The sequence below is a fragment of the Channa argus genome, chromosome 4, assembly GCF_033026475.1.
Source record: "Channa argus isolate prfri chromosome 4, Channa argus male v1.0, whole genome shotgun sequence".
NCBI lineage: Eukaryota > Metazoa > Chordata > Actinopteri > Anabantiformes > Channidae > Channa > Channa argus.
Genome location: NC_090200.1, coordinates 22,018,664 through 22,073,671, shown reverse-complemented (window position 1 = coordinate 22,073,671; position 55,008 = coordinate 22,018,664). Strand labels below are relative to the sequence as shown.

General features: G+C 39.9%; 4 protein-coding genes across 8 annotated transcripts; 1 reads left to right on the top strand and 3 right to left on the bottom strand.

Annotated features, from left to right (window-relative positions):
- Positions 1-739: 739 nt before the first annotated feature.
- bicd1a (bicaudal D homolog 1a) lies at positions 740-34,527 on the bottom strand. Of its 5 annotated transcripts, none has more exons than XM_067502527.1 (10): positions 33,985-34,527; positions 13,755-13,967; positions 11,502-11,654; positions 10,514-11,002; positions 7,665-8,057; positions 6,794-7,555; positions 6,539-6,690; positions 6,198-6,408; positions 4,159-4,244; positions 740-2,958 (listed from the first exon to the last, which is right to left on the bottom strand). In XM_067502527.1, the coding sequence occupies exons 1-10, from the start codon at positions 34,198-34,200 to the stop codon at positions 2,838-2,840; spliced, it is 2,796 nt and encodes a 931-aa protein (XP_067358628.1). In that variant the 5' UTR covers positions 34,201-34,527; the 3' UTR covers positions 740-2,837. The 5 variants fall into 5 exon arrangements, with proteins under 5 accessions (XP_067358628.1, XP_067358631.1, XP_067358630.1 ...); XM_067502530.1 differs by having other exon boundaries at positions 4,159-4,234; XM_067502529.1 differs by having other exon boundaries at positions 6,794-7,552.
- A 1,983-nt stretch (positions 34,528-36,510) lies between these two features.
- Positions 36,511-39,530, bottom strand: LOC137125923 (paired box protein Pax-3-A-like). The gene is made up of 4 exons (XM_067502166.1): positions 39,133-39,530; positions 38,797-38,945; positions 37,235-37,348; positions 36,511-36,877 (listed from the first exon to the last, which is right to left on the bottom strand). Exons 1-4 carry the CDS (start codon positions 39,344-39,346, stop codon positions 36,716-36,718), a joined length of 639 nt encoding a protein of 212 aa, XP_067358267.1. The 5' UTR covers positions 39,347-39,530; the 3' UTR covers positions 36,511-36,715.
- A 4,078-nt stretch (positions 39,531-43,608) lies between these two features.
- On the top strand, positions 43,609-49,900 carry slc23a4 (solute carrier family 23 member 4). Its single transcript, XM_067502825.1, has 12 exons — positions 43,609-43,800; positions 44,465-44,602; positions 45,138-45,295; positions 46,831-46,990; positions 47,191-47,372; positions 47,467-47,587; positions 47,680-47,836; positions 47,906-48,159; positions 48,288-48,452; positions 48,579-48,687; positions 48,784-48,879; positions 49,491-49,900. The coding sequence occupies exons 1-12, from the start codon at positions 43,753-43,755 to the stop codon at positions 49,757-49,759; spliced, it is 1,857 nt and encodes a 618-aa protein (XP_067358926.1). The 5' UTR covers positions 43,609-43,752; the 3' UTR covers positions 49,760-49,900.
- A 489-nt stretch (positions 49,901-50,389) lies between these two features.
- Positions 50,390-53,928, bottom strand: LOC137126267 (protein FAM180A). The gene is made up of 3 exons (XM_067502826.1): positions 53,671-53,928; positions 50,830-50,927; positions 50,390-50,724 (listed from the first exon to the last, which is right to left on the bottom strand). Exons 1-3 carry the CDS (start codon positions 53,750-53,752, stop codon positions 50,395-50,397), a joined length of 510 nt encoding a protein of 169 aa, XP_067358927.1. The 5' UTR covers positions 53,753-53,928; the 3' UTR covers positions 50,390-50,394.
- Between the last annotated feature and the right edge of the window lie 1,080 nt (positions 53,929-55,008).

Below are 55,008 nucleotides of genomic sequence, written 5' to 3'. Positions count from 1 at the left end.
AGGCCACTTACACTCAACAACCTGAAAGAGTGAAATATTTTGATCACTGTAATATCTGTCAATGTACTTACTATAGATCTGTTGTAAATTCAGATAAATATTAAAACATATAACTAATAAATTGGGACATATTGAAGGTAAAGATTTTTAAATATTAATACTCCAGCTCAACCCTCCCCCAGCTACACAGCAGTTTGTGAAGTAATCACAAAATTCACCATCTTAGTCCAATAAAATTATTCTGAAAATGAGTTATTCTGAAAATGTACTTTGACCACTGGTAATTCAAATATATTTTGCTGATTAGACTTTTGCACTTACTTAACACTTTGCTCAATATTTCAAAGTCGTATTTTTACTTGTAACAGAAATTCTACAAGGTGGTATTGCTACTTTTACTGTGCATACAGCGTTTAGAGTGTTATATTATTCAAAGTAAGCACTGAATATTTGATATTATGACTAAATGCGGCAATGGAATACGTGCAGCCAGTTTTGGCTTCTTTACACAGTTATGGTTAGTTTAATTAAAAGTCCCTGTAGTATTTTGACCAATTTTAACATATTTGCTTCTGACTTGAGTCAATCACAATTATGTGACACAAAAAAGAAAAAAGATAAAAGACATGGACTATATTGGGTCAATATGTTACCATAGTGATAGTTACTATATTGTGATTGGTGTCTACTATCAAGCTAGTATCTAGCATTGAATTTCTGAAATGAAGCCACATACAAATCCAAGGACATGTCTTTTATTCACTTGTGAAACCAGTTAAACACTTTATATGAAGGAGAAACTGTAAAACCCTCTGCAGTACAGCCTTTAGCTCTCATTCTTTTCGAACAGTTTTCTTCGTTTCAATTGGATTAGTCTTATTTCATCCACTGCTATATTGTGCAAACAAACCAGTAGAAGTGGCTCACCAAGAAGTCTGTATGGATTGAGTAGCTATCTTTGGACCACAAACATTATGATCACTCTATAGTTGCAAACGTAACAGTCTACACTGTTAACAAAGACAAATCAACAAATGCAAACAGTGAACAGAAAAAATCCAGTCATTCTCTGCACCTGCAAACACTGTCACCTGTCATTACTACTCTATATTTGCAATGCCATTTTAGTTTATATCCATGTGGCAAATGTTTGTATTCAGTACAGGGAGGAAAACATTACCAATAAAAACCCAGTGACGCTAAAAAGATGTATGTCAATTATGCAACAAAGTCACACTTACATCCATCACAGATGCCTCAGCCCCATCATCTGTCATCAAAACAGTGTTTCCAAAAGAAACATCGTGAACGCAAATAAATTGACAGTAGTGCTGTAACTGTGAATACATTATTTTTATGAAAGCTGGGGAACTACTTGTCATATAAACCTGCTGGTTATTGACAGAGATGGGTAAAAGACAATGTAAATCTTTTCAACCATATCAGTGACTGGTGCTACAGTATTGCTATCACGCATAGAGCATAATTGTGCTTGGACATTACTGCATACTGTTTAGAGGAAGCATATGGAAGTAGCTCAACAAGAAAATGTTGCCATGACAGACAAGTTTAGATTAGAATACTGAAATAGGAATTTGACTGATTTTTCCGTCGTTGTTGTGAACTGGGAAACTAAGGGTAAAAAAAAACTTTTCTGGGGTTTGTGTCTAGTACAGCCCACGGACAGGAGGGAGAATACTTTATTGTGAGAATTCAATGTTGACTTGACATTGACAGAAACTTAAGAAGAGGTTTACCTTTTAGAAGTCCTTTTGTTAAAAAGAGGGCGTCCATTTGCTCCATGGTCACCTAAACCTGTTACAATTCAAAAGGCAAAAGGCAAAAGGCAAAAAAAAATAAAAAAATACCAGTCCTCATTTCAAACATTCAGCCTCTCGCCTAAACGTCTCTGAAGAGACCTAAAGTATGTAACAGACAGAACCACATCACCAGAGACTTTTGCAAATATAAATAAACATAAGAAGAGGTATAAAATATTTTTATGTAAGATTTGCAAAATAAATTGTATAAAAAACACAAGCATTCCAAAAAAAGACTAGTGACATTAAAAAGGTAGTTGAAATTCACCCATCACCACCACAAGAAACCTCTTGTAATTTGTTTGCCTTCATTTATCTGTTTGCAATGTCAATCCAGTGTCCTCTCACACTCCTATGTAAAAATGACACATACTACATATTTTATGATTATTATATTGACAAAATCTAACATGTTAAATGCTGTAAGGTTAGGCAGGCTTTGAACCTGTTTACTAGACCAGCAAGAACTTCTGTAATGAGAACGTTCTGCTCTTGGTTGCATTAGTTTCCTTGGCCAAAGTAGAGCAGAACTAGCTCTATACTTAGTAGTCAACGTGCCAGCTTGTCTGTGTTCACCCACATCTTCACCACTCGCAATGATTTTCATCTTAAAGAATGACTAACAAACACAAAGAAAACATTGCAATAATAAATACCCCAGAAACATGTCACAAATCAATAAATAAATTATTAATAAATTATAAATAAATACTAGTAGGAATAAGGAAACAGATCCCCATGATTTGTCATTATGGCATTTGTGCCTCAGTTTAGTCTTGTCCAAGACAGGGTGTCCGTTCTAGAGGGGATGAGAGAGCTCTGCTCTTCTTCTGTGACCCAGGTAACCAGGAGGCCTATTGGGGCGGGCCATGTAGCCCAAAGGGGGTCGTTACAGAGTCCAGTAAGCACCAGGTTACACTGTTAGGTTGTGGAGAGTTAAATGGATCGTAACCCCTCCCAGAGTGTCTCTTTGTCTCTGAATCATACAAGACTGAGGTCAGGGCCAGAGCAGTGAGGTCAGGTGTCGGGGGGCGGGGGTTGCTGGGCCAGACAGTTACGAGGGTCGCAGGGGGAGAGAAGGCCACTGTTGATGGACAGGACTGCCTGGTGTTCCTGGAGGTCTGCCAAATATTTAGGACTGTAAGAGTGCAGAGACACAGGAGAGAAGAATAAATAGGATTTGGTGAAATAAACATGTCATCGCTCCTCTTTACAGTCTTTGTGCTAAGCTCACTGTTGGCAATCAGCAGCTTCACATTCACTGAACTGAGTTTGGTATCAATATCAGTTCTCATTTACCTTAACTCCTAGCAAGAAAGCATATAAACATATTTCCTGAAAAACAACTCCTAATTACCCAAGAGACAATAAACAGGTTACTCATAATTCAGGAAAACAAAATGGTGAAAACATAAAGCTGTTCCGATATTAACACCAAACAGCCTCAGATCTTTCAGGAGTATGACTGTATCTACCTAATGACAACCATTACTATGGCCAATGTGTTGCACTACACTGTTTAAACTAATAGACCATCCTCACAGTGGACATCTTGTGACACACAGGTGTAACTAGTGATACTAACTCGAGCTAACACTTCTATTTTTAGTGTTCTGTTATCTTCTGCCTTTGCTGCTTTGAAAAATCTAAATATTGGAGAAAAATCTGCACATTTTCTCTATTTTTGTATTTTTATATAATGTTTTTAAATTAAAAGTGCAAAAAGGGCAAAGAGTTGACAATTAATATACTGTATACCTTACAAATTTTCTCAGTTGCTTTGGTACATTTCTCAAATCAGCGTTAAAATGTGGCTTCTTGATAAATATGTGTGTGACAGTTTCCATTTAACAACATGTTCAACCATCACGTATTTGTAAAGTATTTGCAATTTGATCAACCAATTGAGAAACCCATATGGATATGGAGGTGAACAAGGAATTTTGAGAATTTAATTTCTGATCTGAGAAATGTACCAAAACGACAAAAACTGCTATAGCATAGAATGTACAGGCATCGTGCAAAACTACGCATGCAAAGAGAAACTATTGTTTCACTCACTCGCTCAGTGAATTGTTTTAAGCATAACCTATACATAAATAGTTCATATAAAGTGCTAAACATGCAAGGCCATTTTTCAATTACAAATGCAGATGTGCTAACATAAATGTGATGTGAAAATGTCTATGTGTACATTACAGTAAAGAGGATATGATACTGTGACTATGATTTTTTAAAATGTACATTTATTAGATAGACAGACACAGACAGACAGAAAGATCAATAGATCGAGAGATAGATGCTGATCCTACTATTACCAGGTTCTATAACTTGTTACCTTCGGGCTAGGGAGGCTCTCCCTCGCCTTAGTTGTGGGGAGAGTGACGGTAATGAGGCAGCAGGCTGCTGACAATCTACAAGAAACTGATAAATTAGACAAATATACAGAGTGGTGACACTCAGGGTTAGACAATAGGACAGAGAAAACAGTGGGAGACAAGACAAGAGACTTAATACTGGTTGACTAATTGGTAGCTTTGGGTTCAAAACAGTAGCATCAGTCTCATTTCAGCACACTTACAATTCTTCTCATGATATCTCTAATAGTGTGCTCTTTTATATTTTTGTTAGATTTATTAGAACGCCTTAGATTATTTCTTGTGTGACGTTTTATTTGTTTGTGCTGATCTGTGTTCTGTAAATCTATTGAACAAATCAACGAAGTCATGTGAGAGAAGATAGATCATAATAAGCAATAATAATAAGAGACCAAAAGAAAAAATACTTGGTGTATAATGTAATGTTTGCCAATCACATTGAACATGGAGAAAGAAGAAATATATTGTAATTCAGTCTCTGTACAGCTAAATAACCAGTAGTGGGCAAACAACACAAAGCACCATAAGAGGAGGAAACAAAGACACATTAAAACACACATGCATATACACACACGCTTGCAAATCCTATGCTGTATTGATTTGTATAGCACAAGAACAGAAGGACACACTGGGACTGAACAATCCAGTCCTGTTCATCTCCTTAGTAAGGCCGCACAAGTCAAGCACGACAGTTGTTGTTCTCAATATTTTACCTACACAGCGAACACCTGTTTTGTGCCTTGTTGTTTAGCATGTTGTACTAATGATATATGTAAACAACTGAGGTAGGACAAAGAAGACAAACATGGTCAAACAGCATTTGACAGGAAAGAGAGTGGGGAAGTGATCAGACACTTCCATCTGGTGGTAAGCAGTGGCATTACATCATCACCATGGCAATAGATTAAAGTAGTTTGCACCCTTTGCTTTAGTTTGAAAACTACGTGCATGGGAAGTGAAGTGAACAGAAGCACAACTAAACACCTGGGGCACAGAGAGGAGGTCTGACTGGTTTCCATACTACCCTGAGCAACACACAAACAATTTACACACCTGTCAAATGCTTTTTGACAGAATGTTAGATGACATGCAACAATAAATTAGAGAAACTATTTTACAACACCTACTAAAAAGATAATATAAATAAGGTAAAAACGTTACATTTGAATTCAAATGAATAAAGAACATGCAGTTTACTGAGTGTGCCACAGGGAGGTAGTGTCAGTCACTGCATTCTGATCACCCTGCTGCCATTTTATTTATTTGCTTGGTTTCCACTTTGAAACATTTCCCAGTAAGACAGTGACACACGATGCAACCTGGTATGGAAGCAGATATTGAGACACTGGGAAAAATGCCTGAGATCAAATTCAAAAGGGTGTTCATTAGAAGATTTTTGCAAACTTTAATTAACTTTAATAAAAGCACACAGGAAATGCGGAGTGGTTTTGAACTTGGAGCCTTCTTAGGCCTTCTTCCTGAGTGTTGCTGCTTGTTCAAACCATAGACATGTGAAACCAGTTTTTCCTCCTCTCTGTATCCAACCTAATCCTGAGACTTCTGGGAACTGCGTACACAGTTGATACTAGTGCACAGATGATGATGACAGGTGACGAACTCGTCTTCGCCGTAAGGGAGGAAATACTGAGTCAGAGCTATCAGTGCTGGGCTTGTAGGATGGGGACAGTTGACCTACGTCTTGTCTTGAATTAATGCATTGTTTGAACTCTAAGGGTAGCCACTCAGGGTCTATCACGATTGACTTGCTGCCAAGAGACAAAGTGGAATAATCAAACTCAGGCAGAGTGGAGGCTGAGGTCTGAATTGTTTCAGAAAGTGTGTCTGAGATCCACGCAGACATAGATGGACAAGCACTTAGCTCTATAGAAGGAGGACTACTGAGGGTCAGGGAGGTGTTCAGGGTATGGGTGGTGATGATGGAGTGGCTGCGATGCCTGATAGGACTGGGAGGAGCAGTGAAGGCGCCCCTGTGACTTACTTTGGGCGGGCTGCTTTTTATCTTGGGCACTTTAGCACCACGGCCACGGTGGGTCTGCTCATGGTCAAACTCCAGATCCTCCAGGCGTTGGGTCAAGGCCAGTTTCTGCTGGATGGCCATACGGAGGAGGGAGTTCAACGTCTTTTTCTCATCCTCTGCTGCTGCCAGCTGCCTCTGCATCTCATCCAGCTGGGTAACGTATTCATCACATCTACAATAAATAAATAAAGAAAAAGATGCTAGTCACTTATTCATTATGCACCAACTTTAAACAGGAAAGGAAATGTTAACGTGATCTTTCACATCTTCATAGTTTCACATTTCAATAGAACTCCACTCACCTTGTGGCAAACATAGCCCTGAGAGAGGAGAAGGTGGCAGCATCTTCTTTCAGAGCCTTTAGCTCATTCCTCAGCTTCATCATAGTCTCTGTTACCATTGCCTTTTCATTCTCGTACTTGCTCTTCAAGTTAGCCAGTGCACCTTCTGCTGTCTGCAAAGGAGGTAATTAGAATTTAACCCTTGATTTTCCATGTGCCAAAATTGAATGTTGTCTGTTTGATCATTTAAAAAGAATAAAGAAAATTCTCCCTTGCCTGTTTGTTGGCCTTGAGCACCAGCCTAAGAGTGGCTATCTGCTCTCTCTTGGTACTGAGCAGAGATTTGAGCTTCAGTATCTCCTCCATGCACAACTCTTTGTCCTTGTCAAGCATAGGAGCCAGCTCCCTGGCTGCTGCCCTCTGCCTGGACAGCTGCAGGGAGCGGTCAACGGCCTTCTGGAGGTGTTTGATCTGGTCTTTGATGATGGCGTTCAGGTTGTAGATATTCATGGGCTCTTTCCGCAGGTCCCCACCTCCCTCTGAGGGCACTGGAGATGAGCAAGGAGAGATGCTGATGACAGGGGAGCCTGTGGGGTTGCGGGTGGGGCTGCTATGACAGGATGGAGAGTCGACTGTATTTGCTGTTGCGTCACTGTGATGACCATCTTTGGATGGGGAGTCCATGGGACTGCGTGGGCACTCAGAGGAACAAGCTGCAGATACTGCAGCAAGACGTCGTGCTAAGCGTGGTGAGAGCAAAGCCCTGGGGTCGTCTGAGCCTTTCAGGCTGCCACTGCGTGTGATGCGGCTCTGCCGGTAGTAGTCTAGCATGACGCGGTTTGGTGTCTCATTGTTGCACAGACAGACATGGTGGTAGAGCTGTGCCAGTTCTTCACTGAAGGTTACCAGCTCATCCTGTGCTGCATTCAGCATGCTCTGACTCTCCGTGGCCGTGCTGGTGGCTGCTCGGAGCTCTCCCTCGAGGCTCACCACCCTCTCCCGGGTCTCACGATAACTGCGGTCCAAATGAGTTACCTGCTTAGAAGAAATCAGTTGGACATATGGAGTGTTTTAGGGTGCCAAACTAAATTAAATATGATATTGCTGCCTGGAAAACATAAACCTACTGCGTGCAACAACGTCAAACCTGTTCATTCAGCGCCTGGAGCTTGTCATCATTGTGGCTGTCTCCCTGCCCCTCCACAGCCTGGTTATACTTCTCCTTCAGGGCCTTGAGCTCTGCCTTCAGGTCGATCACCTCCGTCACCGCCACCTTGTACTTACATTCCAGGATCTCAAACCCGTGGACATCAGGATCATGTTGGCTATTGGCTGGTGGTGATACAGAGCCACCATCAGGCTTCTCGCTCTCTTGTGGGTCATCCAGCTCTTTGTCTCCATTGAGACGTTTCATGGCATTGACACGCTCGGTGAGGCGATGCACCCGCTCATTCTGCTCAGTCAGGACACCCTGTGTGTGCTGCAGCTGGGTCTGTGACTCCTGCAGGTTCATGAGCAGTGCTGCCTTTTCACACTCCACCTGCAGGAGCAGAGGACACACAGACACATTCACGACAGAGTCTTAAGTAAACTGCATTGATGTGTTGATGTGCAAAAGGAGAAACCAATCAGTGTGGGCCAATAAGATTGACAAGGCTTCACAGGTTGTTGGGCCTTTTAGTTCACACAAAAGGACAAAGGAATGAGTTACAGTATATAGATACAGGTGGAATACACACTGGTCAGGAATCTAATTAGCAAGTCCTTGTCACTTATTCTTCTTTGTTAAGCCAGAGACAGGATGTCATGGTAGGAAACGAAATGTGATTGCCTACTAAAGAAACTCTGGTGTAAAGACAGCGCACATACTAGGTCAGGAGGGTAAAAACTGAGCAGTAAAAGGCAAATAGTGTTGCTTTTTTTAAATTTCTCTCACAACAATGGCAGCTAGTGAACAAACACAAGTAAAACTTGCACTTATAATGTACCACTATCTGCTGTGCACATTTATGAAATAAATGTGAAACATTTATAATGACATGTGGTGCAGCCTTTTTGGTCTCGAGTGGTGTGAAGTTGCTTTTTGATCAATAATGCTATGGGTGGAGTGAGTCCTCTGTGCGCCCCAAGTGCTGACATAGTGAAACCTATTGCTACAACTCTTGGCAACCACCTAAGGCAATCAAACAACTATTGAGTACTGGAATGATAATTCATGCCTAAAGTAAATAATAAAGGAAAGCCATGAGCCTTCTTTAACAGTGGCTATGTTGAGAAAGACAAAATCGATTTTACGAGCTTTCTCAGTTTCTATTGCTTTTGCCTTGTTTGTTAAAGCTTTCTTCAGTAACAAATGGGCTCAAAACAGGATCGAAACAGTCGAAATTGGTTGATAACCTTACAAAGAAAAAGTGAAAAGGAAAATACAATGTAACATTATTTTATAGCCACCAGCATTATGGGCCCTTAAATTCCACACTAATGTTAGAGGTGTAACATAAGTTTAAAAGAAATACAGCCTCGTGTACACAAATCACTCCACATGCACATGGGTAATTAGCATAGCATGCTGAATATGCAGTAAAACACTTTCCATTTTACACTATGTGTCATATGAATGATGATAACACAAACCCCAAACATGTTGTAATAAAAATAAACATAATAAACCAAATAAACTTACCAGTCGTCAACACAATTACTTTTTTTTTTTTTACATAAAATCAGCTTACATACCAGTCACACCCCTGTTCTTAACCACACGAATGAAGCATCCCCTTCTTATTCCAGTTAAGTTTAAAGAGTAAAACAGAGACTATTCAACACTTTTAGATTAAATTCAGCCTACAACTCTTTTCTCACTGTCTGCATCTGCACACTGATGCTCCCGGATCACCTATACTGCATGCGTTTGCTTTCTGTCTCCCCCGGAAACCGAGCTTAAGTAGTCAATTTCCCTTCCTATTAACGTTGCTTCTTCTCAATTACTATTATTAATACATTTCCCCCTTTTTTCTTGTAGTTTTGTGTTTTATTTATCTCATTTTAGGTTAACATTACTTCCTTCCAAGTTCAACCTCACACTAAATTCAACAAGTAATGAGAAGCCTGATGCTGCTGGCAGTTACATCTTTCCCAGAATAATCAACTCGAAAGACAAAATTGATTAGGGAATAATTGTATTTACAGAAGAGCTAGAGCAGCAGCCACTAATTTAGTTTTCTCTTTTGTAATTGAGTTCGGCTCAGGCAAAAAGTAAAGTAATGATTTAATTTGATTTTCAGCTGAGAATCTGATCTACCTATTATTTCTATAGTCTGTAGTTAAAAATGCAATTTATACATGAGTGAACACAGAAAACGAGCAAACACAGCCACAGAGAATGTGCTAGTAGTAGGATCCCTTCAGTTTCTACACTAAACATTGAAATATACGGTGGGACAATGGATCAATTTATCTCTTTTCTAATGTGCTCCATGATGCTGCTGTCATAACTCTGCAGTAAACGGACTCAGAATAATTATCAATAGCAGCTTTATAGCAACTGAAATGTCAGATTTTTTGGCGCAGGAGGTAGAGCAGACGTCCACCAATCGCACAGTTCTTGGTCCGATCCACGGCTCCTCCGGTCACGTCGAACTGTCCTTGAGCAAGACACTGAACCTCAACTTAGTTGCTCCTGGTGAGTGTTGCTCGGTGTGAGTGTGTCTGATGCTTTGATTACCAATAGGTAGAAAAGTGCTATATAAGTGAAGACCATTTAACATTTATCATTTAAGTTGCATCACTAATGTCACTGAAAATGAACTTTCAATGACACAAGCGTTATCCCTCCTCTGTCCAAGTCGACACTTTAACATCATTAATTGTGTTGTTGTTGTTGTTGTTATTATTATTATTATTATTATTATTATTATTATTATTATTATTATTATTATTAATATTATGGCTTTTTGCTGTGGCATATACTGACCCAACTTTGTTCCTGTAACCCACCTGTAGCAGCTGCTGTTTGAGCTTTTGCATCTCTGACAGGCTGAGCTCACTGAACAGGTCCGGCACTGGATGCAGGCCTTCTCCTTTCCGACCTGGGCGGTACTCCCCATTAATCTTAGCTAAGCCTGTGCCCGTATGAATGTGACCGTTGCGACAGTTGTTTTCCTCATTGTTGCCATTAGCAGCAGGGATGGCGCTTCCGTTGACGCTGTTTGTTTCCTCAGGGAACTTGAGGCCCTCGACGCCAGTGACAGTGAGAGCCAGATGGGCCCCAGCTCCATAGACGCTGTCACTCAGACTGATGTGATGGGCCAACTCCTTTCTCAGGTTGTTCTTCTGCTCACGCTCACTCTTGAGGGAATCCAGGGCCTCCTCTAACTGGCTCTCAGATATTTCCTTTAGGCGTAATGCATCTTCAAGCTGACTGTTGAGGAGAACAGTCTCCTCTTCCAGCACCTTAATTTCATGTTTTAGTCCCTCATACTCCACCTGGTGTAACAGAAGAAAGAAGGACAGAAGATTCAATTTACTTGCTGTTTTTAAAGAAATTCATAATAGTCAAAATCAAAAACTTTTAGACATTAATATAAAATTTTTTCCCCTCGAAACAGGAAAAAAACACATAAAAATACAATAAAATGAGGCAATGTTAACTGCAATTACACCACAATACAATTATCCCGATATACTTTGATAATATTATGGTTAAGAATAATGCTATTAAATCATTTGACACCTTACAAGTACTGAACAATGACGAAGAAATAGACGAGAACACTTTTATACAGTGCTTCCTGGAAATGATAGCCAGATATAAAGATGACCACATTTGTTGGTGGGAAAGGTAGTGTGAGTCATTCATCTCAACTCAGAAGGGGCCATGTGTCATTAAAAGCAATGACTAATCTGCATGGGATACAATCTGCTGATGTGTTGTACAACAGAGAAGTTGCCAATAGGACTAAAATGGAGATCTTCGTATACAGACCTGGCTCTGCTTGAGTGTAGATACTAGTTTCTGCAGAGTGATGTTCTCCTCCTCCAGCTCTGTATAATCCTGAAGCAGCCTGGTCTCCCTGAACTTGTACTCCTTAATCTCCTCCTTCATCCTGCTCCGCTGTAGCTCCAGCATTTCATTGCTCTGAAACAAAGAAAGGAGGGACAGTCAAATAGGGAGTTGGAGAAAGATGGCAACCATGTGCAGATGAAAAGAAATAATGGAGGGAGAAAAACAGCAGAAATTGGTGCCTCTTTATGACCATAGTTGGACATATACTCAAAAGCACCCCATGTCTATACACTGCCATTCTGTATGTACTTTATGTATTTAAAAGCAGATGAAAGAGTCCAAGAAGCCACTTTATTATCTTAAATGCAATGCAGCTTCCAATCTCCAGAAAGGTCATTTTTTTTAGATTGCCTGCTGTGCACAAATAGAAACATGAGCATATGCCGGACCACATAAATTGCTGAGGGGAGATATGTTGGAGAAAAGCCCTATCCACAAAAGTAATAAATCTAAGTACAGTGGGCAGCAATACTGGGAATATGTTGAGACCTCAGCAAATTAATCTGTGCTAACTCCCTTATGTGAAGTTTTACACCAAGAAACAGAGAGGTTAGGATGAATTATTTCATTTTCAAACTATCCCCAGGTTACTACCAGGTTAGCAAGGTTCATTTTTATATCTGTATCAAAATGCATTGTTTTTTTAACGACTGAACAATTGTTTTTATACTGTCAAGCATTTTCAATTGGTGTAAAACATGAAAAGCTGGGAATGATGTCCCTGTATCTAAGCACAGATTTACTGTAAATGCAGACACAAGATGCAAATACTATAGGGTTTACTTTTCTGTATACAAAATATAAGTACTAAGTACCAGGAAATCTGTGCATGTGTGTTACTTCCAAATTCACTGCAGAGCTGCCTGCAGCCCCCCCATAAGCTTCCTGTACATATGGCAGTGCTGAGCAGACAGTATTAGGATTGGCTGGTACACATGGGGGTCTTATTTTAGCTTTGAACATCCAGAATCTTTGTATTCCTCTTTGTAGTTGTGTGTGTTTATGGGTAGATGAAAATTTTAGAGCCGGTCACTGGACTGAAACTAAAGACCATTATGATCCTCTGAAACTTTTGATTTATATAGTAGCTGACAGCAGTGCTTATACTCTTGAAAATAATGGGGACTAAACTGTAAAGACCATAGCTTCTGCAGCTAAGCTGCACAATTCTCCTATACTGATCCAGGAGAAGAAAGAACAGAAATCTTCCTAAAACAACACAGTTTAGATGCCTCAATATACTGTAGATGTACGTGACTGTTCCTTGCTACATGGTGTCCAGTTATATATTCACAACAATGCAGGGAATTAAATCTGCGCTGGGTATGAAGTGCACAGGATTAGGGGCTAATTATCAGCCAGTGAGGCTGTATAGAAATGTAGCTGATCAGGGTGTATAGCAGGAGGGGTCAGGGGCAGTGTGGCACACAACACTGACACCAAGCTCACCACTGGGCAGAGCTGGACAAACCAGCTCCTGACCTAGGGTTCCCATTATTGACTGTGACAGCCTTGGTGGAATCACTAAAAAACAAGGCAGAAGTCCTCCTATGTTCCTTCATTCCCATTTGTCAATGTTTCTGTGGTAATGTGGAATAAGTATAAAATGAAAACACAGTTTATACAGTAATGTATGTTATTCACAATCACATTTCCCATATTATGGATTTAGACTATAGAATTTAGCAATGCAATCAGACACACTCACTGATGATTTTAATGAATGAGTGTGTGTGCGTCCTGTGAGTGTTGCCGGTTGTTTGCAGAGAGCACCCTGCACATGTGCCGAGCTCAGGGCATTTCACTTATTCCCCAGCTTAGCACCGGATTTGCCCCCCACAATGGGGTCGTGGCCGTGGTGTCTGACCCCGGCTCGAACTCTGCACTGACCGACACAGTGTCTGCAGATGTGTGGAAGAATAAACACATGTTCGCACACGTATGCAAGCAAAACATAGATATCGGTTGAGTTAAATAGTCTGCTATATCATCTATTTTTTTATTTAGTTTAGTTTTTCGCTCAAATATATATACCAAAAACTTTACAGATGACATACCACTGAATTAAATCAGGCAATATATTTCTCTAAAATACCACTGAAACTGAATCTAATTCATCTATCTATATATTTCCTGTTTTTTCTATGTGAAAGGAAGTGGTGACCAGCTGACCTCTCGTAGCTCCTGCACAATTGCATTGAGCCTCTCATTCTCTGCCTGGGCATTGGACGCCACAGAACGGCTTAGTGTCACCTCCGTCTGCATCTCTAACAGACGGCCCATGTAGTAGGCCTCCTTAGAGGCTGACTCCTGCAGCAGTGTCTCCTCAATGGTCTCCCCATCCTCTGCCACCTTACGCTGGTTGGTGTAGGCCTGGCCAAATGCCTGCAGAGGAAGAAATGTAAGAAGAGTCAGGAGATGGGGGCAGCAAAAAGAAAGAAATAGTAATAATATAAAAGAACAAAACATCCAGCAACCATCTTGGCCACATCCAAATTAAAGTGACACTGAACCAGATCTTGTCACATAACATCCATTTGCACCCACCGGCATAAAAATCTAGCACATCTTTCACATTAAGCATACCACTGCTGCACATTTGGCCGCCAAAGGCAACGACAGCCTTCTATCTATGTGGGATGGTGTTTCACTTAATCAATAGACACACTGTTCCCGTTTTCCTGACACAGGTTTTGACAGCACTGAGAGCTGACTTGCCATGATAAAGAAGCTGAGGCCTGATTGTGGAAATCAAAACAGGCATCAACAGCAAAACAGGCCTTGGTCAACTGCACCAAGCTGGCGTCCCAATAAATGCACAGAAGATTAGCAGACCAACAACATTTTTGCTAGTAAAAGCGAAATACAGACATGCAGTATATACAGTTACTTAACAACATAACTGCAAATGCCTCGACACATACGCAGCTGCTGCCTTTAGTGGCTCAATGAATGCTATTTACCAGACTTTACTTTCTCAGCTGATCAGCACAAAGAAATGGGTAGGATGCATGCTCCAGAAAACAATAGATCAATACTAAGCCTGAAGAAAATGTTATAGTGTACGATCACCACATGAAACTGTAAACAATACACCATGTGTAGTTATTATAGTCTTAAGGATGAAGTTTCTGGAGTTACTCAACCAAATCGACCATGCAGTTTAAATTATAAGGGGGTGTTGCATTTTGAACTAGATGCATTAATCATTTACATACCATCCCACCTCACCAGAACAACAACATTTTTTCTGTTCAGAATGAATCTTTTATAAAGGAACAAGCATTCCTTATTTGGAGGAGACATGATCTCCAGTGTGCAGCTGTTTAGTCACTTCTTCTTCTTTTCCTTTCGGCTGCTCCCTTTCAGGGGTCGCCACAGCGAATCATGTGCCTCCATCTAACTCTGTCCTCTGCATCCTCTTCACTCACACCAACTAACTTCATGTCCTCCCTCACTACATCCATAAATCTCCTCTTTGGTCTTCCTCTAGACCTCCTGCCTGGCAGCTCCAACCTCAGCATCCTTCTACCGATATATTCACAGTTTCTCCTCTGAACATGTCCAAACCACCTCAATCTGGCCTCTCTGACTTTATCTCCAAAACATCTAACATGAGCTGTCCCTCTGATGTACTCATTCCTGATCCTGTCCATCCTCGTCACTCCCAAAGAGAACCTCAACATCTTAAGCTCTGCAACCTCCAGCTCTGCCTCCTGTCTTTTCTTCAGTGCAACAGTCTCTAAGCCGAACAACATTGCTGGTCTCACCACCGTCTTGAACACCTTTCCTTTCATTCTCGCTGATACTCTTTTATCACACAACACACCTGACACTTTTCTCCACCCGTTCCAACCTGCCTGCACTCGCCTCTTCACCTCTTTTCCACACTCACCGTTGCTCTGAACCGTTGACCCTAAATACTTAAAGTCCTGCACCTTCTTCACCTCTGCTCCCTGTAACCTCACCGTTCCACCTGGGTCCCTCTCATTCACACACATGTATTCTGTCTTGCTGCGGCTAAGCTTCATTCCTCTGTTTTCCAGAGCAGACCTCCACTTCTCTAGATTTTCCTCCACCTGCTCCCTGCTCTCACTACAAATAACAATGTCATCTGCAAACATCATAGTCCCGGGAGATTCTTGTCTAACCTCATCTGTCAGTCTGTCCATCACCAGAGCAAACAAGAAGGGGCTCAAAGCCGATCCTTGATGCAGACCCACCTCCACCTTGAACTCCTCTGTCACACCTACAGCACACCTCACCACTGTCTTACAGCTCTCATACATGTCCTGCACCACTCTAACATACTTCTCTGCCACTCCAGACGTCCTCATACAATACCACAGCTCCTCTCTCGGCACCCTGTCATACGCTTTTTCTAAATCTACGAAGACACAATGCAACTCCCTATGACCCTCTCTGTACTTCTCCATCAGCGTCCTCAAAGCAAATACTGCATCTGTTGTACTCTTTCTAGGCATGAAACCATATTGCTGCTCACAAATGTTCACCTCTGCCCTTAGCCGAGCTTCCACTACTCTTTCCCACAACTTCATTGTGTGACTCATCAGCTTTATTCCTCTGTAGTTGCCACAGCTCTGCGCATCTCCCTTGTTCTTAAAAATTGGTACCAGTACACTTTTCCTCCAGTCCTCTGGCATCCTCTCACTCTCCAAGATCTTGTTAAACAAACTAGTCAAAAACTCTACTGCCACCTCTCCTAGACACTTCCATACCTCCACAGGTATGTCATCAGGACCAACTGCCTTTCCACTCTTCATCCTCTTCAATGTCCTCCTCACTTCACTCTTACTAATCTTTGCTACTTCCTGCTTCACAACAGTCACCTCTTCTACTCTTCGTTCCCTTTCATTTTCCTCGTTCATCAACTCTTCAAAGTACTCCTTCCATCTTCCCATCACACTACTGGCACCTGTCAATACATTTCCATCCTTATCTTTAATCACCCTAACCTGCTGCACATCCTTTCCATCTCTATCTCTTTGTCTGGCCAACCTGTACAAATCCACCTCTCCCTCTTTAGTGTCCAACCTAGCATACAAGTCCTCATATGCTCTTTGTTTGGCCTTTGCCACCTCTATCTTCACCTTACGCTGTATCTCCCTGTACTCCTGTCTACTCTCTTCAGTCCTCTCAGTGTCCCACTTCTTCTTAGCTAACCTCTTTCTCTGTATACACTCCTGAACTGCCTCGTTCCACCACCAAGTCTCCTTGTCCGCTTTCCTCTTTCCAGATGACACACCAAGTACCCTCCTACCTGTCTCCCTGATCAAATTAGCTGTAGTAGTCCAGTCATCTGGAAGCACCTCCAAACCACCCAGAGTCTGTCTCAGCTCCTCCCTGAAAACTAAACGACATTCTTCCTTTTTCAACTTCCACCACTTCGTCCTCTGCTCTGCCTTAGTCCTCCTTATCTTCCTCACCACCAGCAACATTTTGCACACCACCATCCTGTGTTGTCTGGCTACACTCTCCCCTACCAATGCTTTACAGTCACTGATCTCTTTCAGATTACAACGTCTACATAAGATGTAGTCTACCTGAGTGCTTCTCCCTCCGCTCTTGTACGTCACCCTATGTTCCTGCCTCTTCTGAAAGAAAGTGTTTACTACAGCCATTTCCATTCTCTTTGCAAAGTCAACCACCATCTGACCTTCTGCGTTCCTGTCCTGAACACCAAACCTGCCCATAACAGTCTAATCACCTCTGTTCCCTTCACCTACATGCCCATTGAAATCTGCACCAATGACAACTCTCTCACCTCTGGGGATGCTCTGCATCACTTCATCTAACTCACTCCAGAATTTCTCCTTCTCTTCTAACTCACATCCTACCTGTGGGGCATAACCACTCACAACATTGAACATCACCCCTTCAACTTCCAGCTTCAGGCTCATCAACCTGTCTGATACTCTTTTCACCTCTAGAACATTCCTCACAAAATCCTCTTTCAATATAACTCCTACTCCATTTCTCTTCCTATCTGACCCATGGTAAAACAACTTGAACCCTGCTCCTAAGCTTCTAGCCTTGCTTCCTTTCCACCTGGTCTCCTGGACACACAGTATGTCCACCTTCCTTCTCTGCATCATGTCGATCAACTCCCTAGCCTTCCCTGTCATAGTACCAACATTCAAAGTCCCTACTGTCAGTCCTACATTCTTAGCTTTCGTCTTCTCTCTCTGCCTACGAACACACCTTCCTCTTCCTCTTCTTCTTCGTCTTCGACCAACAGTAGTCCAATTTCCACCGGTACCCTGTAGGTCAACAGCACCGGTGGCGGTCGTTGTTAACCCGGGCCCCGACCGATCCGGTATGGAAGCCTTTGTCACGATTCGCATGTTTGATTTGGCATGTGTTTTACGTCGGATGCCCTTCCTGCCACAACCCTCTGCATTTATCCAGACTTGGGACTGGCACAAGAAGACACTGGCTTGTGCCCCCTTGCGGTTGCATTGCAGCTGTTTAGTCACTACAGTTGTTAAAGTTATGAGTGCTGAGGTCGTTGTGTCTGAGTGAATGGATTTACCAGCAGGGAGATTTGAGGCCACATCATTAGCTTCATTGACTACTTGCTTCTGTCACATATGAGCTGCTTCAACAATAATCAATAATCTTGTTCCAGGGAGTGACCTGGTAGCCGAATGCCTACAGTGCGTGATTCTCCAAGGAGCATATTTATTTATTTCCAAGAGATGCTTTATGAAATAACGGAATTTTGCTTTTCAACAGAAAAAACTGCCCTTGAGGACATGCTTTGAAATAATAGAAACCAGTCCTTAAAAAACAAAACATAGCAAAACAAAATACTGTATTATAACTATTTTTAATTTTCTCTGTCAGTCTCTTTCGACATGTCTTTTATTTCTCACTCTCATTCACATTCTCCTGTTCACTCATGCCCTCCCTCGCTCTGTGTGCAGGCACAGTGTGACTGTAGTGAATGATTAAAAGGGAGGGTCTCTGAAACACAACAGCTGATTAATTCTAAGCTAAGTGTGAATGAAAGAGATCACATTCTTGCTCCAGATGAGAGGTTGTCAGCCTCACAGCAACAGCTGAGCCCTGCAAGAACACAATGTAGCTCCACAGGGCCCCACTGTTCGACTCAGGAAGTCAAAGGCTAAAGCTAAGAATGAACTGGACAGATGTTCCTTTTACATTCACTACACTGTATGTCCATTGACTGGGGAGCTATTCAAAACAGAGGCACTGCTTGATGGCTTTTTCAGTAAGTAAGTTAGATTAAGGAAAATAAATGTCTTTTTCTACAAAACAATTGGTAACATTGGTAAAAAATACCAAACTTTTTAGCGCATAATTATTATTAGTTTTGTTAGTTGATGTTTGTTGAGAAAAGCCACACACACACACAAAAAACTACCCTGAAACTCAAGGATGCAAGAATTAAAGTGTATAAATGGCAACTTATGGTCTTAGATGGTTCAGAAGGCAGAGCAGACTAACAATATGAGTAATAAACACATCAAGTGACAAAAATGTACCCTAGAGTCACACATTAAAAGAGACAGACACTGCCCCAGTTACAAGCAGTGATTCAGCAGCTACTCAGTCATGAATAGTCAGTGCGTCTTAGATGTATAAAGAGAGGGAGATGATTTCATAATAACCCGACTTCATGGGCTGAACCATGCTCCTCAAAGTCTCATCACTCCATCTGCAGATGCTGCTCTGAATGGAAACCACAATGAGCCACACTGATGGCTGAGGCCTAATCCTTACACAGAAAGGAGCACAGTATGCTCTAAGCCTCCTGTTGCTGTTGCACTGTAAGGCTTCTGGTGGTCTAAAAATAACACTGTAACAGATCTGTATTTTTCATGTTAATTACATATACAGTGCTGACAGTTCGGCCTGCTGTAGCATAATAGCGATGAATCTGCAGCACATCCTGATTGGCAAACATAATAGAGCCAGAAAACATATGAAGAATAGTGTAGGAAATTAAAGTTTAGCATCATTTCCTAAGGATGATATGAACGTGTAGTCACTGATTTGCAGCCTGTTTGGTTTTGTTACTAAGAAAGAAAAAAGAATAATGCATTCAGCCTTGAGGCAGCGAGGCCTTCTGTGCCTCAGTGGATAAGGTCCAGACAATAGAACCCCGTTCTATAGATATTCATCCCTGGGGCCATGGAAAAAGGAGCAGAGAGAGAGAAAAACATCCACTGCACCAGTGTAAAGGGAGGAGTATGTGTGTTACCCTGAAATCCTTCCCTGTCTGTTGCAGTCCCTAATGAGGAGTCAGGGGAGGGCCTGCGGTTGTGTGTATGTGTGTGTAGATACAGCACAAGTCTATTTTTACACCCTGGAGGTAGAAAAAGGGTGAACTATTGCTCCAACAGCTGTTAGTATCTGCCAAACTTTCACAATTAAGGGGATCTATCCATCAGCCTGTCCTGTAAATAAAAGTATATTTAGGTGTAGTAATATAAAGCATGATAAACACCTAGACATGATTAAAAGTTTAAGGTCCGAAAGCAAAGCTCTGAGGTAAATGCATATGCTAAGTTGAATTGTAACAGCAGAAATACAGACATAAAGTGTTTCATCATTTATTAATGTGTCATTATGTTTTCAAGATCTAATTAATGTAGATTTTAATTAGACAATCTGGATTATCTTCTAATTTAATTAAGAGTGCGACCCTCAGAATATCCTTAATTAATTGTTAATCATTACAGTATTAAGGAAAAAAATTACTTGAGTGTGGAAAATAAGATGAAATAAAATAAGTTAATGATGTTTAAAACAAATGGCACATGTGAAAAGGCTAACAATTAGTTGTACTACCATAAATATCTTTCCATACTGTACAAGATGAAATTTGAACAGGACACCATTGGATCTTGACCATGAGGTGATTTAACATCAACCAAAAGACAGCTTGGAGAGAAATAATCTCTGGTGCTGCAGTGTTTTGTTAAGTTCCGTGGAATCAGGATATTAATCAAATCATAAGAAGCAACATTTTTTGATTGACACGCACACACACACACAGAGCTGAATCCTGTCCAGATGGTAAGCCTAGACAACTACATCAGGGATTTCAGTACCATGGAGAGAGACATGAAGCTGAGAAGTCATGCAGCTGTCAGAATCATGAACGGAGCAATGTGTGAGTGTCTGTATGTGAGACTTAGATCAGACAGTGTGACTGTTTCATTCTACAAAGTCTATATGAACGCATGTGTCGCCACATTTGGGTTTTTTGTTTTAGGCCATTTAAAGCATGTCACAACAGACCAATGAGTATTGGAGGCTCAAAGTTTCACACACAGTCACAAAAGAACATCATCCAATGTGAAACAAAAATTTGACGCATGAGTCAGAGGTTAGCGTGAGTTGTGTCAACCTCCAGTCACATCAAGGCAAACACAGCCTCTGGGGAATAAAACACTTACTCATTTTGACAAACATAATATTTCACTGCAGTCTGGGGAAATAAACTGTTTAGTAGATAAAAAAGCACACTTCAAACAGACTTCAGGGTCTCTCTCTACTAGCTTGGTTAATTTATTAACTATTCACTTTTTTTGAAACCCAGAAAGTACTACTGCATTGCTCTGTGGTGACTGAAATATTCAGTTTTTCATGATGCTGATAATCTTTCAGCTTTATTCTCTTGGTTGGTCAGACTAAAGACAAATATACTCTCTGTATTTACTACTCCAGCAATCTGATATTATAAGTCTCCCATAAAGTTGGGAGACTCACAAGAGACAGAAAAAAAAAATATATAAAAGCAGGAGATGCTCAGATGTTCCTAATTTTAAACTCTTATATGGGTCAATCTGTGTGAATCTGAAACTGCCAGTTTGGTGCTGTAATGTTTATAATTAAAACATAGCTATGGTAGTAGCATGGTTATATCAGTACACAAACAGGTGGTGGCAGCAGTGCAGCATTTCACTATTAAATCTGGACAGACAAAGAAGACTGATTTGCGTCTTCGTTTTATTGTTCCCTGCAAAGCCATACTCAAAATGTTTGCTCACATTCTTATAGTTATCTCGCTATAAACAACACGGAAAGCAAAATGCCGAATAATATACAATTTTTTCATTTTTTTGTGAATGGGTTGGTTGCTCAGTAGGAGATTTACCCATAAAAGCAGAATGACCTGAAATGTCTGATGCGGATGAACATTGCTGTGACATGAAAACAGCATTTTTGAAGTTGTCCAGGTTAATGGTGTAATCTTCGTGAGTTAGATAGGTGGAGTGCCCCTTTAAAGGGAAGTTATCAAGTGCACACAGATTAAGCCTACTTTAACACCCAATCTATAAGAGAGGTTAAACGAAATGTACTATCGTTTCCTTTCCATATGTTTAATATCCTCTGTTACTCTGGTGTAAAGGCCAAAGCGATGATAAACCCTCAAAGAATATTTATGAGAAACCCTGCCCGGACACGTTTCGCCCTTTAACAAGGGCACAAGTGTCACCATGTGCTTCTCAGCGACAGGGAAAAGTGCCAAGTCAAGAGATCTGTCATCTATAGAAACACACGAGCACATTCCCACAAGCATAGGGAAGCTGGGTAATCACAGACCAGCAAGAACGGAGGTCAGCCATACTTCTACTAAAATAAAACAAAAAACAAAACCGAAGGTTAATAAATGTTTACAAATGCACGTGTAAAATCACATCACATTCACCATAACTAGAAAATGTACAGAAATGAAGTTTATGATTTTAGACAGTAAAGGTTTTGCTTTGTGTGTGTCATGTGTGTCAAGTCGTAGTTATCTACAGATTTAACTTGCTCTATCACACTATTTAAATCCTTCAGGTTAAGTTGGTAGAAAGCTCTTCTGTTCATCAATTACTGACTCCATAAACGAGCCAGAATGAGCCAGAATGATATGAAAGTTTTATAGATAATAAGCAGAACCAATGCGAATTACCTTACTTTCTGTTCCTTCTTACTGCTCTTTAGTGCACTGAAGCCTATTGTTGCTGCTAACAATTATGCCTTTGAAAAACACCTTAATGTAAGACGCCCACTGAAGTGTAACATCTGTCACTTTCTCAGCAACACATGTGCACAGTACAGTACATGCTGAGTGAAGCTAACTAGGTTTGCAGGGAGACAGTTTGTGTTTAGTTAAAAGTGGCTCTTTAAAGTTTGGCTCAAGTCTGCTTATGATTAAAAAAAGATGCTTGGTTTTTTCCCAGAATGAGCTCAGTCTGTGCCTGGATAAATGGACATTGAATTGGAAAACACAGAGGGAGCTGGGTGGAAGATTTGTTCATTGGATCCCAAACGATTCATCGTCACAATTTTCCTTTGAATAAAATCTTAAATTCCCCTCATCTTTAAAACTTCTTTAGTTTTTTTATAATTTTATCATCTATGAACATAAAGAGAATTAGACATTATGCTTAGTCATTCAATAGTGAGGGCTGATGAAGTGAGCACAGAGAAGGAAAATCCATTGGAGCACTAACAAACTGCATACACTGTACCAGCTGTGATTGTGTCATGTGCAGCTTTCTCTCGGCTTGTGACCTCAAGGAGATCATGAGCAAGTGGACCACAAAAACACATGTGCTACCCTTCAAGGCTGTTCCTACACACCAACACAAATTCAAAAACACACATGGCTACAGGCACGCTCAGTGTAGAAACATGCACTTCACTGGCATTCATTCCTGCCTCCTGCCATTCACTTTTGAGTACAAGAGCCATCGGGCTGCAAAGGACAATAAAAAAGCAGTGAGTGAGAAGGAGGACGAGTAACTCAAAGTACTTCAAAAAAGGAAGGAAAGAAGGACATTTATAACAGATAAATAAACTTTTTGGATGGTTGTGCTAAACGTCTTAATAGTTAGATAACACATTTCAAACCCCCTACAATCTTCGGATTCATAAAGTTCTAAGAAATACTCCGCTACAGTACTTCACTATCGCAGCACCACAGTTGTACCATTTTAGTGCATGTGTCCTCAGTGTTACTGGCTTACACGTTAATTCAGTGTACGTGTACTGAAGCCAAATACCACTACAAAGAGCCACAGCAGCCCAAAGTGAATATTTGTGTCTGGACGTGTGTATGTTTGCGCATGCAGGTGTGTAACTGTGTGAGTGTGAGTGCAGTGCTGCAATAAGGTAAACTTGCGTCCCAGACAAATGACTGTCTCTCAGGATGCAGCCTGATAAACACAGTGATTCACAGAGTTCATGAAAATCCGAGTAACGGTATAAACAAGGCAACTCTACAAATGACCTATTTTGCTGAAGTCCTCTGTTCTTCCTTTCCTATTTCCTTTCAGCTCCTAATCTCTCAAAGGACATTCACTTATATTTTAAATCATTATTGTCTGGAAGCCTTTACGTCGTTTCTCCCTCCATCATAATCCTCCATAATGACAACAGACCATTTTCATTGTGATCCCTAACTGACAACTGAGACTCCGCAGTCATTTGAGTGTTTGGGAACTTGCCTGCAGTGAGGAAGAATTAGATCGCTAATGTAGGGAGACTGGAGATTGACCCACTCTTTCTCCTCTCTCCTACACACCACCTCCCTCTCTCCTTCCTACAGTCCTCTACATTCACAAATATAGGACAAAAACCTAATATGAAAGAAAAAATAATTTAGAGGGAAAGTGAGACCAGAGTGCTGAAAGCACTAGAACTGGAACTGATAATTAAAAAGATATGTGTTTTAAAGCTAACAGGTCCATTGGTATTCTGTGTGAGTGGCAGCAGACACACCCAGAAACGCAGCCAGAGCCACATGAAACGGAGACACTATAAACAGATAACGCTGTCTCCTGTCTCTGCATTGCTTTTCTCCTGATAGGGAGGACTCAGCCAAGCCAGACTAACACAGGCTACAAAGAAAAGCTCGCCTGCACACAGTGACTCTTGCTATTGACACACGGGGCCTCTGGGTGACTCAGTGCTTTTGTAGAGCCACTGGAGAGCCTCCATGCCACGCCTGCAGACCAATAGGAGTCCTTGTGAGCTGCTGGACACACTGATGTTGAAACTGAATCACAAGGACTTTTTCAGGCACACTACTCCTTGGTATAGACTCTCCTCTTTTTTTGTCTTTGTGTCCACTTATGTCTGTCTTTCTAGTTTCCTTTGCTCTGTGTAGAATCCTTAGTCTTTCTTGTGACAAGAAAGACTTTAGACCTTTTCTTTATAGAAGATTTTCTTACATACATCTCTACATTAGGCCAATACTTGCTAATTTGCAATACCATATGGTAAAGGCTGACAGAAATGGCACTTGTTTGCAGGAGGTTCTTGATAAATAACATTTGAGCTGATGTTGATGCTAGCGGTCCCTGACAAGGGCACAAATGCTTCAAACTGTTTGTTTCCAATAATATATGAATTGTTTTTAGAAGAAGAAGAAGAACAACAACAACAACAACCTTTAATGTTGTCATTAAGCAATTATACCTACTGCAAATTCTTTCTCTGCATTGAGTGGGCAGCTACAGGGTCTCACTTAAGTACACACCTGGTGGGTAAGCTGGGATTTGATCCCGCTGAATTGTCCATACCATCCCACTGCTCTAACCATCGATCTACCAGGCCACCATAGAACATATTATATAAGAAGTTAAAAAGAAGAAAGGTCAGGCATTCACCAAAATCAGTAGGATTCATCTACTGGAGACCACAAAGGTCCATATAAAACCTGATGCAAATAGTGTTAAGATATTTCACAATGGCGGCCAAAGTGCACTGCCTGCATTGCAAACCTTTAGAGCCTGTGAATAAGAACAGCAGACAGTTACACAAATGTGAGGATTTTTTTTTTCATGTCTCATTCGATGGTAAATGCCGATTGTGATTCATAACATGAATTTATGGTAAAACCTCGTTCAATTTAATTTTCAGGTCAATTTAGTTGTTTTTCTGCATTTTTCTAGGCCTTTCTTTTTAAGTTTTAGTTAATTACCTTGAGATCAAGTCCCCAGTGGTGGAGGATAGTGTTACCTAAACTGGTAATTAGGGGATGATTTATTACCTGTCTGAGTGTATACATTACCTAACACAGTAAAAGTGACAAAGACAAATACTCTGACCCTGATTCTCTGTCACACACACATTACAAGCCCATGTTCACATGCTCATGCCAGTGTATGTGCACTTTAACTATGAGGACAGAGAGGATAGGCAGGAGTTTCAGATGACCATGCTTTTTCTTGTTTTACATCATAGCTGCATGTACTGTATCAGCCTCTGCTCATCTACTCTCCCCTCTGCAGAGATTTTTAGCATGAAAGAAGACTGTTGCTGGAGTTAAACAGCTTTGCGTAGACACAGCCAGAAAAGAATAAATTAATTCTGTGGTTTTCTAAAGTACTTACTGATAAATCATGTTTGTAATTATTTAATGTGAACAATTATAAATACAGATGACAAATGTTGTTGCAAATACAAAGGTTTTCCTCTGGTGACAGGCTGCTTTTTTGCTACGCTTTCAGAGTGTGCAGCATACACAGCTAAAGTGAACGACTAATCAATACAGCAGCCTGCAGTCAGGGGAGTCCTGTTCCCTCTTCCCTTTTCCCAACTACTGGATTTCACTGCAGCAAAAAAACACTTTCTGAAACACATAGTCTGTGCAGGGCTGTGCAGATTTAATCTCTGCAGAGAAAAATGGCTCCATTCAGCCATGTTTGCTCTCATGTGAGGATCATGAGATTTCAAAAGTGGATTAAAACAAAAACTCAAGCTATACAGTATCATTGTACTGTATACAGAGCAACCGGTCACCACTTTCTGTCCGCCTGTCCTCATCTTCATTAAGTCAACACAGCCATAAAAACCCGAAACAACAAAGAGACCAAGCTAATGGGTTGGAGTCACACAACGCCACCACCCATCTACCCTGGCACCCCTCCCTCTCTGGTCTCAATCACAACATCCGCACTCAAACCCCCCCCACTCTACTACACATAGAGACACAGGAGAGATTCATGCCTGCAGTTTATAATTTAGTCCCTCCAGAATTTCATGGGTGTTTTATTATTGTTGTGGCCTAAAATGCCTGATTTTGCAAGAGCTTTTCTAAAAAAACTGTGTTGCATGTTGCAGTGTTTTTATAATCCTGTAAATATTGTATTTCTATTATAAGGTTGTGCAGAATCCACAGGGGGTTAGCTGAATTAATTGTTATGATCGCAACATCGCACATTGCTGAAGGGACTGTAATGTCCAAAAGGGTGAGTAAATGTAGATTAACAGTGCAGATATGTAAATATACATATGATTTCCCACAGTGACACTGATTAAAATGCACCCATGTGAGAAAATACCATAGTTGCATTTACTATACACAATAATTGACTCCATTTCTCCATCATCTCTGCTCTTCATGAGCTGCATGGAGGATGAGCATAGTGAAAATACAGGGGAACTTTAAATAAATAAATAAAAAAAACTCCAACTAAAACAAACACAATCTAAAAATCTAAATTTTTTAATATCAAATACCATTTCATCTTTCAACCTAAGAATGTTGTATGTATAATGACAAAATATGCACAGGGAGAGATGATTCCAGTGTTTTCATCTCTGTGTCCACAGGGCTGAAGAGATTTCGTTCATTAGAAGAAGACATCTTTAGCTTTGAAAAACTGAAAAATGTCTAATATATTAAAGTTGCTTTTATCTATTGGCAAAGCAATGGAATTTAGTCAGAAATGATTTTCAGTTTTTTATTCTTGGATCTACACCTTTCCATCCAGCCAGTTTAGGAACCTGCTTTAGATGCTCCTATCTTTGTATTTATCTCCTACTTTTTCAATGTTCACATCTGTCAGAAATGTGAAGTCTTCAAAGTCCTCCAGTTCTTGTTTCTTCACTTTCTTCTGCTGGGGGAACCTGTGGCAGCTGTGTGCACCGCCCTTCCTATGTCGTTGTTTTTGCCACTTAAGGCCTGTTTTTAACTTTACAACCTTCTGGTTCTCTTTTTCAGAATCACCTAACCCAGTCTAGAAGAAACCTAATTTTTGTGTTGTAAAGTCCAGTGGGGTTCGTCGTCCTCTCACCAGACATTGATTAGGATCTGCAGAGGCTGTGGCAGCACATCCACACTTTGCTCCATTAAAGACAGTTCCTAACATGAACTTTCCGATGGACTTGAAAAAACATTTTTTACTTGTCTGATGGAAATGTTTTTGACGTCTTGCTAGACTATCCAAACATAAGACACAGACAGACAAACGTTCACACTCACATTCACACCTATGGTTAAGTTTAGAGTCACCAATTAACCCCCCTAACATGCATGTCTTTGGACAGGGGGAGGAAGCTGGAGAACCACGAGGAAACCCACGCAAGCACGGGAGAATCATGGGGACTCATGACTCAATCAGGGACACGAAGCCACAACCTTCTAGCTGTAAGGCGGCAGTGCTAACCACTCCTCCACTGTACTAACTGTAACCTTATATTTAACAAAAACAAAAATCCATGTTGATCACTGGCCACTTCAATCTTAGCCAAACACTGTTACAATGTGATGGTTCTCTTTAGTGTGGCAGGAGATTTGGTTGGGTTCAAATGAACTGACACTCTTCATTCGGGCAAAAAGTTTCGGGCAATATTTTAACTCAACAGCCAAAGAAATGGCCCCAAACATACAGCGCTCCTACAACCTGGAAAATCCATTCCTGTGCATTGACAATGGGAACAATACCAGCTTCTTCGCACAGAGCTGTTCAAAAGGTGGAATATAATATTATTTTCAAACTAAACACAAAACACATTAAAATGTAATGTTAGCTGAGACCAAACTTTAGTTGCTCACAGTTCACAGAGAAAGAAAGGAGACAACTGATGCTAAGTGAAGATGAAGAACATAGTTAGAGATGACACAGTATGTAGTTTATAGAACATTTATTAAAAAGCAGTCAACAATGTCTTTTTTCAGTATATGGAAGCAAACCTGGACCCCCCCCCCCCCCAAACACATACACATTTGCTGTTTTTACTATGGCATCGCTCTTTAATTGCACGATTTTTAAACTGCAAAGCTGCAATTTAAGTCGCACAATTAAAACTCCACTGTGAATTTATCTGCATGTAGGACAACACATGATATGTTATTATGTATTAAGATACAACAATGACTCTTTGGGATTTCATTTCCATTACTATCCATGCATTTGCAGTAAACACTAATTTTCATCATGTTTTCTGCTTCACTATTTTCACCCATTATTTAAACAGCATGGGGGGGTGCACTGGTCTAAAGTTGGAGGATGAATTATTGTTGTTATTAATTCCATGTAGCTTTGGGATATAGCCTGCTGCAGCCTGTTTCAGGGGTCACACAGGTCAAAACTACCAACCCTGCAGCACTTAATTTACTATAATGACACGAACAGTAGACTTTCCTCCCTGGCAATGTCATATGATAATGTGTTACATTCTAGTAACCTCAATCACTGTACAAACAATAAATGAGCTGTAAATTAGGTTTGAGTCACTTTTAGTCACTTCATTTGGCTGTAAATGATTAGTGTGAAGCAGACAATCACATTGTGCCAAAACAGTTTTGTCTCTTATAAAAGCTCTGTTAGAGACTGATTCAGCACTGTGTGACGCATTTCTGTCTCAATCATTTAAAAAAAAATTAAGCATCTTTCACATTTGTTTTAGCTACGTGAACTGATTTTCACAATGCATGGTACTTTACACACAATAGAGCGCACATTAGATGTGATCCATTTTGACCAGACAGAGGAGAAATCGATGCATAATTCCCAATTCACTCCAGGGGGTATGGGGCACAGGCGAGGGTGGGAGATGGGAAGAGGGGAAGAAGGAGGGAAGATGGTGGATGGATGGTATACAGCACAATCGAAAGAAAGGTATCGATTTAGCCTCCGTCGTTCATGTTTACTGCCGTCTTTTGAACCCCTGCTAATGTGAAAGAGGAGCAGAAGAGGGGCAGACGGAGGAGGAGAGGGGAAAGAAACTTAATGTATCCTTTACCCAGTCAGGACAGATAGATTTACAACGACAGCTGCTCTCATGCCTGACTGTTGTTGCTGAAGTAGAGGCCTGGTCAAACACATTTTGGTTTTGGTGTTCTTTTCATTCAGTGCTTCTTTTTTTAATTGGCTTTGCACCTGTCCTTTACTGAACGGGATTCAGAGAAAGGGAGATAAATCAAGCAACAGCTCCGCCAGACCCACATCACTCATCCCTCACGACTAAACAATCCCAAGATACTAAGTTAACTGGTGCAGGATCCAGGAGGGTGGAGTAACAGTTCAGCTGTCATCTAGAGTAAAGTAATGTAAGTAATTAAATGTAAGTATGCTGTTAACAAGAACGTGAAAATATTGCAGTTTTGCAGCATATTTCACTTGGAAAATATAGCTTTATCATTACTGTACCTTTCTCCTCTACCCATTTTCAACAAAAGCAACGAAGCATATTCCACAAAATGACCTATTCTTTTATCATAAAAGCACGGACAGTAAATACAATGTGAACTGAATCACTCCTGTCAGGGAAATACTGAAAAACTGGTGGGAATACTGTGAAGAAGAAGGCTGGTTTACACAGCTGCAAGAAACTTTATAATATACAACCCAGCTGTTAAGACGTAGGAAAAAATAGACTTTGTTAACATTGTGTTTCTTCTACAAGCAGAGAGGTTTCATGTGGACTTGATGAATCATGATGGAATCTTTCTTTTTAGGTATATTACCATTTGATGCAGACTTAGGTTGGCATTTTTCTCGGCCTAGAGCTATGATAACAGAGCTGGCCTGTGAACTGCCTGTTCACATCACAGATGTCAATTTGTCCGCAGATTTAACAGAGCCTGACAACAGTATCATAGATTTCCAAACATGTGCTAAAGAAGTACAAAGACGAAACTCTGTACCATTGAGGACTGACATTTTTAAATAATTTATTCAATGGAGGAAATGATTCCATTTGACAATGAACTGTTATGACTGGAAAACTGCTCTGCCACTGCTCTCAATCTACAGATAATTTCAAGCCTTGTTAACAATATGATGAAAACACTATGAGTCATATGAACACACTGCTCTTCCCACTCTGCAGTGATGGCATCCAATTCATTTGGCCTCTTACATTGTACATCGTATCGGAGGTCTATCTGACTAGAGACAGAGCTAAAAGGCCAGAATCAGGGAGTAATAGTGTCAATGTCTGCACCTGTCCAAAGATATACAGTACATACACACACAGTGATGCACATAGGTAGGGAGTGATGGGGCTGGAGAAAGAGAGAAAGATGGGGAGGGAGGATGAAAGAGCTGGGTGAAAATATATAAGAGAGAAAAGGACACTACAGGGCAGGAAAACACACTCTAACCACCTTATTTGTGCTTGGACCCTGCAAACAGCAAAGGTCAATATCCTGCACAAACAGAGAAAGTGATGTGGTGAACACCAGCTTTACACTTACCTCTAAAAGATTCAATTATACCATACGTTTATCATGTAACTGTTTATGTTCATATCTTTGTCTCTATTGTTTCCAAAGGTTTCAACTAGACTACTAGTGACTGGTCTATTATAACTGTATATTGTTCAGTTGCTATTAGTTACTATTTCAAGATTGTGTACTAATTTAATGGAAAAACTAGCTGTAGCCTATCATACTGTATGTGAGAATCTGGTCAATCTAAATCTTGATGGGTTTTGGCTGCCGGTCAAACAAAACAAGCTATCTGAGGCTCTGCCAAACTGGGGGGGGACATCTGAGGACTAACCTGGAGATTCAATTATAAAAAAGTAATTATGCATTTTTCAAGTTCAAGTTCTTTCCATCATGACATTGTCATTTCATTATATTTTATATTAAACATGACGAGATACAAATTCTCTCCAGATTGGCACAACCAGACCAATTCAGTCTAGCTGAGACACAACTGTAATGTATGGAAAACATTGGAATATACTCTAGGGGGCATCTACAGCCCTGCTATTGGACAATAAGACAATGACAAATTCACATTTCTGGCATAAAAGTACTTTCTGTACATCTTCTTGTCAGTTGGGGTGATCAATCTTATAAGGCGCATTGTTTGAAAGCTTTTGGACAATTAATGCTGACTGGAAATAAAAGAAAGAATGTGATAACTCAGTTTTGGTCTTTCGAAAGAAGAAAGAATAACCAACAGCAATGAGATCCACAGCGCACTCCGTCCCAGAAGCAATTCAAAGCAATTCCCATTTGCAACCTCTGCCCTTCCCTAATGCACCTCTCTCTCTCTCGAGAGAGAGAGAGAGCTGATGTGATGTTATGGTAATGACAGGTTTGCACTCTGCCATTCAGACTCTTACTCATGGAAGGGTGCGACAGACAGATTGGAACCAGGAGGTTTTTTCCTGTGGAAGTCAAAATAACACCTCCAGAAAATGTTCACTCTATCGGAGGGCGGGACGGGGGCAGACAGACAGGCAGCAGGCAGGCAGGGGAAGCAAAGAACATAAAGGATGCAGATGTTAACAGATCAAAACAAAGAGCACTGGGATTATTCCGAGTGATGAAAATATAAAGGACGAGTAAAAGTTTTATCCAAATTCCACCATACTTCTCATCATCCTTGCTCCACTCTTCCCTTCTCCTTCTCCTAACTAACAACATCTTTGTCTTTCTGCTTTTTTTCTCATCTTTGTCTTATCACATTGTGCCCAATCATCTGCCACTTCCTCCATTATATAATAAACCAAGAGTGAGATGTTAGCTGGACAGCGCTCTGCCGCCAGATGTATTAGGTTGTCTGTTCATCTTAACTTGCTGCTGTGAGCTGCACAAAAGATCAGTGTGACTCTGGCTGCAAGTCAAAACAAAATGCTCAACTAGTCAAGCACTTGAATAAATAGGCAGAGGGAGGAAAGTGGGAGACATCAATATGTAACCACACATGCATAATATTAGGTGGTGAGGGCTGCCAAACATAGAATCTGAGCATGTGATGTTATTAAGGTTTGATTTGTCTAAAGTTTATGTACAATGTGTACAGAATGGAAACTGATGGAGCACATTGTTAAATCTCTAACCTGACTATTTTCCTAATGGTTCCTGTCTTTTTGTCTGTTATTTGTTTCTTCTTCTCTCTTTCAGTCAAGATTGCTCATGTTTCTGTGATACTACCAGGTAAAGATGGCCCTTTGACTTTCATATTGATGTCGATACATCCGGATTTTGAGGCGCTGATATGAACAACAGATACTCGATATACAAAAAAGCTGCAACTAACAATTATATTGACATTTGAATTTGATTAAGGAACTATCTACTGGTCCGTAAATGAATCAAAAAACAAGCCTTCAGTTGTCTTATTTTGTTGGACCCATTGATTGAAATTTCGAAATATATACTATACTTTTAACAATGAGAAAATCATTAATTATTATGGTAGTTTTGTCAGAAAATAGCTTAAATGCTAATGATGCCTGAGTCAGCTCTGGAAGAAAATTTCTCAGCGGCTCTGCTATGCTTTATTAGGATTTGTTATTGACTGATTTACACTTAGATTGAACTGAGAGGTGTACCCATTATTAAAGATGACACTGTAAAAATAATGATAAAGCACAGAGCAGATATCCTAATGCCTCACACATACACAAAAAGTACCCCTCACCTCCCTCTTCTATTAGTCTGTGTCTGTAACATCTCCATATGTGACCTTGAGCTGTGAAGCCCTGTCAGCATCCACCTCTTGTTGCTTTATGCATGTAGCATTTATGATACATAACCACACCTGGCATTAATTATTCAGACTGGATCCCATTTTCCTCAACTTTTAAGTTTCTGCATGTGGACATTCACAAAGACTAAACAAAAGCTGTTTGTGGAAATCCTTATCTTGACATGACAGATTCAAGCTGCAACATAAGCCTCCACTGAAATTATAGTAAACCTCTGTGAGGATCAAACTACAAGTGGGATTAATATATATCTTTGCTTGGCAAAACACCAAAAGGAGTTGCCTTTATATCATGCCTATAGCACCCTGCACACACAGGGAAGGATAAATTAAACAACGCGATTCATTGGTGTGGGAGGTGGAGCAGGGTGTTGTGTGCTTGCAGAAACCTGAGCTTGCAATATAGATATTTAGATGCCAGTGCTGCTGAGCATCTTTGGATAATAACTTATCCTTACAGTATATGATTTATACAACTTTTAGAAAGCTGCATGTTTATACCAAAATTAAGTTAAATTTCTGGGTGTTCTGCTCTGGGTGGCACACAGGTCTACAGCTCCCTGCTGAGTGCAACAAACAGGACATCAGTCATGATGAGATGATGCAGCTGTTCCCACACACCTGACCGCAGTAGGCCACACTTGTCACACAGTACCAGAAACCCATCCACCTACCTCCTGCAATTGCTCCAACTCTTTCCTGAGAGTCTCTTGCTCGGTTTCCAGATCTGCATACTTCTGCTTCAGAGCCTGGTTCTCCTCCAGGACGACCAGTCCGCACTCTGCAGCCCTGATCTTCTCCCGGTTTGCCTCGGCCAGCTCGTGGGTGAGCCGCTCCACCTCGGCCCGGTACTGATCCACCGATTCCCCGAACCCTCCATCGGCGGCCATCGCCCCTCTCTGTCTCTGTGTCTCTGTGTGGTTCCCCCCCAGTCTCTCTGCTGCTTTGGAGAGAGCCACAGAGGCGGGCGGAGGCTGGGGAGATGGTCAATATCCGCCCCCCTCTCCTGTGACCAAGTGCGGGCAGGCAATGAAAATATGAAGCAAAGATAAAGTAATCTCTACATTTGCCTAAACAACACCTAAATTAAGATGATAAACGTGTAATCAACAGCGGTGGCTGAAAGCTGGAGCACTGCGGTTCATAATCAGGTCAGTTTCCGTTGTATGACACTCAGCAAAACACTGAGCATCTTTTCTGCCGATTCATGGATGCAACGGCGCCACCTGTCGGTTACCCAGATGAATAGCATCTATCGAGGTCAGCAATGAGTGTTGGAGAGCATTTCTCAAATAAGAATGGCTGTGTTTCATGAAGTGTAGAATCCTGTCAGGACCATAGGACTAATGGGACTACTGGGAGACACCCGTTATTATTGTTTTTAGCTACATCTTAAAAACATCTATTAAACACGTGTAAAAAATGCATTTTTCCCTCCGTTGTTATGTGCTGTTATTGTTCAGTTGTATATTTTTTGGTTTAGATTTGTTATTGCTTGTATGTTCTCACTCGACGTGTTTTATGCAAATGGTTTTAGAAATATTTTGAGAAGACTTCAAATACAGATAAGGTATACAAGTTATATATCACTCAGATAATAGTACTCAATATTGACACGTTTAGATTCACTTTAGGGTAGTGCTTATTGTACCTTTATCGACTGTTGTGAATCTTTAGTACTGAGATCTCTGAGCAACACTCCATGAGGCTCTCAGTGTATTACATGCTGTATTCAGTCCTGTACCTTCAAGCATGGACAGATCAGAGGAAAATGGGCCCCTGAATGGTCCCCTTTTTAGTCATTTGATATCCAGTCCTGGACATTTTGTGTTCATTTTTAATTATTTTGTGTGTATTTGTTTTTAATTTTTAAACATTCTGTGTCTGTTTTTGGTCATGGTGTGCCTTGTTAGATATTGTTAGGTAACTGGTCATCATCTTTTTGTGGTTGTTGGGATTGTCTTTGTGGTCTTTGTATGTCTTTCAGCTGAACAGTACCTTCAGATGATTTGACCTATGGGCCCCCTGAACTCTCAGGACCCTGGGCCTGTGCAAAATAGGCTCAAAATTATAAGTCCATGCTTAAGAACATGAAGGATACTAAACAAAATAGTATAAGACAGCCAGTAAAATAGCAGTAAATGTAGTGTGGACAATTTAATTTCTATGTATGAGAGGCATTTTCTTCCGCAAATGCACAACAAAATTCATATATCACTGCGATATATGTTACCACCAGTTTGCACAAACTCACAGTCTCTTCTCCAGAGGAGGAGCATATCGTGAGTTCATCTGACATAGCAAATAATGTCTAACACCAAAACCCACATTGTGATAAAATGATAGTTATACAAGCTCTCAAGTTCTCCTATTTTGGTTATTTACTCCTTAATCCTGTCCGCTGCTGCCATGAGTACAAATTATCTTTTGGCAAACACATGCAATAAAAGAAGATATGAGTGGGGTGAAAAGTTTAGCTGCACTTGTTAAACGCAATCAGTTAGAGCGCTGTCAACTCTGTTACGGCATTGATTGTAAATGTGATGCTGTGTTATCTTTTCTATAATTAGTAATTATTAAAAAAATGGCCTATGTAATACTTTCCGACAAGGGGATATAAACTGTTCATATCCTTGCTGAAGCCTTTTCACAGACAGATATAGCTGTCACAAGACACTAGTTTTCAAGGTGAATGGAAGACGGTAAGTTGGTGACATTACTGGGAAGGTTGTTTAATACATTTACATTACCTCAGTGTGTAATATTTTTTTGTTGAATTAATCAAGTTGAATTAAACATTAATATAAATCACATTTTGTGTACTTGGTGATTTGAGCCCATTTTTGCGCATCTCCTGTATTCAAATTTATAGCAGCCGTATGCGACTTCTGTTGGTATTTCTAGTTCACTACATTCTCCAGCTGACCCGCCAATAACCTCGATTTACAAGCCCCAATTAAGATAAGGAGAGGTTGTCAAAAAGTCAACCAGTTTATGGCTACGCTGTATCTTATCTGTGACAAGGAAGTGTGGTGTCATGAAAAAGTCTAAATTCTCTCTCTAACACAGCACAAACACTGTTCTCTACCAACACAGTGCTGAGTTCCCACAAATCTTGAACTAAATCCATGTGTACAGACTTATCAGAAGGACTTTTATTGCAAAAAAGCCAACTGAATCCTCTCAGTGGACGTTTGGGATATTATAACACCAACTTTATTGGTCAACTGAAAAAAAAATTTCACATCCAAACTTTATTTAAAGTGGACAACAAATTATATACATGTTCTATGCAAAACACAATTGATTCATTTTGGTTTACAGATTACAATTGTTTTTGCCAGAAATAGGATTTTGATATCACATGTTAGTAAAAAAACATCATTTGTAACAGTACTGAAGGTGCTATTTTTCGGTCCCCAGTGGGTCAAAATACACAGTCATGTGACCTTGGGAGTGTGAGTTGATCAGGACGGCTGGCATTGATGTCACTCTGAAGAACAGCCGGGACTGAAGGGGTTTAGGTAAGCAGCATGGCAGCCAGCAAACGGCCTGCAACGGGGGCTTCTGTAGGAGCACAGAGAGTGCATGTTTTCGGAGGTCATCCCACAGAAAAAACCGAATCACAGCGTTATCATGGGACTATTATTCCTGTTACTGAGTTTATTATTAGGGACCATGCACATTATTAGTTGTATTTATTAAGAAGTCTAATTTTCATTTGCAGTCCCTTCACAGGTGTCAAATTGGAAGACAAGACACAAATTCATATTGCACAACACTATAAATAATAACACTTTTGGCTTTAGCCAAACTTTTCTTTATTTGTAAAGTAAAAGAGACCTAAGTTCATACCGGTGTAAATTGTGGATTTTGTTGTATAGATTTGTTACATTCACTGTATGATCTGTTGTGTTTTGTTACCTCATAATAAAGCAGCTGATGACTGGCTGACTGTACGTGCTGTCGGGTCATCAGCTCGATGTCCTTCATTGTTTCAGCCTTTCGCCATTTAGCTCTGCGGTTCTGGAACCAGATCTCACCACACCAGGGCACAAAATGTAAATTAATTAAAAGAAATACAATATATATATATATATATATATATATATATATATATATATATATATATATATGTGTGTGTGTGTGTGTATATATATATATATACACACACACACACACACACACACATATACATACATATATATATATATATATATATATATATATATATATATGTATTTATTTTTTTTCATTCTAATTCATTAAATAATAGAAAGAACTATAATAGAGAGAAATAAAAGAAAGATTGATTTTCCTGTTGTGTTAGAGAGAACAAATGTCCTCCACAGCAAAAATCACTGGGTTACAAAAATCACAGTGCTGAGTTATACTCATTACCACCAATGGGATGTTGTGACCTAGTCGAAGGAGTTCTTTTTTAATATTACAGTTGGGTTATTTTGAAAAATTAAAACACAGTTATTTCCAGTAGACAACAAACTTAAAATTGTAGCAAAGGCTTTTGATAGGAATCAATTTGCATGTCACATTTATCAACCTTCATTAAGTTTAGCTAAATAACCACACAATTTCTTCACTAATTTGCTGAGCGAAGTCAATTCAGTAATGACTACTTCGTATAAAATGTCTATTGTTTGAAAACCCTGACTAAATAATTAGCAACAGTGGCTCTTAACCCCCCTCATAACACCAAATAATGGCCAATTTAATTAGACTTTTTCAACAAATGACAGTGAATCATCTCTACCGAGTGATCCAAAGAGAAAATAAGTTCATCCCCTTCAAGTCCATGTGTAGTACTGTAGATCCACCTTTGGCCACAATTACAGCATTGAGCCTGTGTGGATAGGCATCAGTCTGCTTCAATCTGGACACTGCAATTTTCCCACGTCCTTCGAAACACTGCTCCAGTTCTGTTAGTGAACAGCCATTTTCATGTCTAACCACGAGGTTTCCATAGGACGGATGTCTGGGCTCTGACTTGGCCACTTCAGAACATTCTCCTTGTTTTGAAATCCTTTCCATAGCTTTAGCAGTTATGCTCGGGGCTGTTGTCTTGCCGGAATTCCCAAGTGGCACTTGTCTTGAAGAATGTATCAGATTTTTCCTCTAGTTTGCTGCATTCATTTTTACCTTACCTACCTTCACAAGCCTTTGAGGGCCCACTCCCCACCCCCCACCCCCCAGCATCATGCTTCTGCTTTACCACCATGATTCATGGTGGGGATGTTGTGTTTTTGATGATCTCATCAAACCACTAAACCCTTTCCCAGGGTCTAACAAGTAAATAAAATCAATTCTAAATTCAATTAAATTATTATAATTAGAAATTCACTAAAATTCAATGTTGAAAAATGTGGTAGAGGGCGAGTACTTTTTTAATTTACTTTGAATAAAAACAAACACTTGCAGTAAAGTGCTCAAAAATTACAAATCACAGAAGAATGAGTTTTATGTCCTACCTGTATTCTGCTCTCAGTGAGGCGCAGGCGGGAGGCTAACTGTTCTCTTGTGTTGACGTCTGGATAGTGAGTCTGCTGGAAGACATTTTCCAGCTCTTGAACCTGGAATGGTGTGAAAGTAACCCTTGTTTGCCTCTTTTTCCTCTGACCTGTAAATGAACGATCATCAAGAGTTCTATCATCATTTTACATGTCTTGTAGTTGGTTTTTGGAGACTCTTCCAGCAGGCTAATTTGTGCAGTTTCTATAAACGGAAAGAAAGTGTGTAGATTTCATTTTTGTAAATGAAAACTATAATGTACAGTAACAGCTTCAAAATAAGAGTAATGAACATACCTGCACATAAATGCTGGTGAGACGATTTGGCGTTCTCCTTAATTACAGACCAATTCCGATGAACTAATTTCTCTCTTCTGACCCATGTGGATTTCCCCAGTATCTCTTCAATTGAATGGGATAATTTTTTGCACGACTGAGGATCCCTTTCTCGATCTATGTCCTTCTCTGTATCTGCTCCACTGCACATTTTTAGTGATTTATCCCCTGCCATTACCTCCCTTTGTCATCAGAAGTGACTTTATTCACTATTCGCTATTCAAAAGCTCAAAAATATCTCAAATCTCTTTTCTTAGTCAATTATTCTCTTGTGAGTAATTTTAAGGCTAAGAGATGTCTTAATCCTTTATTGTTTGCTGGTTTCTATGCTGAACTCCACTCTCTACAAGATGAGGACAGTGAGCTTGTCCTCGCTCTGCTGCTCTCAGTTTGACCTGCATCACATGGTCATCATTGGGGAGGAGCAACAGGCACCATTCACCAGCATACTCAGCAATCAACATTCATTTATCATTTTTTCCCCCCAGTGTCCCTGAAGAGCTGGCCTTTGTAAATATGTTAACTTACATTCCTAATATAATCTGCCATCCACACACACACATAATTTAATATGAGCTTTTATTGCAGACAGCAAGCATATTGCCAGGAGTAGAAACTAATTCCTGCACTCTGCGCCCAGGTTCCAACTAAATCTCTGTGGTTCTGTTCCGGATTTACTCTCTTAACAATATCCAGCCATAAAAGGTATTTCAAATGCTGCTTCTCTTTCTTATCAGCCGATTTATTGGAAAGCAAATCTTTATCACCTTGGCCTCAGTATGCCCTGTCACACCGTGGCTCACCTTTCACAAACACTGAAAACACAAGCCGTTAGGGACTCCTAGTGGTGTGTGGGAGATAATGCCTCATGTGTTCAGTATGTCTCCATCTAGTGTTGGTCTTCAGTGAAGGGGGAGCATGGAAACACTAATATCACTGTCACAACCACACGTTCACACACTTAGATGTTACTCCATACATGAAAAAAAAATTAAAAGGTTTACTTGAAGTCACTGATAACAAACAAAGATACAATTTTTGTAATTGTCTAAATGCATTGTAAGGCCCCTCCCCCCTATATACGTAAGAGGTGATGTCAAAGTGGCACTGGAAAACATATAAAAAGGAGATGTTGAAGAAGCAGATAAAGAGGCTGGGGTATGTGCAAAAAGACAAATGGTGGTATTTATTAACAAAATACTTTGGCGAAAACCAAAATCTTGCATTTTATAATTTCACCAAAGTAGACCCTACCTCCTGCACAGGTAAGCATGGGGTGAACTCAATCACATTGAAATACACATATTACCTATTTGGTGCAACCAATGGCAGGACCTACATATCTAATAATATAATAATTAATCATTTTATCAGTTTTAGCCATTTGAGTGGCTATTACCTATCCTCCCTCAACTTGGTAGTGCCCAGCCTGCCACTGTTGAGAGGGCCTAATAATGCAAACCCTGCTGATTCACACCACAATGAAACACAACCAACCTCATTCCCCAAAACAATACAAATACCGAACAAATAACTCATCAAGACAACAAATCATCTCAAATAATACATCTCAAACGATACCTCAACTCAAACATTGTTAATTGTAAGGAATACAGGGCCTAGTGGAAAGGGAAGAGTGTGACCTTGTCACATGCATTAAAAGGTGAAATTATTGTAAATGAATGGAGTCATGCCATCCACTGAGATGCTGGATCAGAAGACGTCTGTATCCCCAAGTAGTTTTGGTCCAGGACAGGAGATAATGTAGTGTAGAAATCCTATTGACAGTAACAAGACATGCATGCAGCCTGTTATGTCCTTCCAGCTGATCAGTGGCAGATGACACTGAGGTCAGACTTTACACTGTGCTGTCTGGTTCAATACAAACTATTCATGTGCAGCGCTTTTTAAAGTGCAAGGAAATGGCCAATAGTCCCTCTGCAATATTTTGGCAAAAGACAATGGTGACTGTTGTGAAAGGAAAAGGGTAAAAATTTAAATGTGACACACAACCTCTTGCGACTCTCTACGATCATTACAAAATATGGGTCTGTATGTACAGTATGTTGTAATGTTATTGATTTATCAGTGACCCTGTTTTCTCTAATTCTTAGATATGGTTACTGAAAATGTATTTTAGCATTTAACAAAAATCAGTGTTGATTTCCTCCACTTAATTTCAACATGTACAATGCGCTATTCCTGTAAAGACTGTCTGTCCACGAAGAGTTTAAAAACACCCAATTTGATTACGGAACAGTTCATTAGACAAACATTTACACACATTTTGTCTTGCGGCCTCATGAGATCATGTGCTTCTGAGTTGCAGTGTGTTGCAAGTACTCAGATGTAAAATTACATGATCCACAATAGGTGTTGGAAAGAGATAAATTATAGCCTTTTTTAATAGAATATCAGCTATGCTTTGGTGATTGGACACACATTCACTAAGATGACTCACGCTGGAGCAACCAGGGCAATGATTAGCAAACTTTAATAAACAGATGAAAACAGCGGCTGAGCTGCTCCTTACTACCAGTTTTAACCATGGGGACCAAATATACTTAAAGTGTCTAACATGTCAAACGCATGATGTTTAAAATACAAAAATGCCTCAGTTCAGTTATCATAATGTAGTTTAAACAATACTGGCTCCAGGCGCAGACTTTGAAAAAAAAGCAAAGAAGAAGACATGTGATGCGTGTACTCACATGCGCACAGAGCAGACATCACGTTGGCTGCCTCTGTACTTTGCTGGTTTCATGTGAGCTCAATTTCCTTCATCTCTTCTAAGTGTTGGATTTTTCCTCTAAATCTTATTCATGCTGTTTGAGGAGTCCTTAATAGTCAAGACAAAAGAATAAATAAAATAACCTAATGTTGAGTTTAAGTTTTTTTTGTAGTTTTCTCTCAAACTTTAACTGTGCTACCAGCATGGATTTTTAGGGCTGGGAGCGATGTTTTTTAATCCACATTGAACTGTCTCAAAAGCAAGCTGACGTCTAGCTATGAAATTTGCCATGTGATCATTAAGTTCAGGCTGATAGTGCTAATTGTTTTTGACCTATGTAAACAACAGTGTCAAAAGTCCCCTGAGGCTGTTACTGATATTGTTCTAATTTTACATATTAGAATATTGACATATATAGATAACAGATGCTTTTCATTGTTAATGTTGAGGATTGTGTGGATTACTAAAAACTACTGAGTTACAATTCTGGCTCCAGGAACTGAAAAGAGATGCATGCACTTAGGAGATTGTATAATTTTTTGAATCCATCTAATAGACTGCAGCAATTTTATTTTTGTAAAGCTAATCACAGAAATTATTCAGTAAGAGAAAAATAATGATTTTAAAGTTGATGTGACCTTTTAAAAGTTGTGGACAGTTTAGGCTAAGATCTTGACTTAAACTAAAAAGATGCAAAATATGAAGCCTATGACGGACACTTTGAAAATACACAAACACACAAATGCCATTATTGTGAGACCCCGAGTTTCCTCTGAGATGTATGGCAAATTAGGAAATTAAATTAACATTTACTGAAGCATCATCAGTAGCAGCTTGGTGCCATGTGATAATGTTATCAACACGTGATAGGTCTGGAGGTTTACACTCCTAAAACAAAAATTGGAAAAAAGACTAAAGGTCTAAAGAGCAAGACACTACTAAGCTATGACACAGAAATTGGATTTTAAATAATGCCACTGATGTTGAACTTGCTTCTTTTAGGTCTAGTTAGAGAAGTAGATGTAACTAAATGCCATTAAAGTTCCCTCTGACTTGTCTACAATAAAATATCTCTCTACTTCCATCTGTAAAATACCTCCAGATGACATCACTTGGAGCAACCTTTGGTTCAGATTATGTTATCTTGTTGTTTGTAATAATGGCTTTTTCAGAGCTCCCCCGGATGATATCCTCTGAACACCGAATGATGAAAGCTCCTCCAGGTGATGCTGGGTGTTATCTATTTTAATATAGGAAAGTTAGAGGGAAGTTTAAAACCATTAATGTACATATACACACTAAACTAAAGTCACAGAAAGTTAAAAATTGGTTAACCATTCTTTGCTACTGATAACTCAAATCGGCCAAGACTATGTCAGAAAAACAGTATAGTGAGTTTCGACTGTTACGAGTTTTGCCCTCGAGTAAAGCACCTCAACCCCCCGGAAGAATTAAATCATTCTCATAATTTCTATGCTATTTTGGGTGTTTCAAAAAAGAGCTTTTGTTATAGCATTAGGAACTAGCAAAGGCTGTGTTTGAGTCCCATGCTGTGTCTGAAAGGGTATCTCCTGCCTGCTAGGTCCTGGTTGGTCAGCTGCTCTTACTGTTTTAATTGGGTTCACATGAGCAACTAGTGGGACTCATTTCAACCAGCAAGCACAGCAATCTCCTGTCTGAACTCAGCTCCTTCCTACACACTGCCCACTATTCCCCACTCCACTATTGCTTCCACCTCCCACCCTTCTCCCTTCTTTCTCCCTGTGTTCCCTCCCCTGATGTTTTTTTTGTTGTTTCTCAGTTTTCTGTTCTGGCTCAGAAGCCACCTGAGCCTGTAGGGTGAAGCTGACATGGGTCCAGGAAAAGAAAGTAATGGTCTTGATAACTATGTATTTCCAGTGAGTACAACTTTTACTGATTTCTTTTATAGGAATAATTTGGATACTTTCCATTTAATTGAATAGAATATATGATTTTAATTTTGTTTGAAAATCTATTGATTTACTTTTACATTTTCGGAATGTGAACACATCTGCATGATGTATACAAACATTACTTGGTGATTTATGTTTATATCTGATCACTGAAATGGATAATAAATGTCGTGTGACTTTGTGTGTTAGCACCAGCGTAGAAGCTAAATGTTATGGTGAGTTATGTATTGACAGGAGGTAGAGCTGCAAGCCAAGCATTGTCATGGATACATATGAATGTATGTGTTTCCATTCCAGCTCCTCCATGCAAAATTACATTATTGAGTTGCTAACTGGCTTACTGTTTAGTGAGAGAAACAGAACAGAACAAATCTTAACTTTGCACAAAAGCAGTTACTGTATATTTTGTTGGGACTTTTATAAAATAAATAGAAAGACTTTTTGTTTTCATATTATTGTATAAAGTCTAGTCAAAGACATGAACATTTATGTAATGGCTGAATGAGTGCTACACGTAAACACGTTTTGGCATGGACTGCTAAAAAGGCATTTGCAGGCATCTATCCTATCATTGTCTGTCTGTATCCTTAAATGACCTCTGGCTGCCTTTCTGTGTGGCTGATTAAAGCTTGAGGGGCGCTTCTGTGATCTACCTGACACAAAGAATACAGAACCAAATGCCTCTGTGGATGAAGATGGCAACAAGCTGGCATATTGTGTAACCGACGCGCCTCCTTGGTACCTGTGCATCATTCTAGGCATCCAGGTACAACAGCAATGTGCTTGATAATGAGACTCCACTCATTTCCTGATTAAACATGTGTGTACAGTAGCATAACTTCTTTGGTAACCATGACCAAAGTGTGACATGAAAGCTTCCGTCTGACATTTGCGTCATGGTGCATTTAACTTTGTTCGGTTTACATAGGCCCGATTCTAATATGTACTTCAGATACAGTTGACATGGGGGAGTCAGCTGGAAACTGTGATTACTTAGACTTCCACCGGAAGTCCTGACTTAGTTATATTTGCACATACAGCACAAATAGTTGTTTTTCTGTTTTTATCTCATTACTTTAACAGCATCTATCACAGGTCATCAGAAGTGAACACATCCATGCTGCACTTACACACATCTACACATCTTGTCTTGTAAAAATTGCAAAGTTCAATTTATCTTTAGGTGTTGTTACAGTCTAGTGAAGGCATATCATCCCCCCAGAGTACATGTCTTCTTGTTCTTATGGACTGCATACCAAACATGTCTTCAGTGTACCTCTTCCTATTTCCCTGTCTCTCAGCACTGCTTAACTGCATTTGGAGGTATCATCGCCATACCATTAATCTTGTCTCAGGGGTTGTGTCTGCAACATGACAGCCTCACACAGAGCCACCTCATCAGTACTATTTTCTTCGTCTCTGGCATTTGCACTCTGTTGCAAGTTACCTTTGGCATTAGGTAAGAAAAGAAAGAAAAGTAGTAAATGATAAGGGAGATGCTTAAATAATATTTGGTTAAGGAAAGGGTTTGGGTAATTTGGTTTGGTTTAATTGGGATCCGGTGTGGATTATTTCAATGAATTAACTGGAAAAAGTTTTTCATGTTGCATTGCTTTGTGCTTTAACACAGAAATCCAGTACAGTACAGCAGTTTTTGCATTAATGTGGAATTAACCAGCTTTCCTTCTAAACCTCTTTTGAACTGTGAGACTGTGAGTCAGTATAGGTCTTAAACATGAACAATAGATAATTTATTTATCGGGCAACGCTTCAATTTATAGATTATCAGAAGTTACATCATGCTAGGGGGTGTGGGCACCGTATTGTGAGGCACATAGTGTGTTTATCTGTACGCGTGCCTGCAGTTAAAGTTGGAGATATATTTTTGTTTTGCTAAAAGGTTGTTAAATCATTCAAGAGACGAAGAGGTAGAAAAACAAACCTACCTAAAGAAATTAGAAAGCAATTGCAAGCAATGGTATTTGGAAAAACTAAGGGCAACAAATGCGTGAACAATTTTATAACATAGATCTACTCATTCAAAAGCCAGAAAACTGCCAATACAATGCATTATAATACAAGTAGCATAGATACAGTATAATGTAAAGTATGTCAAAACTGAAACTTAGTACAAGCATCTCCCCTCTCACACAGTATTTATAAAAACCTACACAACTATCATGCTAGTGTGCAGTGACACATACACGAAGGCTTAGAATGATGTAACAACTGTTTTTGTTTTGGACGAACCTAAACCAGGTTTTTATAGCATTGAACTTGTGCTTGAGCTTGTGCAGACTCAGCCTGGCAGAACATTGGTGTCACAGTAAGATTAGGGAAAGAATTTCCATCTTATTACGCTTGGAATCTAGTTCTTGCTAAATCCACATTCCCCTGGTTTAGCACCACTGATGCTTTCTTGTCTCTCTCCAAATAACTGTTGCTCAGCTGTAGAGAAAAGCAATTGGTATGTTTAATGGCACATTGTTCCAGAAAAACTAAAAGAAAAACAGTATGTTTTGTATCCATTGGGAATCAAACAACACTAAGTGGGGACAGGGCCATCAAAAGGTGTGTCCTCACTATACCCTCGGGTTTGCCTTGATTTCTACAATAAGAGTTCTACAATAATTCTGACTGTGAGAGACTCATGTACATTGTATCTGGAAATTGAAAGTTCTTTCTCTGCAACAGTCTTATATAAAATGCAGAGAGTTGGGTAAATACCAAAGTGATTACTTCACATAGAACAACATAGATTTATCCTTCAGTCTAGCAGCCTGTCTAATTCGAGATCCACTTTCTACCATCACATGATTTAAATTAACCATTTTATCATATGACTGAAAGAAATAGACTTCACATACTCTTGAGATAAATAAACTACAATTTAGTTAACTTGTTACTTATTTATTTTTTGATTATATATTTTTGGTTATAAAGGGATCCTATCCTAATGTTACATCTGTCCCTCTCCCTTTGCTTAATTTCCAGGTTGCCCATCCTTCAGGGTGGTACGTTCACATTATTGGCTCCCTCCATGGCAGTGTTGTCCATGCCAGAGTGGACATGTCCCGCTTGGACCCAAAATGCAAGTTTAGTCAATACCTCCTCCACAGAGTTCACAGAGGTGTGGCAGAGTCGAATGAGAGCAGTGAGTAAACCATCTGATCTATGTAACCAGAAATTAGGAGAAATTTAATTAAATCACTTAAATCAGTTTTGACCCTGAAGCCTAAATTCTTCTTCTAACTAATCCTAGTTTGCCACCATTACCTCACATAACTTTGAGAATGTTGCGCTTATTACAAACGTGTACCCCTGTTATAAAATGTTTCCATCTTTGTCATTTAGCTCCAGGGGTCCATTATGGTGGGCTCACTTTTCCAGATGTTTGTTGGATTCTCTGGTCTCATTGGGCTTTTCATGCGCTTCATTGGACCCCTCACCATCGCTCCCACCATCTCTCTTATTGGGCTGTCCCTGTTTGACTCAGCTGGAACCAGTGCTGGTAACCACTGGGGCATTGCTGCCATGTAGGTAAACTTTTTATAAAACGTTTCTGGGGATTGGGATCATTGTGCTTCCTACTAAAACTAAATTTTTGGTCTTTCCTCCTCTTTTACACAGGACTACAGCACTGATCATCCTTTTCTCACAGTACCTCCGTCACATATCTGTGCCCTTTCCTACATACAGCAAGGACAAAAAGTTGCACACTTCTCGTGTCTACATGTTTCAGATTCTTCCTGTACGTATCAAAGTTATGCCATCTTGTTCGCTTTCTTTGGGATCAGAAGAACAATTAATCAGACAGACAAGGGTTTTTCTATTTATTTTCAGGTTCTGCTTGGAATTACTTTCTCTTGGCTTATCTGTTACATTTTGACAATCTACAATGTACTTCCTGCTGAACCAGACCAGTATGGTTACTTGGCCCGCACTGATCTAAAGGGAGATGTTATAAACCAGGCTCCATGGTTCAGTTTTCCATACCCAGGTAAGTGAAGTGACTTTTCCATATTAATACAAATTATTACTGGCCTAACATGTCTGAAATTAACCTTAGGTCAGTGGGGGATACCAACTGTGAGTCTGGCAGGGGTGGTGGGCATCCTTGCCGGTGTGACTTCCTCCATGATAGAGTCTGTTGGGGACTACCATGCTTGTGCCAGGCTGTCTGGGGCTCCACCTCCACCTAGGCATGCTATCAACAGGGGGATTGGTATTGAGGGACTGGGCTGTTTGTTGGCTGGAGTCTGGGGTACGGGAAATGGTACCACCTCATACAGCGAAAATGTTGGAGCTCTGGGTATTACAAAGGTAAGATATAAAAGGATACCTAAAGGTTGTGTAAACAAGAATAACCTTTTTAGACAATACTGTACATTGCTGATGTACTAGTGACATTTTCAAGAGAATTCTTTTGTTTTTCTTCTGTTTTTTTGCAGGTTGGCAGTCGCATGGTGATAGTAGCCAGTGGAGTCTTGATGGTTGTCATGGGTTTATTTGGTAAAGTAGGTGCTATATTCACCACTATCCCATCGCCAGTGATAGGAGGGATGTTCATGGTTATGTTTGGCGTCATTGCTGCAGCAGGAGTTTCGAATCTACAGGTATACACACCAACACCTGAACCTGTCTGCATGTCTTTCTTAAATTTATCTTAAAATTATGCCAATTTTGCACAAACGAATTGTTCTCATGTGTGCGCTAATGCATTTTCTTCCTAACTTTTACAGTATGCAGATATGAACTCATCGCGAAACATCTTCATTTTCGGCTTCTCCATGTTTTCTGGTCTTGTCATTCCGAACTGGGTGATAAAGAACCCCGGGGCTATTGCTACAGGTGCATGCATAGAATCTCATTATGTTATTCTTTCTTTTCATTTATTTTCTGGTTCATAGAAAAGACGTATAAGTTTTTTCCTTGTGTTGTGTTAAGGTGTGGTAGAACTTGATCAGGTGCTTCAGGTTCTTCTAACAACCAGCATGTTTGTGGGAGGTTTCTTTGGATTCATACTGGACAACACTATACCAGGTATTTTTCATTTCAATTATATTTTTAGTGTATATATATATATATATATATATATATATATATACACATATATATATATTTTTTTGTATTATTAGCTTGAAATTATTTAAGTAATCTGACTGACTGCGTACTGATACTGAGTATCAGGTGTTCATCATAATAGTGTATGACTGTCCAGAGATATTTAGAGTCTTGGCCACAGTCAGTCATTTGGTGCTGGTTGGATTAAGAGTGAGAGTATAGAAAATGGCCACTGAAATAGTGTGAAGGGAATTAACAGTGTGCAGCGATTCAGCAAATAGACAGGAGCCAATTTAAAACAGATATAAAAACATGAACACTGGACGACAAACAACTTCCTTCACTCCTGTGTGTTGTAAAATTCAACTAGATACAGGAAATTTAATTTTCACTTTAGTTAAAAATGAAAGTGTTGTAGTGGAGAAACACAATCTAAGAACAGAAATAGGTGTTGAACATGTTACAGCAGCATTCCCCAACTTAATGTAAGACAAACAACCAAAATCAGAAAACAGCTCTGAAACAAAGTGGATGATCTCATTTTAAAAACTTGTACTAGTTATATTTAAGATATATAACATGTCCAACAGGATCAAAGGATGAACGAGGCATCTTGGCGTGGAACAAGGCTCATGAGAATGACTCCAGTAACACACTGGAGAGCGGGGAAGTCTACAACCTTCCCTTTGGCATCAGCTCTTACTTGTCTTCTTCCTCCTGTGTCCGGTACATACCATTCTGTCCTCCTGGAGTGCCCAGATCTCTGACTGGATCCGGAGCAGAAACTAACTCCCTGGAACCTAAGCAGCCACTGGGGCATCCAGAGCCTGCACAGATCATTATCGGGGTGGCTCTGTGAGTTGTGTATTCACTACATCCTGCCACTCAGTGGGAATTTCCATTTTCCACCCAAGAACAATACCATAAGAGGCAGCTCAGTTTGGACCATGTGTCCTTTGTTAAAGACACTGTACTGTAACAACATGGCCTTTTGGAGTGACATTGGCAGATGATATCTTGCATTAGATTGGTAATATGTGAACTTTACTTTAGGGAGATTCACTGGTATGTAGTGTTAGTTCTTTTTGTACAGTGATTTGTAGTCATTTAACACTGCTGAGTGACAATGATTGTTTTTTGTTTAGAGCTAGATGTTTTGTCAGATTCCTCCATTGTGGGTCTTTGTACAAACACTTCCAGCTGCTAAAAGTAGATCCATTATGCTTAAAGCCACATTCTGCATTTACGTAGATCCCATGTATCGTATAGTAGTACCACATGTTAACATTACCTTGCTGTGACAGTCAATGCATTCTACCCATTATTGGTGACAGTTTTTGACAAGACTCTCTCAGGCTCAACAATGCCTGCAAGCATGCAAGAGAATATATTTTTTCAACCTAAAACCCATGGTTGTCCACTATTGTCAACTGATTTTTCTGATATACATATTAAACTCCTGCATGGAGCCATTTTGTAGCAGCACGTGTCCATTCAGTTTGTCCCTGTCAGATCCTGGTTGATGGCTTTGTACAAGCTTACAAAAGACTCTGCCCACGCATCTCTTTGGTGTTCAGTTGTGGAGCTGACCATTTGGTGGGCTGTGTATACCAAGGTCAACAAAGTGCGCTCAAAATCATCCTGATGCAGGTGGCCCATATGGGTTGAAAGGTCTGAGATAAGCATGAATGTGTCTGTTAGCGTCCTGGGAATGATTTCTTCAAAGATGAGTTCCAGGTTTTTAGTCTTGCGAAGGGATGCCAGTTCAGCATCTTTCACTGAAAAGTCTCCACTGGCCTCAAAGTCTATTCCAGCCAGAAGGATCTATTTGGTAAATAGAAAACATAAAATGTCATTAATTTTCAAAGTGTTTTTACGTTTCCAAGTCAAACCATTGTACCTGGTGGTTAATGGGTAAATTTCTCTCACCTCAAACAGTAGATGAACATCACTGAGCGACCTGTGAAAAGTGGGGTTCACGCCAGGGGTGACGTCTGTTTTTATTCTACTTGCAGCTGGAAACAGGGCTAATAAGGAAAACAGAGAATGACAGGTGGCAAAGGAGCATAATTACATGTTTTTGTAAAACTATTTCCTATAGTGAACCCGATTGCTTCCTTTTGACAAATGAGTTACGACCCCTAAACTGTCAGGTACCATAAAATGCAGATTTTACATCATGGTATATGACATCCAGGTTCATCTGGCCCACAACACGACATACTGCACTTAAAATTATCTACAGTGCAACTGCGATCTATGACCTTACAGATGACATTTATCTGCAGGTGATGAGACATGACCTCAAACTTCAAAGGCAGTAGAGAAATCAAAGGCGGAGTAACACATGGATTATACAGCAGGCTCCAGATGATTTCACCATGCGGTGTGAGGGCTCAGCTTTTCAGCCTCAACTTCACAGCATTTCTTAAACTAAAGCCCATGGTGGAGATCAGGTGTTAAATTGAAGCTTGCAGAAATCAACTTTCCCCTACTTGTTCATGATTATGGAGTATTTAATATTTCCACATGTGCTGGCATTGTGACATTTACAGGCATTATCTGTACCGTATCTCACACCAATCTGTTCAGAGTTGCAAAGATTGAAAGTCAGCATGTTTCACTAGTCAAGAGTTCTTCAGGGCAAAAAAGAAAGAATAACCTTTTTTTTTCTTAAATTCTGTACAAACTTTCATGGAAATCGAGATAGTCAGACAAAAAAACATTTAAAGACTTTTTGCCCAGTATCTCTCAATAATCATTTCTATCCAAATGTTTTTTATTAGTGCATGTTAAAGATTCAGCTGGACGTAGTTTAAAGTTCATATGGTACAGAGTGTAAGGTCCAGGTACAGAAGTGATGCTGAGTAGATAAAAAAGAGAACAGATGTTGAGAAAACATAAAGAACAAAACAGACATAAACTCAGACAGACAGAAAGACATTTGGTTATGCAGAAATGGAGAAAGTGGGAGTGGGAGTTATAGAAATAAATAAACTGCACTTTGATGTTTAGTGTCTGCAATTAATACCATTAAACCTCAACTCTTGCATCTGGAGTCTAGTCTGGGGGAAACGTGTTGTGACCAGCATGTACGGACTTGATTTATGTTTAGATTTTCTAATCAATTTCACATAAAGACTAGAGTCATTTAGCAAACTGCCAACTCTTTCACTTCTTGCCATCAGACAAATACCACAACAAGCACATCACAATGATGCTATTTCAACAGACTCCTGCAAAATCAAATCATCCAGTCACAATGGCTGAAATTCGATCTCCATTCCTCTGAGCCTTCAGAATATCTATCAATTAATAAAGAATTTTAATGTGAAATATACTGTTAAAATACTAACTTCTCGCATATATACAGTATTCCAACATTACAACATTGTTTGTACACATTCCAATTAATCCACTTGTGTCTGTTAAAATGCAGGCATCACAATTTCTTTACTGGATCTGAAAGTCACATTTTGCTGATACAGTAAGTAATAATTCAGGATAATCATCATGAGGTGCTGGATCACATGGTAGAGGGCAAATTTAATGTGCTTGGCGGCTTTAGCTGGCAGTGAAAAGTAATTATTAGGAGAACTCAGGGTAGAAATGCCCAGAAATCGTAAAGCTGCTAAGAGAATACACATGTTTACCAGCTGAACCAGATGAATCACAGAGATGATAAAGGCTAAATACTGTATCGACGTCTCTTTGTTACTTTTTAAGATGACATATTGATAACTGCTGCTTGGATTTTTTTGATCTATTATTTATGAGCGGTCAATTGAGTATTTTCTACAAACAAAACCTGAAATTCCAATAATCTACAGTTGCACAGAATTAGTGCATTTTAAGTTTTTTAATTTGGAAATTAAAATGTATGTATTCGTTTTTGAGTGCATGATGGTACAAAACCACTTATCAAATCACAAAAGGTCACAGCTCATTAGATCAAAGGGATTTCCCAGACCCTAGCAGTATGCTTTACATTCACTTCCGTAATAAGAGTTTCCCACTCTAAGATCCGTTTTGGACTCAAGGCACTGTCTCCTCTACAAGAAACAACTGCAGATGCAGTAACATCTGAAGCTACAATAGATGAGACGCACAATTCGCTGCAATCTATGCAATCTATGCAATCTATAAATGATAAGTCATTTCTATTATTGTTATTACATTCTGCTCTGGTAAAGCTACGTATGCGGTGTTAGTCTCTCGTCTGTGCTCCTAATATTATTTTGAAGTGTGGTGGTCCTCCAGATTTGCTGGCGTTAAGACAGCAGGAATACTCATACTCTGTCTAGTGAGTAGGATAAATATGCATTCATGTCAAATATACACAATGAGGTAATTCTTCTTGCTTATATAGCATTTTATTAATTTGTTTTCAGTGATAATATCTGAGTTTGAAAAGAAATCAAAAGCTCGATCTTCTTCTGGTTTAATATCACTGGACAGATAAACCAATGAAAACTCAATGGATAGCCAAGATGTATTTATTCACTCTTTTGATTTTGGGGCTGGGGGGGAATGAAATGTATCTACTGGCAAATCCACTACCACAATATAAATACTTGACTTTCTAAAGCAGCCAGCACCAAGAAAAAAACTTGCCTCTGCTTTTAGCTGCAGTTGATGCTTGCTCTGTGAAGAGACGTAGACAATAAAAGAAATCTTGCAATGAAAAGCTTTATCTTACAGGGACACACAACACCAAACGTTTTGTTTGCCACTCTGCATGTTAATATGGACTTTCAGTCGAAATCCTACCTTTAGTCTGATTCTGCATGACACCTGTTTTCATGCAGCAGTAGAAATGTAGACCAATGATGGCTATCCTCCAGGACAACATGCTGGCAGCGTAACTCCTAAGTGCTACTGCTCAATTTCTCCACGTGTGTTTCTACCAGTCAGCAACCCAGTGTCTCCTCATGTGTTGCACTTCTTCCTTGTTTTACTGTGCATCTGCACCCTCACATGACATAGTATCGTACCGTATGTTGCTCTCTGTGCCGCCCTCTTTCTTCAGGTTCTCTGTCCCCCTCCCATCCACATCTGATCCCCCCCTCTTTCTATCTCTCTCTGCCCCTATTGAGAAGCTTTCAGCTGGTTGTGATCAGGTTCAGAAATGTGGTTTGATTCTTACACAAGTGTTCTGTTGTTACCCTTTACTGATTTAATGTTGATGGCTCTTTATTACCCTTGTGCTATTTTTAGCATCATCGTCAGTTCTGTTTTTTCTCTACATATCATTTTAACTTAAAACATACTTTTTTCTAATTATATAATTATCTCCAACTTTTATACCAACAACAGGATGCCAGGGTGCCCAGTGGTAACATGGTTTGTGTTTGTCAGGAGGACGCAAGTGGAAAGTTCAAATTCCATGAACATGAAAACCAGCTATAACTTATTATGTCTAATCATACAATGCATGCCCCCCAAAGTGCTGGAAAGAAATCATATGCAGGAACCACAAAGACAGACTTTGTTCACTGTTTGGCACCATTCACCTTCTCCACAAACCTGGGGAACTCTTACGCAAAGTACAACCATATAAAATAAGGTTTATTTGTTTTAACACCGTTTCACCACTAATTTATTAAGCGTGGGACATAGCAGCTGATGTGAACTTGTCATCACACTGATATATGTTGTACATAATATTTCCATACTGTAAACTTTGTCCTCGGTGAAGTCAGATGTGTCTCTGTGGCAGTGAAGCGTAGAGATGTGGCGGTCATGCTGCTGCAGAGGAATGCAGACAGACTGTGCTGAAACTGGCAAGAAAAGTGTGGCCTCTGCAAAACCTCCAAGAATCACAGCTCAAGAGGTTGAACAAACCTATTATCCTTTGAATGGAAAAATAAATTGAAAGTGTTATTCTAGGCTATACCCCAAATAATTTCCTTTCTTAAATTGGTCTACCTACTGAGCGACTTGATAGAATTCCATGTGAACATTGTTTCTCTCAAATAAGATTGATATTGGATGATCGGGGAATCTGTAATCCCGGGGTCAGTTTTCATAATCACTGACACTTCACATTTATAATGAGAATTCATCTTTGAACACGACTTAATTGTATGTTACACAGACGTACAGGAC

Excerpts from the sequence above, each read along its gene's own strand:
- slc23a4 (XM_067502825.1), top strand. The coding sequence starts at position 43,753 with ATGGGTCCAGGAAAAGAAAGTAATGGTCTTGATAACTATGTATTTCCA. Across the intron at positions 47,837-47,905 it reads GTTCAGTTTTCCATACCCAG|GTCAGTGGGGGATACCAACT; the intron begins GTAAGTGAAGTG and ends AATTAACCTTAG. Across the intron at positions 48,453-48,578 it reads CAGGAGTTTCGAATCTACAG|TATGCAGATATGAACTCATC; the intron begins GTATACACACCA and ends TAACTTTTACAG.
- LOC137125923 (XM_067502166.1), bottom strand. The coding sequence starts at position 39,346 with ATGGCAGGGGATAAATCACTAAAAATGTGCAGTGGAGCAGATACAGAG. Across the intron at positions 37,349-38,796 it reads TCACTGAGAGCAGAATACAG|ATCTGGTTCCAGAACCGCAG; the intron begins GTAGGACATAAA and ends TGGTGTGGTGAG. Across the intron at positions 36,878-37,234 it reads ATCAGCTGCTTTATTATGAG|AAGCCCCCGTTGCAGGCCGT; the intron begins GTAACAAAACAC and ends GTGCTCCTACAG.
- bicd1a (XM_067502527.1), bottom strand. The coding sequence starts at position 34,200 with ATGGCCGCCGATGGAGGGTTCGGGGAATCGGTGGATCAGTACCGGGCC. Across the intron at positions 4,245-6,197 it reads TAAAAAGCAGCCCGCCCAAA|TTTCTTGTAGATTGTCAGCA; the intron begins GTAAGTCACAGG and ends CTAATTTATCAG. Across the intron at positions 2,959-4,158 it reads AGAGCCTCCCTAGCCCGAAG|TCCTAAATATTTGGCAGACC; the intron begins GTAACAAGTTAT and ends GCACTCTTACAG.
- LOC137126267 (XM_067502826.1), bottom strand. The coding sequence starts at position 53,752 with ATGTTGTCCTGGAGGATAGCCATCATTGGTCTACATTTCTACTGCTGC. Across the intron at positions 50,928-53,670 it reads CATGCAGAATCAGACTAAAG|CCCTGTTTCCAGCTGCAAGT; the intron begins GTAGGATTTCGA and ends TTTCCTTATTAG. Across the intron at positions 50,725-50,829 it reads ATGTTCATCTACTGTTTGAG|ATCCTTCTGGCTGGAATAGA; the intron begins GTGAGAGAAATT and ends TTTACCAAATAG.